General features: G+C 36.6%; 5 protein-coding genes and 2 long non-coding RNA genes across 9 annotated transcripts; 4 read left to right on the top strand and 3 right to left on the bottom strand.

The window, feature by feature from the left end:
- The first annotated feature begins 23,296 nt into the window (after positions 1-23,296).
- On the top strand, positions 23,297-60,074 carry LOC142532011 (5'-3' exoribonuclease 4). Of its 3 annotated transcripts, XM_075638310.1 has the most exons (23): positions 23,640-23,778; positions 23,953-24,059; positions 24,549-24,651; positions 24,732-24,808; positions 24,911-25,102; positions 25,269-25,388; positions 25,558-25,620; positions 26,144-26,296; positions 26,409-26,573; positions 29,507-29,584; positions 29,984-30,070; positions 32,950-33,030; positions 33,333-33,428; positions 54,532-54,602; positions 54,945-55,073; positions 55,180-55,256; positions 55,344-55,384; positions 55,505-55,579; positions 56,745-56,884; positions 56,969-57,073; positions 57,178-57,253; positions 58,400-58,482; positions 58,733-60,074. In XM_075638310.1, exons 3-23 carry the CDS (start codon positions 24,642-24,644, stop codon positions 59,466-59,468), a joined length of 2,655 nt encoding a protein of 884 aa, XP_075494425.1. In that variant the 5' UTR covers positions 23,640-23,778; positions 23,953-24,059; positions 24,549-24,641; the 3' UTR covers positions 59,469-60,074. The 3 variants fall into 3 exon arrangements, with proteins under 3 accessions (XP_075494422.1, XP_075494423.1, XP_075494425.1); XM_075638308.1 differs by lacking the exon at positions 23,953-24,059 and having other exon boundaries at positions 23,298-23,778; XM_075638307.1 differs by lacking the exon at positions 23,953-24,059 and having other exon boundaries at positions 23,297-23,778; positions 56,745-57,073.
- LOC142532012 (uncharacterized) lies at positions 39,662-41,127 on the bottom strand. Its single transcript, XM_075638311.1, has 2 exons — positions 40,228-41,127; positions 39,662-40,135 (listed from the first exon to the last, which is right to left on the bottom strand). The coding sequence occupies exon 1, from the start codon at positions 41,125-41,127 to the stop codon at positions 40,495-40,497; it is 633 nt and encodes a 210-aa protein (XP_075494426.1). The 3' UTR covers positions 39,662-40,135; positions 40,228-40,494.
- Positions 45,135-52,944, bottom strand: LOC142532014 (uncharacterized). Its single transcript, XR_012816446.1, has 3 exons — positions 52,682-52,944; positions 45,299-46,320; positions 45,135-45,211 (listed from the first exon to the last, which is right to left on the bottom strand). It is a non-coding gene; the product is annotated as an uncharacterized LOC142532014 (long non-coding RNA).
- Positions 60,075-62,556: 2,482 nt separating the features above from the next.
- LOC142532013 (uncharacterized) lies at positions 62,557-63,278 on the bottom strand. Its single transcript, XM_075638312.1, has one exon. The coding sequence runs from the start codon at positions 63,199-63,201 to the stop codon at positions 62,677-62,679; it is 525 nt and encodes a 174-aa protein (XP_075494427.1). The 5' UTR covers positions 63,202-63,278; the 3' UTR covers positions 62,557-62,676.
- Positions 63,279-66,565: 3,287 nt separating this feature from the next.
- LOC142531838 (uncharacterized) lies at positions 66,566-67,564 on the top strand. Its single transcript, XR_012816385.1, has 2 exons — positions 66,566-66,719; positions 67,293-67,564. It is a non-coding gene; the product is annotated as an uncharacterized LOC142531838 (long non-coding RNA).
- A 135-nt stretch (positions 67,565-67,699) lies between these two features.
- Positions 67,700-69,010, top strand: LOC142530726 (uncharacterized). The gene is made up of 2 exons (XM_075636538.1): positions 67,700-67,916; positions 68,127-69,010. Exons 1-2 carry the CDS (start codon positions 67,700-67,702, stop codon positions 69,008-69,010), a joined length of 1,101 nt encoding a protein of 366 aa, XP_075492653.1.
- An 81-nt stretch (positions 69,011-69,091) lies between these two features.
- LOC142530725 (uncharacterized) lies at positions 69,092-69,740 on the top strand. Its single transcript, XM_075636537.1, has 2 exons — positions 69,092-69,617; positions 69,718-69,740. Exons 1-2 carry the CDS (start codon positions 69,092-69,094, stop codon positions 69,738-69,740), a joined length of 549 nt encoding a protein of 182 aa, XP_075492652.1.
- Positions 69,741-72,089: the final 2,349 nt, after the last annotated feature.

Here is a 72,089-nt window from a genome sequence, read left to right as displayed (position 1 = left end):
AAGAATTATGTTTAAAGGCACTGTTATGATTCAAGTTAGAAATGGTAAAAAGGAAAATTTTCCTAAAACATGATAAGATATGACAAGTTTATGGCCCTAATGCGGTGGGTAATAATAACCGATATATGGCCTCACCCCTTTGAGGAATTACATATAGGGGACTGATCAGTAACACCATGGATAATAAGATGAAATAACAGTGCAATACGAATAATATATGATATGTCTATATGCATATGATAAGTTATGTTTGCTCATTGTTAATATCATGTCTTGATTTTGTTATGAATTATTATTGTGACATGAAATTCATTTAATATTTACATAAATATATATAAGTTATGTCGTATCTATCATTTTGTCTATTTATTGTTCCGACGTTTGTTGAGACACGGAAAATTTCGAATTGTTAAGATCTATATATGTATATCCTTGTGTTATTGTGATCGATCGGCCCCCACTTGCTGAGTATTTAACAAAATACTCACCCTTACACCTCTCACTCTCAGATAAGAATGAAAAACAAGTTGAAGAAGAAGAGCAAATGCATTTCTGGGGATGGTAACAAGGTTTCAGTTGATCAAGACCTACTTTGGAATTTGGCTATCTTTTATTTTTACGTTGTTCGCTTCCGCACTCGTTTGTTAAGTTGATTACGTTGTAAAGACAATGTATGTTTTATGAAAAAGACTGGTTTGGTTGTACACTGTACTACGAGGCTTGTTGATTTACGATTGAATAATTGTAAAACAATGCCGAAATCAACTCACCCCGGTATCGGGACGTGACATTTAAGTGGTATCAGAGCCCTCCAGGTTCATAATCCGGCTGGGAAATTGCCATAGGAAATTTGACAAAGTCAGTTTTTGGCAAGACCCTAGCAACTTCCTACCAATGAACAATATTCATTATTCTTATCGTGACATCTGAAAATCGCAAAATTCTATTGTTGAAGCATCCAAAAATCACGTTTTGCCGTTTTTGGTAATAATCGTGAATATCATAACTCCTTGTTCTAAGCCTTTCCATTTGTTTTATTTCAGGAAATGGCTACCCGTACTCGTGCTGAAATACCCAAACGTATGCGCGAACTCGCCCTTAGCGACCACGAAATTGCAATGGCACATCTTAGAGCTCAACTTTACAAGGAACAACAAAAATATCACGATCAATTGTTAGCCAAAGATTTGGTATATGAAAACTTGAAGAAGGAAAAACAAGAAGTAGAAGATATCAAAGATCATCTTCAGGCTGACGTGCAAAGGTTTGCTTATTATCTTAACTCAGAAGAAAAACAGCACGAAATGACCAAGAACAAACTAGAGGTTCCCAAACAATAGCCCTTGAAATGGATGGATTACGCCAACGAATGTTAGAGGATTCCCAAGCACTACAGTCTCATATTCAACAAATGTTGATAATGGAAAAACAATGCCGTCAGCAAGATGAGGCAACCATTCAAGAACTGCAGAATTCAGTGCAGAATTTGACTATGCAAAATGAACAATTACAGAATCATGTTCATCATCTTGAGGATGCCATCATTATGGCATTGGAGCCGGAAGTAGAACCGGTAGAAGAACAAATGGAAGATGAAGTACTAGGAGATGGCGAGATTTTAGATGATTGAGTATTTAGTGTCGTGACTATTTGTAATAAGGATTGATAATCAATTTCTTTTCTTTTACTTCTTATCATTGCACTTTTGAAAACTTTGATTTGTATTGCTTTTTCTTTTCATTGGAATTAATAAAAAGTTTATTTGATCTATTCCTTGATTGATTTCATATTTGAGAGAATCTTCAATATTTTTGTACATAATTATTCAAACCTTTTAGAAATTCTCATGCGTGTAGGAAATGGCAGAGAGACCCCATCGTAGCAACCGCAACCCGCGATATGCCAAACGCAATAATGATTGCAACAACAATAACAACGAAGATACACCACCACCAGCAAGAGTTGGCCTTAGCAGAGAAGATTTAATGGCCATAGCAACCATTGTGGCAACAACCCTCCAAGGAATGATCCATTTAAATACCAACACTAATCAGCCACTACCACCTCCACCACCGAATGGAATCAAACACCATTATGAATCTCTTCGGAGGAATCGAGTCCCAACGTTTGACGGCAACCCTGACCCAGAAGTTGGTCAAGGCTGGCTCAAGAATATTGAGACACAACTCCAATTGCTTGAAGTGCCAAATGAACTAAAAGTGACTGTGGTGACACCATTCCTAGAAGAAAAGGCGGCCAAATGGTGGGAGACAATCTCAACAAATATGACAGAAGTCGGACCAATCACATGGCAAAGATTTCGAGAAGCATTCTTGAAACAATACTATCCAGCAAAGTTGAGATTAAAATTGTTGAGTGAATTCGAGAATTTTACTCAAACCCTGGATATGTCTGTTGTGGAGTACACTTCTAAATTCAACTCCCTTGGAACATATGCTCCTGCCATCATGGCAGATGATATCCTGAAGATGCATCGCTTCAAACGTGGTCTGAACAGCCGTATCCAATCAGCTCTGGCAGTTTACCAACCCACAGGTTTTGATGATTTAATGGGAGCAGCCATTAGAGCTGAGACTGATAACAAGCGACGAGAAGATGAAAATAAAAATAAACGACCTCTCACTGGACAATCTTTTCAAGGTAAACAACCAGTTAAAAGGTCAAACCAATCGAGTGGACCATTCAAGGGAACTCCTTCCAATTCAACTACGACATTCTCAAGCATAAAACCGTGTCCATTATGCAACTACCGACACATTGGAGAATGTCGAAGGAACACTGGTGCTTGCTTCAATTGTGGGAATATGGGACACCGAATTGCTAATTGTTCTGAACCATTAAAAAAATGACATGGTCAAACACTAATGCTACCCCCAACAAGCCAAAGGAGAATAAGACCAATGCTCGTATGTTTGCCATAACTCAAGAAGAGGCAGATGATGCAAACGATGTCGTGGCAGGTACCATTATAATCAATAAAATTGCAACTTATGTGTTGTTTGACTGTGGTGCCACTCATTCATTTATTTCTAAGAGATTCACTAAGAAGTTAGGGCTTATACCAGAGATACTTGTTGAACCTTTTAGAATTGCTACTCCCACCAGTAAAACAATTGAAACACATAAGATACATCGGAACTGCATAGTATATATCAATGAACACACATTCAACGCTGAATTGATTCAAGTCAACATGGTGGAGTTCGACGTTATTCTAGGAATGGATTGGTTATCCAAGAGTCATGCAATAGTAGATTGTCGGCGTAAGATTATCAAACTCCGAACTCCAAGCCAAAAGGAAATCACATACCATGGCAAGGCTAAGAAACGTAAATCCCTCCTTTCTGCATCTCAAACCTGGAAAGCCATGAAGTCTGGAGAAATAGTCTATCTAGCAATGGTAAATGAAGTAAAAGAAGGAGTCGGGCTCAAGATAGAAGATATTCCAGTGGTACAAGAATTTTCGGATGTCTTTCCAGAAGAGCTACCTGGAATGGTCCCGGACCGTGAGATAGAATTCGAGATTAACTTGGTACCAGGTGCTACACCAATATCAAAGGCACCCTATCGAATGGCTCTAGCAGAACTCAATGAGCTAAAAGAACAACTCCAAGAGTTGTTAGACAAGAAACAAATCAGACCAAGTGTCTCTCCTTGGGGAGCTCCAGTCTTATTTGTAAAGAAAAAATATGGAAGTATGAGATTGTGTATCGATTATAGAGAACTCAATAAGATCACAATCAAAAACAGATATCCTCTTCCAAGGATAGATGATCTTTTCGATCAACTCAAAGGAGCCACAGTATTTTCCAAGCTTGATTTGAGGACAGGATATCATCAACTGAAGGTCAAACCAGAAGACGTTCCAAAGACAGCTTTCAGAACAAGATATGGCCATTATGAGTTTACGGTAATGCCATTTGGATTGACAAATGCTCCAGAAGCTTTCATGGATCTCATGAACAGAGTATTCAAGCCACTTCTCGACAAATTTGTGGTGGTATTTATCGATGACATTCTCGTATATTCCCCAAGTGAAGAGGATCACAAAGAACATCTTCAACTGACTCTTCAGATGTTAAGAGAAAAAGAGTTATACGCGAAATTCAAGAAATGTGAATTCTGGCTAAAAAGTGTGACTTTCTTAGGCCATATCATTTCAAAAGAAGGAGTATCTGTGGACCCTAAAAAGGTGGAAGCAATCACTGGCTGGCCGAGACCTAAGACAGTAACTGAAATTCAAAGCTTTCTGGGATTGGCAGGTTACTATCGAAAATTTTTTGAAGGTTTCTCTTCAATAGCTACGCCTCTTACAAAACTCACACAAAAGAACTCAAAATTTAACTGGAGTGAGGAGTGTGAAAAGAGCTTCCAAACGCTCAAGGAAAAGCTTGCATCTACACCAGTACTGGTTCTACCAACTGAGGACAAAAGCTTTACCATTTACAGTGACGCATCAAAAGAGGGTTTAGGATGCGTACTCATGCAAGAAGGAAGAGTAATCGCTTATGCATCAAGACAATTGGAGCCGTACGAGAAAAATTATCCTACTCACGACCTCGAACTAGCTGCGGTAGTTTTTGCCTTAAAAATTTGGAGGCATTATCTTTATGGCGCCAAATGCGAGATCTTCACAGATCATCAAAGTCTCAAGTATTTGTTCACACAGAAAGAATTGAACATGAGGCAGAGAAGATGGATTGAATTGTTAAAAAATTATGATTTAACAATAAGCTATCACCCGGGCAAGGCAAATAAGATAGCTGATGCTTTAAGTAGGAAAAACATGGGTAAAGTGATCCTAGCTTCACTTTCTGCACAACCATGCCTTCAAGAAACAATCAAGTTAAGACAGAATCAAGATCATATTTTGACAAAACTTAAAGAACAAGTCAAAGAAAAGAAGTCACAAGATCTTCATATAGATGAGAAGGGAGTTTTATGGATGAAAGGACGATTGTGTGTACCAAACATCGAGAATCTTCGACAGGAAGTAATGTCTGAAGCACATAAATCAAAATTTTCGGTCCACCCCGGCAGTACAAAGATGTACAGAGATTTAAAGAAAAATTTTTGGTGGAGCGGAATGAAGAAGGATGTAGCAGAATACATCTCTAGATGCCAGATCTGTCAATAAGTTAAAGCTGAACATCAACGGCCTGGAGGACTTCTTCAACCCTTGAAAATTCCATAATGGAAATGGAAACATATTTCCATGGATTTTGTAGTAGGTTTACCAAAGTCTAGGCAAAGTCATAATGGAATATGGGTAATCGTAGATAGACTCACAAAATCTGCACATTTTCTACCTGTCCGCATGAATTATAATCTGGAAAAATTGGCTACCATATACATGGACAATATTGTGCGATTACATGGAGTTCTTGCAAGCATTCTGTCTGATAGAGATCCAAGATTTGTATCTCGGTTCTGGAAAAGTTTTCAACAAGCTATGGGGACTAAAGTTACTCTCAGTACAGCTTATCACCCTCAAACTGATGGCCAAACAGAGAGAACAATACAAACCCTTGAAGATATGCTACGAGCATGTGTTTTAGAATTCAGTGGTAATTGGAGTGTATATCTACCTTTAATTGAGTTCGCTTACAATAACAGTTATCATAGAAGTATTGGAATGGCTCCATACGAAGCACTGTACGGCCGAAAATTTCGATCACCTCTATACTGGGATGAGGTAGGAGAGAAATCCATAACTGGACCTGAACTTGTCCAAGAAACCGTGGACAAAGTAACAATCATTAAAGAAAGACTCAAAATTGCTCAAGATCGACAGAAAAGTTGGGCTGATCTAAAGAGGAGACCAGTGGAGTTCACCGTTGGAGAAAAAGCTTATGTAAAAGTTTCTCCCATGAAAGGAGTTGTTCGATTCAATAAAGCTGGGAAATTACATCCTCGATACATAGGACCTTTTGAAATTTTAGAAAGAATCGGATCATGGGCATACAGACTAGCATTGCCACCAAATATGTCAAGAATTCATAATGTATTTCATGTTTCACAATTGAAGAAATACATCTCAGATCCAAGTCATGTTCTTGAAACTGGACCGCTCCTGATGGAAAGTAATCTGAATGAAAAACTAAGATATGAAGAAGTTCCAATTCGAATTTTGGACACCAAAGAACAAGTATTAAGGCGACGCAACATTTCCTATGTTAAGATACAGTGGTCTAATCATACCGAAAGAGAAGCTACTTGGGAACTAAAAGAGAAGATGTTCGAGCAATATCCCTATCTGTTCGAAAATCTAGAAAACTCAAGTTTCAGGGACGAAACTTCCAATAAGGAGGGAGGAATGTAAGAATATGATTTATTATTATTAATTATTAGTATTAGTATTATATTTATTAGCTATTATGGAGTTCAAAACATTGACAAACATGATCTCAAAACATTGAAAAACAAGAGTCCAAAACATTGAAAAACAATTGTGCCCAAATTTTTGACTAAAATAATTAAAATATTTTAAAGCATGCATTAAATTATAAGAATTATTCTCCAATCTTACCTATAAATAGATGTTTTGAGAATGAGGGAAGACACACCATAAACCTCTCAAACTAGAGCATGAATGAAGCTTGAACACCATCAACATTTTCTTGAGTGATATTTTCGAGCTAGAAATTCTGTTCATTTTCGAGAGAAACTTCCAGTTCAACGGTTTATTCAAATCTAATCTCCACCGTTCATATTACACTTTCATATGTTTTAAACATCATATCAAAATTTCAGCCTCATCCATACGGTCAAATTTTGTGAAACACTTCGGCAAGAAAACTGCTCGGATTTCAAACGAGTTTAGCTAATTTACGGATTTTCGGACGATAAATTCCAGCTTGTTTCTTCCGTAATTTTGGAGCACCTTTCAGTAAGTGGGCTTATGTTCTAAAGTATTTAAGTATGTTTTCGAAAATTCGATCGACATGATATATTCCTTCGATTTGATATATGAATATTTCGTTTCGATAAATTGTTAAGCATGTTTAAATCAATTTCAAGTGCATGTTCCTTTCGTTTCAAAATTATGTTGTATTCGTTTCATGTTATATTCTAGTATATATTCTTAAACACCAAATTGGTGTATTCTAAGAATTATGTTTAAAGGCACTGTTATGATTCAAGTTAGAAATGGTAAAAAGGAAAATTTTCCTAAAACATGATAAGATATGACAAGTTTATGGCCCTAATGCGGTGGGTAATAATAACCGATATATGGCCTCACCCCTTTGAGGAATTACATATATGAGACTGATCAGTAACACCATGGATAATAAGATGAAATAACAGTGCAATACGAATAATATATGATATGTCTATATGCATATGATAAGTTATGTTTGCTCATTGTTAATATCATGTCTTGATTTTGTTATGAATTATTATTGTGACATGAAATTCATTTAATATTTACATAAATATATATAAGTTATGTCGTATCTATCATTTTGTCTATTTATTGTTCCGACGTTTGTTGAGACACGGAAAATTTCGAATTGTTAATATCTATATATGTATATCCTTGTGTTATTGTGATCGATCGGCCCCCACTTGCTGAGTATTTCACAAAATACTCACCCTTACACCTCTCACTCCCAGATAAGAATGAAAAACAAGTTGAAGAAGAAGAGCAAATGCATTTCTGGGGATGGTAACAAGGTTTCAGTTGATCAAGACATACTTTGGAATTTGGCTATCTTTTATTTTTACGTTGTTCGCTTCCGCACTCATTTGTTAAGTTGATTACGTTGTAAAGACAATGTATGTTTTATGAAAAAGACTGGTTTGGTTGTACACTGTACTACGAGGCTTGTTGATTTACGATTGAATAATTGTAAAACAACGCCGGATGTCAACTCACCCCGGTATCGGGACGTGACAGATAAGGTGGATACTAATGCTACAAGAGTTTGACTTTGAGATCAAAGACAAGAAGGGTGTGAAAATAAAATGACTGACCATCTATTGAGGTTGGAGTTAGAAAACAAGAAAAAAGAAAATTGCATCAAGGAGACATTCCTGACGAACAACTAATCGATCACCAAAACTTTTGGGTAATAATTTCTTTAACATTTCTTTAAATATTTTATTAATTTTTAGCTCTCTGAGCCTAAATGAATGAGTTGTATTAATTTTTCTAGTTGAACAATTCAGAGAGCCATTAATTTGGGAAATCACACATGCTTTGATTGTATGCGTTGATTGCTTAATTGAGAGTTTTCTAGAACTTAGTTTAGCACTCTTCCAGGTGAAATAAGAATATTGTATGACTTAGAGATGATTTAGGCGATTTTTGATCGTTTGAGTTTTTTGAGCCTACTTATTATATTAGTTTAAACCCCAGTGTCCCCACTTGAGCTTAATGAAAATCGAATGGAGTGTGCCAAGACATACAATAACTCCCATTCATTTTATTTCTAAATCCCTTATCAAATAAAAAATTTTGTGCCTATACACTAAATCCTACCTGAAGTAAAGAGAAATAAGTCTCTATTTTGTTGATTTAAAAACTCTGAAGCACGTAAGAAAAAAATGGAGTAGTGTCGTTAAAAAAAATATTTTTGTTACAAAATTTATTCGATTAACTTTGTTGTGGTGTACATGAATTAAATAAGAAATGAGGTAAAATATGATTAGTCAGTAAAAGAAGAAATTAAAAGATGAAAGATTGTTTATTTTCTCTCATTCTTGAGTTCTCTGCCTTTGTTGTAGCTGTGAGTCGTAGCCTAAACTTACAAGCTTAAAATACATATTAACCAAATCACATGTATTCAATATACTAGTGGAGAAGAGTTGTTAAAGTTGAGCCTATTGACCCTTGAAAAACACCGCCGAGAAATATAGAAAATGATAACGCCCACGTTCACATCTCACGACATTGGTTTACACGTTGGCATACTTTTCATGAACACATACTGAGCCAAATAAGAACCCACAAATCCGTTTGATCTAGGATTGGTGAACGAGTCTTCTTATGATTGTGACTTCGAATGTAAGTCAAGCGGGGTTCTAGAATTTTACGAAATGAAATTAACTGCATGGATTTATTTTTGTATTAGTGTGGGTATATGAGATTAGCAAATCATACGCACATGTGAACTTCGAGTGACGTGGCATGTGTTTGGCTTAAGTACCATGGATACTTGATCTATGAGGCTAGCGCTGACCCTATATTCTACAACTTATGTATTTTTTTCATTGTTGTTTATTTTATTTTTGAGTCTAAGTCATTGTTTTTATCGGGACTAACAAAAGTTCAAGTTTGGGGGGATTTGATAAGTGCAAAATTTGAAATTAATTTAACTTAGAAATTGATGTGAATTATGCTGGTTTTGGGGCAAAATTAAGCGTTTGTTTTGTTTTTAGTGTCATTAGCGGAATCGTGGTGATATGTGCATAATGGGGAGTTGCGAACGCATAATTGTTTGAGCATACATAGTATGAATGATTAAGTATGAAAAAGCAAGGTGTGACACACATCCGCACAACAAGAGCGCACAGCCGAGTGCCAAGGAAGATAGAGCACCTCAAACAGAACTGCACGTGCATGCACGCATAGGATCTCACGCGAACAGATGCTGGCGTGCAACCAGGAGAGTACGCATGGCCGCTCGCGACGAGGTGTGTAGAAGATGATTTGTGCGGACTTTGCAACTATAAAAGGGCCGCAACCCTAGATTAGCAAGGGGAAGAAAGCTATACAGATGAAAAATCTGAGAAAACAAGAGAGAATGAGCGGGAAGACGAAGAACGAATGACGAATATTGAAGAACGTATATTCCGGAGACGGAGACGCGATTCCACTTATTCTATTTTCTTCTTCTCCTATTCTTGTTATATGCTTTTGATAAGTGCAATTTATTGTACTTTTATTACTTGTTTTTAACTTGGAATTCTGTGATTCTTGAGCAGGTTTTATGCGATTTGTTGTTGTTTATGTTTTTATAGTTTGGAAGTTTAGAATGAGAGTGTGGAGTATTAAAGTGTTGAATTGGAAAGTGCCAAAGATAAGAAAAATACAGCAGCTGCACCGCACCCGCGGTAAGACAGTGAACCCGCGCTAAAAGGAGTATCGCACCTGCGTTTGCACACCAGAAGCAACACCGCACCCGCGGTAGGTTCTGCAACGCACCCGCGGTCCCTGCACGACAGAATCCGAAAAATCTGTAACTTGGTGTGCTGCGCATGGAAGTCCAAGATAATGGTGTGCTGCGGATTGAGGCTTGTCTAGGACTATAAAATACATCATTTTCTTACCATCTAGGGTATTGAGGAGCCAAGGAAAGAGGGGAGGCTGCTGCTAGATGATTGAAGACTCAAGTTCATCTAGTTCTTGAGAAATCTTTTGCACAAATCCGGGGACGGAATCAGCACTTCAAACTCTTGTTCTAAGTTCTTCTTTCTTTTATTTTTCATTTGATATGTCTTGTTTTAGAACCATGTTTTGTTGTTTTACTTGTGTTATTATGAACTAATTTTTATTTATAGAGGAATGATGGAACAAAACTAGATACCATGTGTTGGAATCTATGAACTAAGCTATTTAAGTTCTTCATCTTGTTCTTTTGTATTATTTCAATCTTAATGCTTTCAATTTATTGGCCATAATTTGAATGATTTATATGTTTACAATTTATCACTCGGAAGAGGAAATTATAAACAAGAAAAAGAAAAAAATACATCAATGGTATTTATAGAGTTTGGGAGGGCCTATAATGCTATTGAAGCTTATAGAGAATCTGGTGCTTGATGTGTTATTTATTTGTAGATTGTTGATGGGAACATTGCAATCAAATTTTAGATAACTAAAATCTACTAACACTCGGGAGAGGGAGTAGATAATTATAGGATTCTTGGCTATTGAATAAGGAGTTTTACAAAATAGCTACAAGCATTTACACATGGTGGATAGTTGAGTGAAATCGGACCTCTAAATCTTTTATTCCATTGTTATTTGCTAAAAAGTTTGGTGCTATATTTTATTTAATCCATTTTCAATATAGCTATTCTTGTGAACAAATCTTTTAATTGATTTTTCTAAATAAAGTCTAGACTATTTTAATTACAAGTACTAATATACATTTATATACACATTCCTCGTGGGATCGACACTTGTATTCAAAAATACATTTTACTATAACTTGACGTCGTGCGCTTGCGAGCAATCAAGAAAATACGCAACAAGTTTTTGGTGCCGTTGCCGGGGATTGTTTATTTTAAATTTATATTAGTATTGTTACCAATTAGTCTAGATTTTAATTTAGAGCTGTTTTTATTGTATTACATTAAACATTGATTTGTTTCTTATCTTTGTTTGACAGTGCATACGAAGATCGCAAAATCTTGACTTGCTTATCTTTGATCCCGAGATCGAAAGAACCGTAAGAAGATTAAGAAAGGCGAGAAGAGAAGAGATTCAAGCAATGGCTGACAACAGAGATAATGAAAATCCACCTCCTGCAATACCCATTAGAGATCATTTTAGGCCGGTACTAAATGCTCATTATTCGGGCATAGCACGAGGGACTAATAATGCAAACAACTTTGAGCTCAAGCCCGCATTGATAAACATGGTTCAACAGAACCAGTTTGGGGGAGCCGCTACTGCAGATCCTCATCTACATCTCAGAACATTCCTTGAAATCACTGACACGGTAAAGATAAATGGTGTTCCTGATGATATAATTAGATTGCGCTTGTTTTCTTTTTCTCTTAGGGACCAAGCAAGAGGATGGCTCCAATTGCTTCCTTTGGGGAGTATCACTACTGCGAAGTCTGCACAGTTGAAAATTGAGATAAGTACTTTTAGGCAGACTGACTTTGAGCAATTATATGAGGCATGGGAACGGTATAAGGAGTTGTTGAGGAGGTGTCCAAACCATGGTTTTGAAGATTGGGTACAGATTGAATTGTTTTACAATGGTCTGAATGGACAAACAAGAGGCACTATGGATGCAGCAGCTGGTGTCACGATATTTGCCAAATCACCTGATCAAGCATATGATTTGCTTGAACAGATGACCATTAACAGTTATCAGTGGCCGTCTGAGAGGTCAGGAGTAAAGAAACCAGCTGGAATTTATGCCGTAGATCCTATTACATCACTGACTGCACAAGTTTCAGCTTTAACAACTCAAATTGCAGCTATGAATAAAGCTAGTACACCAGAGTTTGAAAATGCATCGGTTGTTACTAATGAACCTCAAATTCCTGATGAGGCTCATTATATCAACAATAGAAATTTTGGTGGATACGGAGGATATCGAGGTAACCCTCCCCCTAACACTTATCATCCTGGTTTGAGAAATCATGAGAATTTTTCATATGCTAATAATAAGAATGTGTTAAATCCTCCACCGGGGTTCAATACATCAAAGGGGGAAGGAAAACTTTCACTTGAGGATCTAGTTGGGACATTTTTTGTTGAATCTAGTAAAAGGATGGCTAGGACTGAATCTCGTCTTGATGGCATGGAAACTCACATGGGAAATATGGGTGCCACAATGAAATCATTGGAGACACAGATTGGACAGTTGGCTAATGCATTGAGAGATCAAAATAGAGGTCAATTCCCAAGTAATACTGAAGTGAATCCAAAGGAGCAATGCAAAGCAGTAACTTTGAGAAGTGGAAGAGAACTTGAGGTTAAAAAATCCAAGGAGAATGTGGAAAGCGAGAAGACAGTTGAAGAAGTTGAAACCGAGGGATCCAAAGCTGAAGTTGAAGTTGAACAACCTCCAGTATTTAAGCCGACTCTTCCATACCCACAGAGATTTAGGAAGAAGATTATTGATGATCAATTTGCAAAATTTTTGGAAATTTTCAAGAAGATTCACATCAACATTCCATTTGGTGATGCTTTAGAGCAAATGCCAAACTATGCAAAGTTCATAAAATATGTGATGTCAAAGAAGAGGAAGCTGCAAGAGTTCGAGACAGTGAAGTTGACCGAAGAGTGTAGCGTCATTCTCCAAAAGAAGTTACCACAAAAACTAAAAGATCCAGGGAGTTTTACTATTCCTTGCATTATTGGTGGTAATCATGTTAATAAAGCTTTATGTGATCTTGGAGCAAGTATTAATCTTATGCCATTTTCTATTTACAGGGACTTGAAGCTTGGGGAGGTAAAACCAACCACTATAACTTTGCAACTTGCAGATAGGTCACTCACCTATTCTCGTGGAATTGTTGAAGATGTTTTGGTAAAAGTTGACAAGATTATCTTCCCCGCTGATTTTGTAATACTTGATATGGAGGAAGATCAATATTCTCCATTGATTTTTGGGCGACCCTTCTTAGCCACTGGAAAAGCATTGATAGATGTACACAAAGGAGAACTCACCTTGAGAGTTGGTGGGGAAGCTGTGATATTCAACATCTATAAGGCTATTAAAGGTAACGACGAGGTGAGTACTTGTAAAAGCATTGATATAATTGACTCTTGTGTTGCTGAGATTGGTATAGGTCATACAATAGAAGATCCATTAGAAAGATGCCTTTCTAGTACTGTTAGTAGAGTGGATGATGATGATTGGGAATTGAGAGAGCAAATTTTGGCTCTTGAAGACTTGCCAAAGGTAAAGGAAGCCACACAGGAGAAGTTGGAAGAAGAAAAATGTTCAGAAATAATACCTTCAACCCCTGTTTTGAAGGAATTTCCTAGTCATCTTTGTTATGCTTTCTTGGGTGAGAAGTCGACATATCCGGTAATTATCTCTTCCTCTCTTACTTTAGATGAAAAAGAGAAATTGTTGAGAGTGTTGAGGAAATTTAAAACTGCATTTGGATGGTCGATTTCTGATATCAAGGGGATTAGTCCCACCATATGCATGCATAGGATTTTAATGGAAGAGTCATACGCTCCTTATGTAGATCATCAGAGAAGGTTAAATCCAGCCATGAAAGAGGTAGTGAAAAATGAAGTGTTGAAATTGTTAAATGCTGGAGTTATATATGCTATTTCTGACAGCAGTTGGGTGTCTCCTGTGCAAGTAGTGCCTAAAAAGGGTGGAATGACTGTGGTAAAGAATGAAAATGATGAACTAATATCTACTCGTACTGTGACTGGATGGCGAGTATGTATTGATTATAGGAAGTTGAACAATGCCACACGTAGAGATCATTTTCCATTACCTTTTATTGATCAAATGCTTGATAGACTTGCTGGTTATTGTCACTACTGTTTTTTAGATGGTTATTCAGGTTATAACCAGATTGCTATAGCACCAGAGGATCAAGAGAAGACAACATTCACGTGCCCCTATGGAACGTTTGCTTTTAGGAGGATGCCTTTTGGGCTATGCAATGCACCTGCTACTTTTCAGAGATGTATGATGGCCATATTTGCAGACATGGTGGAAGACATCATGGAAGTCTTCATGGATGATTTCTCGGTATTTGGCTCTTCATTTGATCACTGTTTACATAACATTTCCCTCGTTTTGCAGAGATGTCAAGAAAAGAACTTAGTTCTTAATTGGGAGAAGTGTCATTTTATGGTCCAAGAGGGTATTGTTCTTGGACATAAAGTGTCTTCAAAGGGATTAAAGGTAGACAGAGCCAAAGTAATTGCAATCGAAAAGCTTCCACCACCGAAGAACATCAAAGGGATAAGGAGTTTCTTAGGACACGCCGGGTTTTATCGTAGATTTATTAAAGATTTTTCTAATATTACTAAACCTTTGTGTAATTTGCTTGAAAAAAAATCCACTTTTATTTTTGATGATGATTGTCTGCAGGCATTTGAGAAGATCAAGAAGACATTAGTGACAGCACCAATCATGATACTACCAGATTGGAAGGAGCCCTTCGAGTTGATGTGCGATGCTAGTGATTATGCAGTAGGTGTGGTGTTGGGACAAAGGCGTGATAAATTTTTTAGTTCAATCTACTATGCAAGTCGAACCATGGATACTGCACAACAAAATTACCCAACTACTGAAAAGGAGATGCTTGCAGTAGTGTTTGCATTTGACAAGTTTAGACCCTACTTGGTCGGAACAAAGGTAATTGTTTTCACTGACCATGCAGCTATTCGATACCTATTTGCCAAGAAGGATGCAAAACCACGCTTGATAAGGTGGATTTTATTGCTCCAAGAGTTTGATTTTGAAGTCAAAGATAGGAAGGAGTGTGAAAATCAAGTAGCCGACCACTTGTCACGGCTAGAACTTGAAGATAAAAAAGATGAAGGAACCATAAAAGAAGCATTTCCAGATGAACAGCTGTTTGAGGTAAATTCGAAACTCACTTGGTTTGCTGATATAGCTAACTTCTTGTCCTGTGGAACTCTCCCTCCAGATTTGAGTTATCACCAAAAGAAGAAATTCTTTCACGATGCAAAGTTTTACCTATGGGATGATCCATACGTATTCAAGAGATGTGCTGATCAAGTTATAAGGAGATGAGTGGATGGCGTTGAAGCACACCAAATTCTGGAGCAATGCCACTTGTCACCTTATGGTGAACATTTTGGAGCAACACGAACAGCAGCTAAGGTATTGCAATCTGGTTTCTATTGGCCTAGTATGTTTAAAGATAGTTATACCTTAGTAAAATCATGTGATAGATGCCAGAGGTTAGGAAACATTTCTAGACGTCACGAACTACCACTGACGAGTATTTTGGAAGTAGAACTTTTTGACGTTTGGGGCATTGATTTCATGGAACCTTTTCCCCCTTCTTTTGGTAATTATTATATTTTATTAGCTGTGGATTATGTTTCAAAATGGGTGGTAGCAATCGCCACCAATACTAATGATGCTCGTGTTGTAGCTAAATTCGTGCATAAGAACATCTTCACGAGGTTCGGAACACCGAGAGCCATTATAAGTGACGAAGGTACGCATTTTTGCAATAACATTTTCAACTCACTTTTGGCTAAATACAGTGTGAAGCATAAAGTGGCACTGACATATCACCCCCAATCGAATGGACAAGCTGAAATATCCAACCGGGAAATTAAACAAATATTGGAGAAGACAATCAACATTAACCGGAAGGATTGGGCACTCAAGTTGGATGATGCACTATGGGCATACCGAACCGCATTCAAAACACCTATTGGGATGTCTCCCTATAGGCTCATATTTGGAAAAGCATGTCACTTGCCACTTGAGTTGGAGCACCGAGCATTCTGGGCAATTAAGAAGTTGAACTTTGACTTAAAAGCATCTGGCGATGTCAGAAAATTGCAACTAAATGAAATGGAAGAATTCCAAAATGACGCATATGAGAATGCCAAGATCTACAAAGAGCAGACTAAGAAGTGGCATGACAAAATCATTGTTCGAAGGGAGCTCAAACCGGGGCAACAAGTATTATTATTCAATTCTCGTCTGAAGTTATTTCCTAGTAAGTTGAAGTCGCGTTGGTCAGGGCCATTTGTTGTGGAAACAGTGTATCCTCATGGGGATATCGAGCTAAAGTGTAATGATGGAAGAACTTTCAAGGTGAATGGACAGCGGATTAAGCCTTACTATGGGACCGAAGTAAGGAATAGCGACATCATTGGGTTGAGCGAACCACCATGAACAAAATTGGTATAGTCGGGCTGAAGACGTTAAACCAAGCGCTTATTGGGAGGCAACCCAAATTTTTGTTTCTCTATTGCATTTCGTTTTCGGTTTTGTTTTTTTTTTATTCTTGTATTCTTATTTTAGGTTGTGTATTTTTGGTATAGTGTGTTCTTGTATCTTCCCAAATCTTATGAATTTCAGTTGTTTTTCAGGACTAAAAATTGGAGGAGAAAACAATTTCAAAGAGTGCAATCGCACTGGAAATATAGCGCACCCGCAGTAGTTGTTGAATCGAAAATTTAAAAATTCCAGTAGCTAGACCGCACCCGCGGTAGTTTCAGGAGCGCACCTGCATTGGATTGGCCGAGAGCTTACCGCACCCGCGGTAATCTTGTTAGCGCACCCGCGGTGGATGTTGAAGCAAAAATAGAAAAATTCCAGTAACCCAAGCGCACCCGCGGTCATTTTGTTAGTGCACCCGCACTGACATTCCAGAACCCACACCGCAGCCGCGGTAAGTTATTTGCCGCACTCGCGGTATCAGAGGGTTGGAAAACAAAAAAAAATTACAGTTGCAGCGCACCAGCGGTATGTTCTTGACCGCACCCGCGGTCGATCATTTTAAATTCAGAAAGGGGCAGTAATTGGACATAACCGAAGAACCTTTCTCCCAAATTTCTCCTTCACTTCGAAAATCTTTCTCAAGAACACATTCCACGCTCAAATTTTGTTTTTCCAAGCAAAAATTTTCCACTCCACACCTATATAACTTTACTCATTCCTCTCAATTTCCATCTTCATTCCACACAATCAACACCGAACCTAGGGTTTGAAAGGGGGCTCAAAAATTTCATCAAGATTTGATTGGAGCTTCGATTTTGTTCTTCCAAGAAACATTTCTACACTCAAGGTGAGCAAATCCATAGCACATTTGCTTTGAAATTCGAAATTATTGGTGTTATTGGCTATGGAAGAAAATTGAAATTTAGTGGAGTACATTCTTGATATTGTTGATTGAATTGGTGTATATATTGTTGAGGTGTAGTTATTGTGGTTAACAAGTTTGAGGGTGTGAAAGAATCATCTAGTTTTGTGAATTAGATTGAAGGGGAATTTGATGAGTTGAAAGTGTTCGACAAAATGCCTCCAAGAAAGAAACAATCAAAGGGTGCATCCTCGTCTTCAAATTATGATGCACACAAGTTTTGGGATGAGAAAACGGAGGAGAATTATGCTAAAATTCTAAACAAGAGCATTGTGAAAGAGAGGGGCTTTGACTTGAGCTTCCCACGAACTGAAATCGGATTCATGCTTACTGCTAGGCATTGGGAGGAGTTTGGCAAGCCACCACCGGATGCGGTTATTTCATTGGTAAGAGAATTTTATGCTAACCTTAAGGTTAAGCATGATCGCTTGAAAGTTTTGGTGCGAGGCAAGATGGTAGCTTTTGATGCTCATACCATCAACACAATGTATGGTATCCCTCCAATCATGCATGATGAATATGAATAATATCGGACCGAAGAAGTTGATTATAATAATATTCTTCAGACTATTTGCATCGAGGGAGCGGAATGGCGGATGAGAGAAGATGTGCATTTAAGCCTGGCCAAATCTGATTTGACAAATGTTGCGAAGGATTGGTATTCCTTCATTTCGGCTAGGATTAAGCCTACTGAGCATACTACTACTATCATCAAGGAGAGGGCAATCCTGACGTTTTGCATCTTAACAGGAAAGACGATTGATTTAGGTCAATTGCTTCAGAACTCAATGCTAGATTATGCAAAAGGTAACTCTCCTAGTGGACTCCTCCACCCTTCTCTTATCACAGACTTATGCCATTATGCGAGAGTGACTTGGGCAGCAAACGAAGAATTGTTGAAACCAAAAAATGCCATTGTGATAATTCAATCACATAGGTCACTGACATCTGATCAACAAGATACACGTGAAGCTCAAAGAGAATTCAACCAAAGAGCTGCTGAAAGACATGACCATGCTCAGGCCCAACAACAACGAACACAACCGTAACGAAGAAATGTGCGAGATAGATTAACTTATTTGGAAGAGGAAATGCGCCAACAACGCCAAGACATGGACGCGTTTCGGTTTAGGACCGATACATTCATGGATTATATGATGGATTTCACATCTGTCTTGGCTCAACAATTTCTATCAGCTTCCACATCTGGTAATCCATTTCCACAATCTTCGCAATGGCCACCCGCATATGATCCGCCTGAGTATCACCCACCACAAGAAGGAGCAGACGATGAGGATGGCGATGACCACTGACGATCATTGCCCGAGGTATGTGTATTCCCTAACTTTCACGATCATTTACATCGAGGGCGATGCACATATTTAAGTTTGGGGGAGATATATTTGCTTGTGTGTTTGTAGTGTCATTTAGTTTTATTTGGGTGTTTCATTTACTTTTGAGATATATTTGCTTGTGTTTGTAGTGTCTAAGATATATTTGCTTGTGTTTATAGTGTCATAGTCATGAAAATTTTTGAAATGGCCAAATTGGAAGAAATGTCATGTATTTCATTCATGATAATCAATCAATTTGAAAAATTTAGAGAACGATCATGAGATTTGGTAAATTTGAGACTTATAAATTCTAAATAACTCTGCGATTTTCATTTGATATTGAAATAAATTTTTGCAAACACATATATGATTGAGGCAATCTTTGATTTTATTTGGGCCTATTTATATTGTTCATAAATATTCATTTGAAGCCCTCTTGAGCCTATATGAGAAAAAAATTGTGTTCTTGAAATTTCTTGGAAGCCAAACACATTTCTTTTGAATATATATGTATTTGGTTGATGCATTGAGACACCATTTTTTCACGATGATTAGATTCTACTTTGTGTTGGTGAATTGAGATTTTGTCTAGAACTATCCAAACAACACTCGAGACGAAATACGAACAAACTATGATTTAGGTGATATTTTGGATCGATTGAGCCTTTCAAGCCACCAAATAAAAATAATTTATCATTTGTCACCTCTTTGTAGCTTATATGAATTCGAATGGCACATGTGAATATGTGTAAAAGACCCCCATTCGATATCCTTTCAAATATCCCACATTTAACACCCCATTGAATATCTTAAACATTAATTTCCTACCTTCTCAAGGGAGTAAGAATTCAAAGGATCAAAGAAATTGAAATTCTCCTACAAAAGAAAAGAAAAATAAATGATGTTTCATTGAAGAAGTTGGAGAAAAATGGGAGAAAAAGAGAAGAAATGAATAAAAAATGGAGATAAAAGAAAAAGTGGAGTTTGCAAAAGAGATAACATTCAACTTACTCCCTTATTTGAACTCCTAATCTTTATTTGTAGCCATGAGCCAAGGCCTAACATTACAAGCATTACAAATCCTATTGACCAAGTCATAGTTGTCCAATATACTAGTGGAGAGTGATTGGGAGGATCAAGCCTATGGATAATCGATAAACACTTACATTGAGTACGAATCTTGATCAATTTTACACACACCTCATTGCATCAAATATTTATTGGGTACTCCTTTCTTGCTTTAATATATCGTTGAACCCAATTTTTACCGGAAAAGACCTCTTGATTTGTGTTTGTAAAAATTGAAATCGATTGAGAATGTTTTGAAACATGAGTTGAATAGATTGGAAGTTAAGAAAATTAACCGATTGCATGATTATATCCGGATGAAAAATTGGTTTGATTGATTTGACTTGTGAATGCATGAAGAGTTAGTTAAATTATCTTGAGGCCAAGTTCTTTTAAAAATATTTCATGACTTATTTGTTTGTGTGTTTTTATTTTGCTCAGGACTAGCAAAATCCTAAGTTTGGGGGAGTTTGATAAGTGCAATTTATTGTACTTTTATTACTTGTTTTTAACTTGGAATTCTGTGATTCTTGAGCAGGTTTTATGTGATTTGTTGTTGTTTTTGTTTTTATAGTTTGGAAGCTTAGAATGAGAGTTTGGAGTATTAAAGTATTGAATTGGAAAGTGTCAAAGATAAGAAAAATACAGCAGCTGCACTGCACCCGCGGTAAGACAGTGCACCCGCGCTAAAAGGAGTATCGCATCTGCGTTTGCACACCAGAAGCAACACCGCACCCGCGGTAGGTTCTGCAACGCACCCGCGGTCCCTGCACGACAGAATCCGAAAAATCTGTAACTTGGTGTGCTGCGCATGGAAGTCCAAGATAATGGTGTGCTGCGGATTGAGGCTTGTCTAGGACTATAAAATACATCATTTTCTTACCATCTAGGGTATTGAGGAGCCAAGGAAAGAGGGGAGGCTGCTGCTAGATGATTGAAGACTCAAGTTCATCTAGTTCTTGAGAAATCTTTTGCACAAATCCGGGGACGGAATCAGCACTTCAAACTCTTGTTCTAAGTTCTTCTTTCTTTTATTTTTCATTTGATATGTCTTGTTTTAGAACCATGTTTGTTGTTTTACTTGTGTTATTATGAACTAATTTTTATTTATAGAGGAATGATGGAACAAAACTAGATACCATGTGTTGGAATCTATGAATAAGCTATTTAAGTTCTTCATCTTGTTCTTTTGTATTATTTCAATCTTAATGCTTTCAATTTATTGGCCATAATTTGAATGATTTATATGTTTACAATTTATCACTCGGAAGAGGAAATTATAAACAAGAAAAAGAAAAAAATACATCAATGGTATTTATAGAGTTTGGGAGGGCCTATAATGCTATTGAAGCTTATAGAGAATCTGGTGCTTGATGTGTTATTTATTTGTAGATTGTTGATGGGAACATTGCAATCAAATTTTAGATAACTAAAATCTACTAACACTCGGGAGAGGGAGTAGATAATTATAGGATTCTTGGCTATTGAATAAGAAGGAGTTTTACAAAATAGCTACAAGCATTTACACATGGTGGATAGTTGAGTGAAATCGGACCTCTAAATCTTTTATTCCATTGTTATTTGCTAAAAAGTTTGGTGCTATATTTTATTTAATCCATTTTCAATATAGCTATTCTTGTGAACAAATCTTTTAATTGATTTTTCTAAATAAAGTCTAGACTATTTTAATTACAAGTACTAATATACATTTATATACACATTCCTCGTGGGATCGACACTTGTATTCAAAAATACATTTTACTATAACCTGACGTCGTGCGCTTGCGAGCAATCAAGAAAATACGCAACAACTTTTATGATTTATTGGTGAAAAACATATTTAGTTTTAAACCATATTTCATTATGAACTAAATCGGTTGTCCAAAGATTGACGTAGGTTGGTTGAAATATTATTTTTGAATTATTGAGTTTATGTAGTAATTTCTCTTCGTTTATTTGTGTTTACTTGTTCTTAGTGATTTCAAATTACTGGCCATTGTTCGATTGATTATATAATTGATATTCATCACTTGGGAAATATGATTGAAATTAGGATTGTAAGAAACACATCGTAGGGTGTTTATACTGTTCGGAATATGTATAACCTCATCGGAAACATGACAAGAACATTATTTACATATGTTGTTTATTTCTAGATTTTAAATATGAATATTAAAATCAATAATAACAATACATTTCTATTAGTCACTTGGGGAAGGGGGATAGTAATTTAGTTTTCCTGTTTATTGAACGAGTTGATTTCAGTTGTAGAACAAGCCAATAACAATTAAATATAGTGGAAACCAAGTGAACTCACATATCTAGGTTTATTCTCTTGTTGAATTCAGTTACTTGTGTGTTAGTGCTGTGATTCACTTATTTATTTATTTATTTGTCAATAATCGAAAACTTGATTAAATCTTCTGAATAAAGTTAGGCTATTTCAATTACGATATTTACTACACTTTAAATACATACTATATGTAAGAAATTTTACATACTCGTATGCTAAAACTTGATACTGTACTTGTGATAGGCAAAAATTGCAATATATATTAAACATGTGTTTCTAAACTCATTTAAACCTAAATATAGTATACATTAAATTAAAATAATTAAAAGGGAAATATTTACCTATGACTTTGAAAACCGTTTTACAAATTGTAATTATGTAATATAATATGTATTAAATTAGAGAGATATTTATAATCTATTTTTTGTTACTTGTATTTTATCTGTGAATAATTTTGATATATATTTTACATATAAAGTGAAGTCTAGATAACACAAAATGAAGTGTAAACAGACGTTAACTTTAATTAAAAACTAGTGTATCGACGCACGCCTTGTATAATATTTTTTATAATTCATTTGCTTTATATTTAAATGAGAATCAAAATATAATTATAAGAAATAACGAAGGAATATACTGTAATTTTGATATATAAATTAAAAAATAAATTGAAAAATAAAAGAATAAAAAAAAGATGTAAGTAAGAATTGAACCTATAACCTAAAGAAACAATGACTCTATCCACTGAACTACATATAACTTGCAATAGAATTTTAACATTTTATTAATATATATAATTATTAAAACAGACCATGACACCAAAGTTAGTAACTTTAAGTGTCTCAAACTTAATAAAATAGTATAGATAGTATAGATATTAACTGGTTTTTTAAAAAATTATGTTATTATATTTTGAATATGAAATCTTTGAAGAATTTCGAATTTTTACTAGCAATTCAGTTTACTATATATATAATTCAACCAAATCGAAATAAAATAGTTTGATTTTCATAGTAAATATTTGAAAACCAGAAATCGGAAAAAAAAAAAAAAAAAAAAAACGAACTGACTGCTGCAAAGGTGGCGGGTCTGAACCCGGTCTCACGCCCGCCCTTTGCCATCCTGCACAATGACAAGTTCTCCTTCAATTCGAGTAACTTAACCCAACCACCAATTTCACAAGAACTTCAACCCCTTTCCAATCCCAAGTCCAACGAAACAGTAATTAGCGATCACTAACTGCAACATTTTCCTGTTGTCGGAGCTGATTATTTTTTTTAAATCTCCGAAAACGAGTGGAATTAGAGCTGAGGTCACAACAAGAGCTGAGGAAGGATGGGTGTACCGTCTTTTTACAGGTGGCTAGCAGATCGGTACCCTTTGTGTATCGTGGACGTGGTGGAAGAAGAGCCCGGAAAGGATAATAACGGCGTGCAGCTGCCTCTCGATGTGTCTACCCCTAACCCTAATGGCATTGAGTTTGATAATTTGTATTTGGATATGAATGGTATCATTCACCCATGTTTTCATCCGGAAGGCAAGGTAATTATATTTATATCTTTGATAGTTTAATGAAATTTTGTTTCTTATGGAGATTGCTGTTTTGTTTTCTTATGGAAAGAATTATTGAGTTTGTCTATTTTTTCGAGAAGAAAGAATGTAGGTTTGAATTCTGAAGTTATAATTTTTTATACTTGGGTGGAATGAGTGCTGCAGAAATTTAAAGAAATTTTGACGGCTGGGAGGACTTAAGCTGAAATATGAAACTGTAGGGGCAAAGCAATACATGGAAAAATTGGAAGTTTTGGGCTGGTGTGCGTTAGGTAAAATTTGTATTTTTCAGTAGCTTTTAAATGTGAATTATAATTTTCTTGACATGGGGGAAGGAGGCAATGGCCTCTGTATTTTTGATGCTGGGGAGGCACAAATAATGCTGAGTACAAAAATCTAGATGAGGGGAATAGTTGGATTTTTTGGGTTGGTGCGGGATTAGGATGAGTTATAAACTTGTATTTCAGTAGATTTAGATGTAAAATTCGAATATACTTTTGCTTGGAGGGTGTCCTATCAGCTTTCCATTTGGTTTGCCGTTAGCCTGAATTCGGGAATCGATGGACCTCATTAAATGATCAAGTATCATTTCTTTAGCGTAGCCATTTGGAACATGTTTGCTGTATTTTGTTAAATATGGAGGTTGTATCTTGGGTTACACGGCATTAAGCTCTGTTGCTTCAATAGGCAGTATTAGCTTTGTCGAAAAACTTCATGTTCCAGTCTTAAATGATGACCCTGCCTCATTCTCTTGAATGCAGCCTGCGCCTACCACTTACAGTGACGTGTTTAAATCAATTTTTGATTACATTGACCACCTTGTTTCATTGGTCCGTCCAAGAAAACTTCTTTATATGGCAATTGGTAAGCTGCTTTGATTAGATTTAATATGGTTTTTCTCACAAAAGAATAAAACCTAAAGTTAGGGATTTTTTATTTTGCAGATGGTGTGGCCCCTAGGGCTAAAATGAACCAACAAAGAACTCGTCGTTTCAGAGCTGTTAAAGACGCAGCAGCAGCTGTATGTATTCCGACTAGTCAAACATTTCAAAGTGGTGAAAGGAAGAACTCTGACTTGTTTATGATAGTAACTCAAGAAATATTCACCTGTCTTTATTGTCAGGAAGCTGAAGAAGAAAGATTGAGAAAAGAATTTGAACTTGAGGAGGAAAATTTATTGCCAAAAGAAAAGACTGAAACATCTGATTCAAATGTCATCACTCCCGGCACTCACTTTATGGCAGTTCTCTCTGTAGCTCTTCAGTATTATGTACAGTGTAGGTTAAACCATGGACCTGGATGGCACTTTATGAAGGTTTGATAAAAATTATCTCAGAATCATCTTTGATATTCAATGTAATTCGATATATTGTAAGCCTTTCTCTGGAGTGATGCTTGCTAGTTCTATTTTCATTTGGCTCTGGCTTCTAGGGATACCTTTTTTGTTCTTAATTTTATTTATTGGACTCCATGTATTGAAGGTTATTCTTTCTGATGCAAATGTTCCTGGCGAGGGGGAGCACAAAATTATGTCCTACATACGATTGCAGCGTAACCTCCCTGGATTTGATCCAAACACTAGGCACTGCTTGTATGGTCTGGTGAGTGCAAGACTTCGTATTTCTTTGTTATCTTTTCTTTCTCTTTCGTGCGAGTGTTGGAACCGTAGTTCCACATTCCATGTTTTTCTTTTATTTTAAAATTGCTTGCTACGAAGTGCTCTGTGTAGATTGCCATTGTCTGAAACATGTTTGCACCTGTTTTAAATAGGATGCAGACCTGATCATGCTTTCTCTGGCAACACATGAAGTTCACTTCTCAATACTGAGGGAGGTTAGTAGCTATTATTTCTGGAAGCAATTTCAATGAACTTTCTTGTCAGTCGTGAAATAAATGTTGCATTCGGATTTTAAGTGGACATTTCTCAACTCAAAGGCCTTGAGCAAAACAAAAACAAGTAGAGATAGAGCACATGGAATTTCAAAGAGAAAAGAGCTACCCGGCCTCGCTATTCAGTAGGAGTTTCCATATGCTCTAATAACATTTAAAAATTTATTATTTCTCCAATTTTTAATTGACAAATCATTTTCACATTCAATCTATTGAGAATACAATTACTTATCAATCATGACTTTTTTTCTAACTTTTCCACCCATCATCATACTAATTCACATTTTTCTCGTATAATTATGGCATATTACATCCTCGTTACTTATCTCTTCAAATTTCAAAACTCATGCCCAAGCACCATTTCAAAATTATTTTAGAAAATTATCTCAAAACTTTTGAAGACAGCAGCGAAATTCCTACCGGAGACTTTCCAGTGTTTTTTAATCATTTTTTGCTGATTGTGTAGGTAATCAATCCTCCTGGACGCCAGGAAAAATGTTTTCTTTGTGGTCAGACTGGTCATCTGGCTGCTGAATGTCACGGAGGAACCAATGGCGAAGCTCAAGATGTGAATGGGAATTTTTTGAAAGATGTTGCCATTCATAAGAAGAAGTATCAGGTTGGAAATTGTATTCTCTTGTGATTGATCCTTTCGTCTCATCTCATTGCTATCTTTTGGGTGTCCTTATTTTGGATTTTTTTCGATAATACATCCATTATTTTGATGGCAGTTTCTGAACATCTGGGTCTTGAGAGAATATTTGGGATATGAGATGGATATCCCAAACCCTCCATTCAAAATCGAGTTTGACAGGCTGGTGGATGACTTTGTGTTTTTATGTTTCTTTGTTGGCAATGACTTTCTTCCTCACATGCCTACCTTAGAAATTAGAGAGGTATGTGCCTTAACATCGAGGAATATTTTTTTCACTTTGTTTAATGCACGGAGAGAAAGAAATCAAGAATGCTGCGAAAGGAAGTTGTCAAGTTATTTTACATATTTATTTCAACTACCTAATAGTATCAGCATGATGCACCAACTTACAAGAATCTCGAGACGACGGAATTGCCTATGGCCACGATGATCATTGTTTATCAAAAGGCTCTTAATGCACATAAATTTATCTATGACCGATAGTGATTTCTCAAATTGGGATTTCAAATTCATTGTCAGCTATACCTATGTCTATACCAAACTTGTGAATAAAACAACGGAACAAGGCTGATCACAAACGAAACAAGACAATGAGCGAGACAAGCAGTCAAGGCTGAACACATTTAAGCAGAGCAAGTCGATTCGTGGAAAAGACAAATACATGGATCAATACATTTTTGCTAAAAACAAAGCTCTGTCTTGCTAGAAGTTGGCTGAGATAAAACTATAATTAAACATAATGGAATCAGCAATGCTAATCCTGACGTTACAACCCAGGGGAGTAGCGGAGGCCATGAATAAGATCATGAGAGATTTTTTGTGGGACGGACCCGATGGGGTACATCATTGTCACTTGGTTGCTTGGGACCAAGTCTGTAGACCGAAATAACGAGGGGGCTTGGGTATTGGAAATATATGGCAAAGTAGTAGGGGTCTTTTAGGGAAATGGTGGTGGAGATTCTCCAGTGAGGGGGAGTCGTTGTGGAAGAAAACCGTTGTTAGCAAATATGGGTTACAAGATAATGCTTGGGACGCAGCCATTGTAAGAGTTGTTACTTTCAGGAGTACCTAGAAGTTTATATATAGGATCTACCCGACTTTTCTCCAATCAGTCAGGGTTGTGGCTGGGGAAATAAGATAAGGTTTTGGGAGGACATATGGTGGGGGGATTCTTCATTTTAAGATCATTTTCCATCATTATTTCAGATTTCGACGGTTCATAATCAACATATTCCTCTAGCCAGTTTTATGTGACATCCTTCTTCGAGTAAATTTTCCATTATTTTAGCTTCCCTATTTTCCTATCTATCATTCCATTTGGAAAGCGGCAATCTCATCTAAGGTTTAAGTGTTCTCGTGGACTGCACTGTTTGGAAAATTACCCGCGCGAGACGATGCAAAAGTGGTATCCTAATTGCGCTCTATGCCCAAGTTGGTGTGTGTTGTGCCGGCAAGAGGTGGAGGCCCAGCACTGTTGCCATAAATCGCCCATCATTTGTCTTTGGTATGGCCTGGACATTTACAATGATCACACCAAGTCCTTTTGTGGAAATGTTGGCCAGGAAATGCAGATTTTTGTGTGGCTAATGCAGACACATCAGGAGCAGATGGTGGGATTGGTGAATCATCAGAAAACATGACTTTTCTTCGCATCTCTTCACGTCGAACTTCCGTAAAGGCATCGCCGGGAGATGGAAATGGGTCTCTTGCAACTACCCGGCCACAAACATCATCAAGATTGCGATTAAGCCCAGCTAAAAAATCAAAGACCCGTTCTTTCTCAAGATTACTCATGATCTTGATGCTGTAGTCTGCACAAGATGAGGAATCATCACGAAACAGGTTCAGTTCTTGCCAAATATCTTGGAGGTCTGAAAAATATTTCGTTACAGATTTTTCCCCTTGCTTCATATCCTTCAATTTTGATCGGAGCTCATAGATTTGGGATGCATTTCCAAGGTTGTAGTACATCCGGCGAGCAGCGTCCCACACTTCCTTGGCTGTGTGAAACCATAGATATCGCCGAATGATTTCAGGCTCCATTGAGTTGATTAGCCAAGCAAGAACGATGGAATTTTCAGCCAACCAATTCTTATGTGTTGGGTCAGATTGCGTTGGTGGCTTTAATTCCCCTATGAGATAACCAAGTTTCCCATGCCCACAAATAACGATTTTTACCGATTGAGTCCACTGGAGGTAATTACGCCCATTTAATTTGTGGGTAGTGATATGGATTGAAGAAATGTCACTACCGGAAAAAGTAGTGACAGGCCCAAGAGTTTTTTCAGGCATGGTTTCTTCAGAAGAGACGGATGAAGTTGAAGACATTAGAGTAGGATGTATTGAAACCGTAGAGCTCTGATACCATGAGAAAAATATTGAGAGAAAAAACTTGTGTATTTCATTGAAATAATGCATAAATTTATAGTTACAATGGATATATCAAATCCCAACTATTAAGGAGAAACAAATATTAGAAAAAATTACCCTACCAAATTTACAAGATTATCATATCCTATCACATCAATACAACTTATTGATATCAATTTAAATTCCCATCAGATTTATCGTAATCTACAGAATGAAGATTGAATTATGATCTTAGGTGTGTTCTTATGTCGACTAAGACCCTTTATTTATACTATATTCGTCATAGAATGATTAGAAATAGAATCTTCAAATTTTAGGAATCAAACCTATCATATAATTTTTTTTCATAATTTAGTGGTTTGCGGAATCTCGAAAAATTTTAACTGATTTTTCATTGTTTCTTACAGACACTGATAGTGTGGGTATGACACATAATTGTTACATGAATTATCGTCAAAGTTGGCAGGCCTTCAAGTTTGCCCCGTCTCTATGGGGCTTGGCTTTATGGAACCCATGGTTCTTCCATTTGCTTTGTTCCGCCGCTTGATTATCTTCACCAGACTTGTGTATATTGGACAGTTTACTTGTTGGAATGAGCCAACCAAATGAACTAAAATTATTGTAATCATCAAACAACTGCCAAAATTGATTGATAACACAAGGGTTAATTTACAGAAGAGATGTTTTAATTGCAGTCACCTTTTTAGGCGATATTGTGTAATTGGAACCACTTAGAATTCCACTATTTTTCCATCAATTGCTTCCCAATCATTAGCTTTTTAGTTTTCCATTTCATTGTTGCAGGGTGCCATAAATTTGCTCATGTTTGTATATAGAAGGGAATTTGCGGCTATGGGTGGTTATCTTACTGATGCTGGTGAGGTAATAGAAATAATGCTGCCGTAAGATGTACAATTTGTGATAGTAGCCTATGCTCGATACTGATTCAGTTTTCGCTCAAGAATTTGTGGGGATGTGCTTGCCTGCATATTATATATATATATATATAGACTGAAAAGATGGTGGTAGCATTATTAGATTGTGCAAGTAAGTGACTGGTTGGATTGTTCAAGGCTTAGATGTTAGGGTATATAACGGGATAACATGGTAACATGTTTATGTAAGATTGATAAGGTTTATGATTAAGAAATGACTATATATCAATCCACTGGAGCAAGTTGCTTTCCACACTTTCAATTTTTTTATTTCAATTCTACGGTTTTGCAAGGATTAAATTTTGTTAGTCTTGATAAGTTTTGGTTTTATTGATCCTTATTTCAGGTCTTCTTGGATAGAGTTGAACACTTTGTTCAGGCAGTTGCAGTATACGAAGATCAAATTTTTAAAAAACGGGCTCGAATACAGCATGTAGTCTCTGTCCCTTTCCTCTTCTTCTAGCCTCATTATTGGTTGTTATGCTCTTAGTCTCTTACTTTTGCTGCTGTGCATATATATATATGATAAAGATTTTGATTGCTTTTGCAGGAGTACAATTTTTCTCAGTTGAATTTACTGAAAAAACTGACGATGATCACACTAAAAAATCAATTTACTGGTTTTGGCATGGAGAAATTTATATATTTGCTAGAACAATTCTTGATCTGTCCCTCTCATTCTCTTACTCCGAATGTGCATGTGGACATGTCTGCTTATCTTGAATCTTGTTATGTATTGTATTTGCTTTTAAATGTAAGACTTTTGGGATCTGCTGAGAAATGGCCACTGAGTTGAGAGAGAAGTTAAATGGACAAAATGTGAAGCTAAATTGAAGGCAATGGAAACAGAATTGTGATTAAATTATATTCGATAGAAGTTTATTTGCTGGTGTTCTGATATGCACGTTGTCTAATGCTCTAGAAGCCATAATTGCAAATGAACTGTCGGAAGAGGGAACGAGGACGAAGAAGAAAAAAGGGTGGTTATTGAAAATAGATTTCGAAAAGGTCTACGACAATGTAGATTGGGTTTTTTTGGATTTTGCATCAAGGAAGAAAGGGTTTGGAGGGAGATGGAGAAGGTGGATCAAAGGACGTGAATCGAATGTATCATTTTCTATTATGGTTATGGAAGTCCAAGGGCTAAATTTAATGCTCATAAAAAGCTTAGACATGGTGATCTGTTGTCTCTTTTTTTGTTTAACTTGGTAGTGGACGTGTTGGGGAGGTTGGTCGATGAAGCTAAGGATATGAATTTAATCAGAGGGATCGAGGTTGGTAGAGACAGGATAGAGATATCTCATATTCAATTTGCGGACGATACATCTTTCTTTGTTAATAAAGAGGATCATATCAGGTTTTTGGTGGAAGTTGTGAGATCATTTTGCGACATGTCTGGGTTAAAAATCAATTGGGAAAGAGTTCTTTGTTGGGTATCTATTGTGAAGAAGAAGAAGTTGAACTGTTAGCTTAGCAAATTGGATGTGGTAAGGAGAAGTGGCCGATTAAGTATTTGGGAGTGTCTTTAGGAGGAAATCCATTACATGTCTCGTTCTGGGAACCCATTCTGTCTAAGATGTCTAAAAAGTTGGCAAGTTGGAAGAGAGTTTTTCTGTCAAGAAAGGGAAGGTTAACGTTGATAACATCAATTTTAAACGCACTCCCCATTTATTACATGTCTCTTTTTAGGGTGCCCAAAAGAACACCGGACGTGATGGAGAAAATTTCAAGGAAATTTTTATGGGATGGAGCTGATGGTGATGCACATAGTCATTTGGTTGCCTGGGAACATGTGTGCAAACCTAAGGAAAAAGGACGTATTGGGTATTACGAATATTGTCAAGAGAAACAAGGCTATGTTGGGGAAATGGTGGTGGAGGTTTTGTGAGGAAAATGGGACGTTGTGGAAGAAGATCATAGTGAGTAAATACGGGTTACAAGAGAATTGGTGGGATGCGGGTTTAGCAAGAAAAGTGTCATTCAGATGTCCATGGAAGTTTATTTCCCGATACCCGACTTTTCAAAAATTAGTGACTATAAAAATTATATGAGGTAACAAGGCTAGGTTTTGGGAAGACATGGTGGGGGGATTTTCTCTATGAAGATCTTTACTCGTCTTTATTTCAGCTCTCCACGGTTCATAAAAAGCCTATATCATATTTTCTTCACTTTGACAATTTTTCGTCTTCCCAATCACGGGATCTGCATTTTCTAAGGTTTGTGAGAGATGAGGAGTTATTAGAGTTGACAGAGTTATTAGGGTTGTTAGATGGGATTAGGTTGATTGAAGGGGTAGATGATAGCCGAGTGTGGAGTGGGATCCTTGTGGTCTTTTCTCAGTCAAATCCTTCTTTGATTCATTTTTTCCCAAAAGTAGCTTTCCCGTTTTTCCATATTTCTATGTTATATGGAAGGTTTAAGTTCCAACAAAGATCCAGGAATTCTCATAGACATCGATTCTGGGTAAGTTGCCGACCTCGGAGATAATGCAAAAGAACTGGCCCTCAATTGCTATGTGCCCCAATTAGTGTGTGTTGTGTAGGAATGATATGGAAACACAGGATCATATGCTCATTCATATCGAGCGGCTTGTGGGCTAAATCTTTGAAAGAATTGGACTTGGTTTGGGCGGTGCCGAAGTTAACGAATGATTTATTGGCTTTGGATCTAGGACAACTAATTGGCAAGAGGGGAAGAATTTTTTGGCAAGTAGTGGTTCACGGCAAATGTTGATCAGTGTGGCTATAGAAAAATCAAAGAATTTTTGAGAATATGGAAGACAACAGTGGCGATTGCTGGGATAAAATCAAGATCAAAATTGCTACGTAGATTAGTACTCATGAAGAATTTAAGAATGTGTCGATCTGAGATGTATTGAGAGATTGGGCTTATGTGTATCATTGGTAGAGCATCAATCTTATGTAACTTTTGTTGACAGTGGAATAGTGGTCCGCTAATTGTAATTAACATCTATTTAATTATTAATAAAACATCATTTCTTATTAAAAAAAATTGTCAGCAGCGAAGATTTGCACGTCCTTGTTTTTTTCCATGCAGGTGATGTTCATTGGTTATACATGTGAGGCTGCCAAGTCAAAAAATTTCAAAGGCATCGACATTTTCGTGGAATTTTAAATGGCTACTAGATGTTCTAGATAGATTATGGAGTTAATAAGTGTTTCTTTGTGCCTAATACAAGGATATAATGGTTATCTAAGTGGGAGTGATTTGCAATGGTGTCATTGCCTGTGAAATCAAATCTATATGTTAACTTTACTAATTCTGTGGTTTCTTTCCTTTATGTTGTTTCAGGCATATGAGAATAATGAAGAGATGAAACTTAAATCAAGAAGAGATACTAATGAAGAGCCACACACTTCTGCTTCAGACAAGGTTATTCTTCTCTAAATTTTTGTCTTAAAGTAGTATTTTATAGAAATTCATGTCTTACACCAATAAATTTAACGGAAATTGCGGATTGCTTGTTCCGGTCTGCAGCATTAGATTGTGATTTAATTTGTTTGCGTTACCTCTACCTTTTATATTCTACAACTGGAATTATTTTGACTTATTTGAAACTATGGAGTGTGGCTTGGTAACATAGTTGATACTATAGAGTTCTTATATTTGGATGATGGCTGAGATGATAATTACTGAACTGTTGTATTAACCAGCCAAAATGTTAATCCTGTCAGGTGAAGTTGGGGGAGCCTGGATACAAAGAAAGGTATTATTCTGAGAAATTTGGTTTGTGGGAACCAAAAAAATTTGATGAAGTCAGAATGGAAGTGGTAAGCATACTTGCCACATTCATTACAGTTATCTTTTTAGCCTGGTGTTTATTTTGCTTTCTTCGTCAGTCAATAAACTCATTTCTTATACTTCTAATTCTTCTGTTGAAAAAATTGTTTCATGCACTTGTTTGAATTTTAAACGTTTACATGTACTCTCCTGTCCTTGTAGTTAAATTGTGGAACTATGTAGTGGATGTATGTTGTTACAATGGGTTATATATTTTCCAGAATCCACTGAGATGTAAGATATACGATGGATTTAATAATTTCCTATATTATCTTTCTTTTTTGGATAAGAAACTAGATATTATTAATAAAGAAAGTTTGACAATACTAGCGGATGAGTAATCCGCACGAGAAAAAGTATCCCTAGTAAGTTCATGCTCATACATATTTCCAATCCCTAATTAAATCAGAAATAGACAAATGTTGAAAGTCTTTAATATTTATTGTCCAACTCGCAACCCTGAACTTGATCTTCTCCCAGACTTCCTCTGCTGTCTCGGAATCCTCTTGAAAAATTCTTTTATTTCTCTCCAACCATATAGACCAAAGCGTACAGTGTATGACAACGTGCCAGAAGCTCATAAATCTGCTTGGAACTCCTCCCGGCTCCATGACGATCATATCTGCCGCCTTCCTCGGAAGTACCCACTGAAAACCAACTCTAGCAAAACTTTTGTCCAAATATCTTTTGCGAAAGAGCAATGCACCAACAGTAGTATAATGCAGATGAATATTCAAACAAAGCAGTCGAATTATTTATGGGATCCAATTTCTCTACGTGCAATTCAAACAAAGCAGTCGAATTAAATCACAAAGCAGTCGAATTAAATCACAATCTGCTATGCAGAAATCGAATATCTTTTGTTTGAAAGTCTTTGTTTGAATTGCTCTTCAGTTTGAGTATTACCGGATTTACCATGCTTACCATTCATAATTAGCCATTTATCTGCATGCATTTCAGTAGTATAATATAAGAGGTGCCAGAAACCAGGGTGCCTGTTTAAATATAGTAACTGTTTCAGAAAATTAAAACAGTAATCAATAATGAATAAACTAGGGAAAAATATATCCTTTGATTTTAAATTGTATCATGTTTTTATTCTTTAATATGCAATTAAAGTTTTTTTTTAAAGATGTAAATATTTTAGAACTGCAAAATCAAACAAAATCTTGTTTGATATTATAAATAATCCACTCAAAATTGTGGTTATGACAAAACTTTGTGCCAATATTCTATTTATTGATTGTCAGGCGTATGCTGCAATACCAAAAGTTATATTTGTTAGTAACCATACAAATCAATTTTTTTGAATTGTATAGCAGATCAAGCGTCGAGTTTCAATTGTTACGACAAAGCAGCGACACAGGATAACATGAGCTATTGGCACAAACCTAACTATCCTATCTCTTAATCTTGGCTCTAGTACATTTGATGACCAAGTGTACAGTTGCTAGCAACATGCAGCTTCAAAATTTAAGTCCACATGGTAGTCCAAATACCATGTTTTAACCTCTTCTCCGCAAGGCAAGCTGCATAAGATAGTGGGGCACAAATCCTACGAAGTTGTTTGTTGAAACCTAAAATGTGGATTTTCTTAATAGAATGTGTGAACTGCGTCTATGAATCTGCAAATTAATTATGGGATCCAATTTCTCTACGTGCGCATAAATCGGAGTACATGGTGGTCTATATGGTGAATTTCGAGACCTTGGTCAATCCACTTTTTGTGGAGGTTAATTGTGAAGTCCGCCCTTCTGGAATACAAAAAGGAAAAGACACATCGCCTATTGTTACCTTTATTGAGCGAAACTCATCTTACTTGGAATTGAACTGTGAGCGGAAATAATGTTTTTGAGCAAAAAATTCTTTTTTTTTTTATGGGAAACTATAAATATATTCATTAAATAGAAACACAAATTACGAAGGACGGAATTGCAAAGGACGGACAATAGATCCTCACTGCAAGAAAAAAGACGAAAAATCCTTCTCAACTCACACATAAAACTTCAACTTCTAGATCTGAAATCGAGAAGTTATTAAAATTTGCATGCTTCACTATCAAACTAGATGCATGAGTTTTAATCTTTTCTCTAGCATATTTGATTGAGTTTTCTAAACCGTCATATCTTTTGCATCATCTCACAAGTAAGCAGTTTACCCAGCACTGCAGTCCACGAGAAGACTTGAATCTTTGATGGGATTGGACTTTTCCAAACATGAAAGAACGTAATAAGGGAAAATCCCTAATAGGGAAGAAAGACTCGTAGAAAGATTTGACTGATAAAACTCTTGAAGGATCCCCATCCCAAACCCTGGTATCTTCCATCCCCTCGACCAATTTGACTCTGTCTAAAGATCCTAACAAAGAACTCAGTTCGTTCACTTCCTCATCTTTTAGATCTCTCCGCAGATGCAAGTCCCTCGATAAAGAAGAAATGGTGGAACATTTCTCCATTTTGTCAAAATTGAAAATAATGTCATTATGAACCGACGAAAGCTGGAAGATAATAGGATAAAGATCCTATCCTCCCAAAACCTCACCTTATTACCCCCTCTAACCACCACCTTCGGAGACTGATGAAAATTTGAATAAATTCTTGAGATAAACTTCCAAGGACTTCTAAAATTACCGTATCTTGCTAGACCTGTGTACCAACCGTTATCGTGTAACCTGTATTTGCTCACAATCTCCACTACCACTTCCCCAGCAGGCCCTATTTCTTAGACAATTTTTTCCAATACCCAATCCTCATCTTTCTTTCAGTTTACAGACTGAATCCCCGTTACCATTTGACAACGTGAATCTCCATCAGCTACATCTCATAAAAAATCTCTCATAATTTTTTCCATAATCTCCGCTATACCCTTGGGGACCCTAGAAAGGGACATGAAAAACATTGGCAACGCATTCAACATCGCAAAAATCAAAGTTAATCTTTCCCTCTAGACAGAAATACTTTCTCCAACTGGCTAAAGGTTCCCAAAAAGAATTCTCATCGAGTTTCCGCCCAATGGATCAAAGCTTTCAAGGAGCTGGATCTGGTGTGGGCTATACCGGATAAGGCTAAGGATATGTACACAGTAGAACTGAGCTTGCATAAAGGAAGGAAACATTTGCGATTTTGGTTCACCATCGTCCATTGCATTTTTTGGTCCATTTGGATGGAAAGGAATAAAAGAATTTTCGAAGATAAGGAGGAGGTGGTTGAAGAACTATTCAAATTTAGAGTGGCATGTTGGGTGAAGATTTGGAAAGAATACGAACATCTGAGTGTCTCACAAATTTACAGGGACTGGAATTTTGTTCTCGTTTAAGATGTGTTGAACTTGTTTTTAATTTTCGTAGGAGTTTTATTCCAAATTAGCGGATGTCTTATCCGCCTATTGTACTAAATCCCTTTTCATCATTAACATTATATGTCTCTTATCAAAAAAAAAAAAAAAACCCGAATCTACATTGTCATACGCCTTCTCAAAAGTCGACTTTAAAAACCCATCCCTTCATTTTTTTACTCCTCAACTCCACCACCTCATTAGCTATAAGGCAACAGTCGAGAATCTCTCCCTTCTATAAAAGCACTTTGATTTTCTGCTGTAGTGGTGGGTAAAACTTTCTTAAATCTACTTGCTAAAACCTTGGCAATAATCTTATACGAACTTGTTGTCAAGCCGATTGGCCTTAAGTCTTTAGCCTTGACTGAATCTTGTTTCTTCGGTAATAAGCAAATGTATGTCTTGTTGGTAATGCTATTTATAACACCCCCTCAAAGAATTCATCAAAAACCTTCCGCGGATAACCTTTAACAAACTCCCAGCACTCCTGAAAAGTTGCCAATGTAAAGCCATCTGGACCCAGGGCCTTTCCTCTATCTCTCTAAAACACCGTTTTTTTAATCTCAGCCTCTGAGAAAGGTCTCTCCAACCAACTCCATCCTCACCATCGATAGAACACCATTCCACTCTTTCTATTCCCCAGCCCCTCTCCCCAGATTTATTGTACAGTTTTTTGAAGAACTCTATTATGGCCAACTCATTCTGCTCACTGTTAGACGATACTGACCCATCCTCCACCTCCAGTTTATCAATAATTGATATGCTCCTGTAGTGATTTAGTAATGAATGAAAGAATTTTGTGTTATGATCCCCTTTACTCAACTATTTCAATTTCTCTTCAGTCTGATTTCTTCGGAATACTAGCTCTTCTATGGCATATTTGATCTTCTTTTTCTCAATTGTTACCTCCTCTTACCCCTGCCCCTCTTGTTCTTGCTCATCCAAATGCTGAATTTTTTTTTCCAGCTATGCCAATCTCATTCCGACGTTTTCGAAAACCTCTTTGTTCCAATGTAAAAGCTCACTCATGGTGGCTTTAAGCGTCCTCATAAATTTATACCCCTCTCAACCCTGAAAATCTGAGTTATTCCACCAAAATGAGACTGTTGACTTAATTTTGGTGTTTTAAGGCACACTTTCTCGAATCTAAAAGTTGACGGACCACACCCTACCTTTGATTTGTCTAGGATTACTGGAAAATGATCTGATGTCATTTTGGGTAACATTGTTTGTCTGTACAAAGGAAAAGTTTCTACCCAACCCCTAGAAACAAGAATATGTCCAAAGTGCAGCAAATAGGGGATGTCCTCATGTTCGACAAAGTATATTTTGCATACAACAAAGGTGGGTCGTACAACTCCAGCTCCCTAATCAACGAATCAAAATACTTCATGCTTGTAGATAATGCTCAGCTGTTCATTTTTTCAATTGACGAGCTGACCATAGTTGTCAAGGCGCTAGGCGACGTCAAGGCGACGAGCCACTGCCTAGCGCCCGAACGCCTAGGCGACAAAAGGCGATCACCTAGCCACGAGGCGATAATATAGAGAGAATGTATTATATATTTATGTTCTACTAAAAATCAACTATTAATAATAATGAACTATATGAAAACCTAAATATATAAAGCTTCAAGTAACAAAAAACAAAAATATCTCAATATTGTCGATAAATCAACACATTCAAATCTTATGCTAGACAATTTAATTTTTCCAAAACAATCTAGACTCAGATCAATCACTTTCTAATTCAATCATTTCATCCACATCACCATCCTCCACATTTTCATCAATGTCTGAATAATCATCTTTCAACACATCATCATCAAACTCTCCCTCGTCAGTAGATTCTTCATCTACATCCATTGGTGATTGTAGAGCATGAGTAGTTTGGCTTGTCACCCGACCTCTTCGTCCTCCCCTACCTTTGCCTTTAGAAGTTGAAGCTCCCCTATAAATAGGGTTTGAGGTCCGTTGTTGTCTAGTATGTCTGGTTTCTTCTTCTACTCCAGCAGCCTCTGCTACAACGTTCCATGTCAAAGTATCATCATCATCTTCAAAAACAGGTTCCTCTCCAGCTTCCATCATTCCAATCAACCACTCATTATTACAATCATCAATATTCCTCAAAACTATAGGATCTCTTTTATCCTTCTTAGCCGCACGAGCCTTGAGTGTTTGATTGTACTTCACATATACCAAATCTCTTAGTTTCTTGTGAACTAGTCTATTCCTTTTCTTTGAATGTATCTGTGACACGAATGACGAAACCATCATAAACTATAAATTGAAAAGAAAAGTGAAAGAAGTCATGTAATACCGTAATAGTATTTACTCACATGCTCAAATATGCTCCAATTCCTTTCACAACCCGAAGCCACTACATGTGAGGCTAAGAACTTTGATAGCAAATTCTTTCAAATTTGGAGTACCATTGCCAAACATTTTCCACCAATCCGCTGAAAAAAAAATGTATCTCATCATTTTCATTTGATATTTAAGTATTTAACTATTTAACTTCTTGCAAAAAAAAACACATATCAGGCGCCATTGGTTGGTCTTTATTATTCCTTGCTCTAATGGCAAATTCGTTGCCGAACAATGACTCCGAGTTCTTATATACCGGCAACTCCTCCATAATAATCTTATCCCTCACGTCATGGCTTGGAATCAATCTTTGTATGCATGCAAACAACCCATTTGTGACTACTGCATCCGTCTCAACTTTCGGATTGTGATAGTAAAAATATGGGTTTAAGTAGTATCCTGCCGCGTGCAAAGGATGATGAAGCTGATTACCCATCTAGCATCAATAAATTCTAACACTTTTTTACATTTCTCTCTGTTGTTATCAAAGGACTTGAGAATTGTTTCTTTTGCTCTGTCCATAGATTCATAGATATAACCCATCGCTGGCCTTGTTTCATTATCGGCAATGCGAAGAACCATCACTAGAGGACACATCACTTTAAGGGTGTCTGTCACATTATTCCAAAATGAAGGCTTGAAAACAGTATCATTTGCCTTCTTACCCTTTATATCATTTGACCATTTACTTTCTATCCACTGTGTTGATATGAACATTCTCTTCAAAGCCTTTTGTCGTTTGTGGAGGCTTTGCAAAGTGAGAAATGTAGTAGCAAAACGGGTGACTCCATGTCTTGCCAGCTCTTTGTTTCCAGTAAATTCTCTCATCATGTGCAAAACACCTCCATGATTGTAAATGTAACCAACAAGAGCAATTGCTCTCGAAATAGTCTTCCGAACCACCTCAATTTTGCCAATATCCTCTAGCATCAAATCAATGCAATGAGCAGCACATGGAGTCCAAAACAAATTCGGTCTTTTTGCTTGTAGAAGTTTACCTACAAAAAAAAGAGTACAAAACAAAAAAGAATCAATTTATGTTATATGTAATATAATATGCAAGGAAATAAAATTTCAATACTTCACTTACCAGCTAAAACATAATTGCTGCCATTGTCTGTAATCACTTGCACGACATTTTTCTCTCCCACACGCTCTACAAATCTATCAAGCAACTCTTATAACAGGGTTCCAGTCTTGACATGGGCGGATGCATCCACAGATTCCAACAACATTGTTTCTATCAGTCCACCCATCAGACATAATTGAGCAACCATATTTCTCACATTCATCTCTGTTTTCTTTCAACAACTCATTTGTGTAGGCAATTTCTTTCTGTAAAAGTGGTACCCTCAATTCATGATAACTTGGTGGTTTCTATGGCTTCAATCATTTCCTTGAAGCTATCTAAATGGGCAGCGTTGAAAGAAATCGCAGCTTGATACATGAAACGAGCTATCTTTTGAACTGTTCGATCTCTAAGCTCTTTATCACAAGCATCGTTTATGTTTGTTTGCCTCAATTTCCCCCTTTTGGTTTTCTTTTTCGTGATAAAGAGATCCATCGGCCCTTTAACACTGCCACTGCCACTTCCACTTCCAGTTCCAGTCTCGTGTATGGAAGTCAAACTTCTCTTTTTGCTTGGTTGTACATCTTCTTCATCGTCTTCATCTTCATCGATATCAAGAAAGCAAAAATCTTGCTTCATTCCACCGCAAGCTCTCAATGTTTGCTTCTTCTTTTCATTCATATAATTCAACAGCTCATCACGGACACTTTGAGGAAACTCTTTGCATTTTCTGACATTTTTTGAATTCCGAGCAATATGTTGTTTGGCTCGAAAAATTCCTCCATTGGACGTGAAGCCACAAAACCTACACGTCACACTATTAGTATCATTTGGATTTTTCAAATAACAATGCTTCCAACCGGGGTCTTTCTTATTATCCTCATCTGGTTGTGTGTTTTCTGATTGAGGATGAGAAGCCATACTAGGCTATTTTTTTAAAATAAATGCAAAACAGATAAGGCGGCAGAGAAGAAATCTTCAATCGGTAGGGGAGAGTGGTGTGCGCAGATAAGGCAGAAGCTTCAATCGGCAGGGGAGGAGAATACGTATCGACAAATCGACATGCAAAACTAGGCTTTTGTTTAAAAATAAATTACTTATGGGCTGAAATTAGTTATGGGCTTATTTAGTTGGGCTTTGGGTCATTAAAAAATAAAGGAGAAGCCTGCGGCAAAGAGGCGGAACGCGCTGCACAGAGGCGGAACGCCTGGAACGCCCATCGCCTGGAGAAAAGCGGCTTCAAGGCGATAAAGGCGCTCGCCCAACCATACATGTCGCCTGGTTGTCCATAAGGCGCTGCAGCTCCGCCTAGCGCCTGAGGCGCGCCTTTGACAACTATGGAGCTGACCACATTAAAATCCCCCCAAACACCATTTATCCCCACAAATTGTTCTCAGTCTTGCCAATTCATCCCAAAAAATCTCTCTCCCCCGTGGCTTACAATGTCCGTGTAGTGCTGAAAACCACTATATATTGCCATCACCTATTTGAAAGGTTCTCCCCCCGATCTCCTTATAGCAGGTAGTATTAACCAATCAATAAACCTCGACTTCCACATATTTGCAATAAATCTCATATCCACCGATTATCTCTTAATCTCTTGAAGAGCAATTATATCTAGTTTCTCATTTCGCAAAACTGCTCTAATAAGTCCCTTGCGTGTATCCGACCCTCCTCCCTTAATGTTCCAGGAGCAAATCTTCATTTAACGACTTCAAATCCCCACTGCGACGATCCTTTCTCATGATAAATCCCAAAGGTCAACCTCTTCAACTCCCTAAATTTATTGGCTCTCGATGCATTACCTACTTCATCACTAAAGGCCTCTTCTCAATCCCCAACATAGAGGAGTCGTCCTCATTGTTCGGCCACCACACCGCCTTATTAGCTTGGAACGGAAAGATTTCAATGTACCGTTTGACCGCTTTACCAAGAACCGCCTGAATCAAGTTCCAAGAGATTTTAACTTCCTCTCTAGTGATGATAGGTGCTTCACTCGAATGCTTATCCTTACAGTTAAAGAGTTTGTTCTGCTCGATCTTGGTAGACACTAACCTTTGCCTTGTATGGTAATCTTTCTGATTTAATTGATTATCTCGCTCTCAGTCTACATATGGAAATATCCACACCTCTTTGATCCCCCGCATGGCTTTGGATATATTATTCGCCAAACACTTTCCAACCCCACGTGGCAATGCCACAGGTATTATGATATGCTGCCTCTTACCTTGTTGCATGATTTTAGACACTTCCAAAAAACTGTCTTTATTGTTATCAAACCTCTGAATAGAGAATACTGCATTTATTTTTTTTATACGAAACTAAATTTTATTAAAATAAGAAGATGGATTACAAAGGAATGTAATCCTAAGAAAAAAGATTACATAATAAAAAAGATTACATAATGGAGAATACTACATTTTTGCCCCTGAACCGGTTAAATCCGGGCAAGATTTAGAGTTATTGCGGTACTCCCAAAGCTTTGAACATATCCATCTAGCACACCCAAAATCTGTTTCCAACTAATAACTCGCATTTCGAGTTCTTTCTGTCAAGAAAACTAAGTTCCACTTCCTCCCCACTTCCCTTTTTGATTATGAACAATTTTTGTTCAACTTTGAATTCTCCCTCCACACTGGGAGCAGCAGCTCCCCAAAACCCCCTCAAAGGCAGATTACCCATTCTATTTGGAACTCAAGTGACATGCTGCCTCGAGAGACTCCACTGCCGCATATCAAAACCTGAAGGCTGGAGCTGATTAAAACGATACAAAAGCCGGAAATCAGCGGATGACGGAGTGAACGACGAAGATAGACTGAGGGCGAGCAGCACTTGATGGGGCTAAAACAGGACTGAGAAAGAGGGCAGTTTCTGAAGAAGAAAAGAAGACCAAGAGCCACCAGTGAGAAAGATTACACTGGCGGAGGTCAGCACTGGTTGGACAATGCAGGCGAAGGTTGGCTGAGGCTGGAAAAAGATTAGAAATTAATTCTAACCTAAGATTCTTCTGAAATTTTCTATTTCAATCAATGGAATGGGCTCTTACCATCTTTATAGATGGATACTGAGGAAGAACGGACCCATTTTTTGTTTGATTGCTTTTCCTTTTTACTGTTCAAAGAACGAATGGTTTTGTTAAGTGTATACGAGCTTTCTATGAGAAGTGATATGATATATAGTAGTTATCTAACGAGAGCCTATGCAATAAAATACTTCATAATGGAGAAAAAAAGGAGAAAGAAGAGGAAGAAAGCTCCGATGGCCGGCGACTGGCAAAGGGGGGTGGTTGACGGTGGACGGGAAAGGTAGATGCTGATCGGTGATGGTGGGTTAAGGAGTGAGCTGCCGCCTCTAGTCAGGAACAGTTGGAGAGAGCATTTTCAAAAAATTCTCTCTAGGGCTTTTTTATGTTGCTTTTTTTTATTAAGGAATTCTCACTCTTAGTTTGTGTCAAGCTTATATTTTTAATGGGACAGAACTGAGCACACAGTAGAACAAATACCCTCTTTGTTGGATAAGTAGCTGAATAACTGGAGGGAAAATTGTGAGTTCATAATGAGCTGAACAAAACATGTGAGTAAAACCATATCGACAGATTAGTTCCGTAAAATAATGACTCTCTCAATTGGGTTGGCTCAAACATTGAATCCGAAAAACAAAATAGAAAATTCTAGGTAAACTGTAGTCGTATCCCGAAACAATATCTAACAAATTGTGTTAAACTTCAGAAATACTAAATCCTCTAAGTTCTAGATGACTTTTGACTTCTGATTCCTGACTCATTATTTCCCTAGCTCTCACTTATCATGCTCACTTGATTGCTTATATGAGAAACAATCGACATATGTTCCAAGCCAAATAGTGAGTTTGCCAACTCAGCTAGCAAGTACAAGTATCAGACAACAAAAACATGTTATCAGAAAAAGTTAATGTAATATTTGTGGAGAACATGACACGATTTATAGAAGCAAAATGTAGTATAATAATACTTAGTTTCTGTAGTTTCCGAATATTTACTTATTTTACAGGTGATTCATTATGAATATTCATTCTATATCCAATAGGTGTGAATAATAGTGAATATTGACTTCTTCGTCACAGATCACACTTATTTGACTATTTCAACTCGCTGTCGATGAGTCATATGAGAGGGAATTTACCCTTCTATCTCAGGCCTAGAACATGCATTAATCCACCATTGGGTCTAAGAATGCCCGTAAATGGTATAATTATTTCATTTCACGCAAAAGAACCACAACACATGTTATATTACACGTAACATAGTTAAAAACTAGTGTTATACTCCATAGTTGTCAATCGCGCGTAGCGTCCCGTGGCGCAAAGGTTGCTCGTGGCTATAGTGCATAGCGAATCGCGTAGCGAGGGCTATTTAAAAGTAAAGCATCACAAGCATATAAATATATAATATATAGCATATACTAATATCAATTCAACCGTTCGTTCTTAAATAACAAATATATAAGTTCAAAACATATAAAACCTCAATTCTAAAGATCGAGACCATCTTCTTCATTTGAAATTGCATAACGTTCGGCGTCATTCTCTTCTTCACTTTCTTCATCAATGTCAAATTCATCTTCATCTACAAAATTTAAGTGTAGTAGATGTTCCTATTGGCTTTTTCCCTCTAGACTTAGATGTGGCCGCCCTCGAGCTTCCTGTAGGTGTAGATTTGGGCGCCTTTGAGGCCTACGTAGATGTTGGGGCTGCTTTCGAGGCCCTTCTGGATTTCCTCAATTTATAAAGAGCTTCATCTACTCCAACAATCTACAACATCTTGCCAAGTCAAATCATCACAATCATGAACAAAGTCTGGCTCTTCATCCTCCAGTCTCCCTAGCAGCCACTCATTGCCATCACTCAATATGATAGGATTGATGGAATCACGATTATTATAACTACGCCTTAGAGCTTTGTTGTACTTGATGAACACCAAATCATTCAGGCGTTTTTGCTCCAATCTATTCATTTTCTTGGAATGAAGCTGCATTTATTTATGTATGTTTATCAAGGCACGTGGCACGAGAACAAATAATAGAAAATAAAAATTTTAATATTATAAAAATCTTACATGTTTAAACACACTTCAATTGCGCTCGCAAGCAGAGGAGCTACAAGTGAGACTGAGTATCTTTTGGGCAAGTCTTTGCAACTTTGGTGTCGAAGCTCCATATGAGTTCCACCATGCAGCTAGATGTTTACTGCTTTCCACGATAGGAGGGATCCCCGTGTGGATCAATATCATCTCCATGCTCATCTATGTCAAAAACATCATCAAAGTGAGTTATGGAATCCATGACAATTTTTTGGGCTAACTTTTCTTCAAAGTGATCTTTCATTTCTTGCTTAACACGTGCTGGGGCTTTTGGACAAGGTTTTGTGTTTTTGAATCCTCCAACATGATTTTTGAGTCTTGTTATCACACTCACACCCTTTGTAACTTTTTGGCAAAAGTTGCATAATATTCCATCAAAAATCTTGTCTGGGTTAACCATTCTATTCCTCTCATAGTTCCATCCAATATCTTTTTTTCTTATATCTTCTTGTAGATTTTTCATCTTTTAAACTCTGAAAGTAAGAAAAAATTGAGCAACCCCGGCCATGAAGAACATTGAAACAAATCCATCAGCAGCATAATAGTTGTTTTAGCAACCAAAATTATTCAAGATTGATAAAAACTAAGACCACTAATCATGTTTTGTTTATATGCACACAACAATGTAGCCCATTGAAACAAATCCAGCATCAACGTAATAGTTGTTTCAGCAACCAAAATTATTCAAGATTGATAAAAACTGAAAGAAATCCAGCAGCAACATAATAGTCTTTTAGAAACTAACAGCATTCCTCCACATTCAAATAAAAATTTTCATGCCAAACAATCAAAAATCGAAAAAAAAGAAGAGAAAAGACAGACTGACAGAGAGCAGAATATTACCGAAGTCCGGCGGTGGTGCAAAGCGTGAGCTATGTCTGGCGGTCGGCGGCCCGAAGTCCAGCGGTGCAAAGTGCGATGTCCGACGAGAGAAACAGTTGAGAGTTGAGAGTGGTAAGGTTTACGTAAGACTTGGAGAAGTGGAGAGAAGCAGTTTCCTCATAGAATAAGATCTATGGGGAGCGTTGTTTACCCAGAGAGAGAAATATTCAAAAATGCTCTCTCCCTCTCGTCTCTTCCGCTGCTTCGAACTTCTTCACTGTTCCATCTTCTTTTTCTACTCCTGAGCCCTGTTGGCCGCTTCGTTTCCCATTCACCGGCGACGGTCACCGGTTGCCGGCGAATAGCTCTTTCTCATTATCCTTTTTTTTCTCCGCATTATATCGTCAAAACTTCGCTTCTTGTTCGAATCTCCGGATAACAACCCCTTCTCTCCTCAACTCGCTGCTAGCCGATCCTTCTTATACGATTTTGTTGTGCTAATCCAAAGTCATTTCATTATCCTTCGATATCTCTCCTTCGTTGTTAGCACGCACTACCATGACTGTGATCCAAGAACGATTTTACGGAAGAACGGTATGCGACGAAATTGTACACATTGAACACAAAATATTCAAGATGCGATTGGGTTCCGGGGGAAGCTCGATATGGTGGGAAGAAAGAACCTTGAAGAAGAGTTATATGATGGATTTTGGCCGCGATGAGGCACGTTGGTTAAGCCAAAGATTTCACGACATGGGTAACTTCCCTTCTCCAGCTTCGACTTTTCATCGCTACAGGGGACGATCATCGGTGTTCACTCTGCAAAAGTTTGTTAACAAACGTGGAAGCTTCATTGAGATGTCCAAATTCAGCCCTAATGGAAGAAAACATAATACAATTGTGCCCAGCGGATATGGCTCAGGGGGGTGGAAGAAGATATCTTTTATTTTGGAAAAGTTATTGGCAGGAAGGTCACAGAGGAATGTCCAAGAATCGGTGTTACAAAGCGTTTCTCACCCACTGAGAGCTAAGCCCTCTTCACAAGTCGACAGAGCATTAAAGTTGGATTGGAATACCAAGGAACAGTCAGATACGACAAATACTCGAGAACACATAAAGGAGATGAAATGGCACGAAGCAATTGTGATTACAAAAGACAGGGTGAATATTTCTTGGGACAACATTCAATATGTTCTTCAGAAATCGATTAAGAATCAGGTTAAGATATTTCCATTCCAAGCTAATAAGGCAGTGTGGTGGCCGCCGAATTCCGAAGATTTTGAGTATTTTATTCAGTTGAGAAGAGGCTTCTTCGAAAATGGGGTCACTCTTGATTTTGAGGAATGGAGAATGGATATAAACACGGAAGAAAGGATTTTCAAGTGCTGTAACAGCTGGATTCTAATCTATGGCCTACCTTGGAATTTATGGTCGCATGAAACTTTCAAACTCATAGGGGAGAACTGTGGGGGCTTGCTGGAAATCAATGATGATACAAGGTTATTTCGTAATTTGAAAGCGGCGAAGATTAAGGTTAAAGGCGTCGAGGGAGGGTTTATTAGGAATAGGTTGCTGATAAAATTGGAAAGGAAGGAAAGAGAGCTAAATATTCAGGTGGAATCATTCGATCCGGGGGCTTACGAGCAGTATTAAAGGCAAACGTACGCCCAGGTGGTGGTGAATGGCAAGAGGACATTGGCGGGATGGGGGAACAAAAATATTAAGAAGTGGAAAAGAAGTGGTATGGGGGTTTCAGCATGTTCTCTGAAAGACGATAGAGAGATGGGAGATAGGGGAAATCAAATTAGAAATTTTGAAGTACGACTGGAACAACACCACCCTGAGGATAGTGAGCAGAAAAGCGGGGAAATTATTGGTTCCGTAAAGTCGAAGGCACAAGTCAGCAGTCAAAGGGGGATCAAGGAAAATGCGACAAACACAATGGCGGCCAAAGCGATTAAAATTTTAACTAAAATTGTTCCGAAAAATGCAGCAGAATTCAGAAACACTCCAATACAAACGATGACCAACAGAAACAGTGAGGATTTGCAAAATGGGGAGTGTAAGGGAACCACTGATCAGATTTTGCCATTGTATGGGAAGGTATACTGCAGGAAAGGTAGTAGCAGAAATATTCCGCTGGAAATGGGCTACGGGGATGAAGAGAAGAATGATTCAGACTTCGGGTTCGGCGATGACAGCGCGTATGAGGGGATGCACGATTCAGATGAAGGAGATGCGATGAGGTCTGATGATTCAGAAGATGATATGTTGGACAAGGGTTTACACACAGCAGCTAATGCTAGCCAAGGAAGGATACAGACAGATGAATACATGCCAGGTGCAGAGCAGGAAGATTTATTGAAGGATTTTTTCTCATCACCAAAAAGGCTTGAACCTTATGCAGCGCCAAAGCCGCCTGATTATGGTAACTCTGCTGTGGGACAGGTACTAACCAATTTCCCTTCTTCTTTCATTAATCAATCTTTCAAAATCCAATCTGTTTCAACTTCATCAGCAGTAGCCTCGGGGTTGTCTAGTGGTCCTTTAGGAGGTGAGGGAAAGAGTATAGATGAATTGTCGGGCCAAGGAAAAGAAATGTTCAGTGGGTGTGCATCGGAGAGGGTCGGGCCCGTCACCAAGGATGTGCAGGTTGAGTTGGAGGGTGATATCTGTGAGGATCAGGGACATGTATCAACGGGAACGTTGCAGAGGGAATTGAATAGATTGAGGTGTGGAATTAACTATGACAGAGATCCATGTTCGAGGGGTAAAGATGTTTTATGAAAATTCTCACTCAGAATATCAGGGGAGGAGGGGATTTGAAAAAAAAAGGAAATGGTTCGAAGGGTAATACGTAAAGCAAGTCCGGATTTAGTGGTGATTCAGGAAACAAAGAAGGAACAAGTTGATAGGTTTTTCGTGGGTACATTGTGGAAGTACAGATTTGTGGATTGGGTCTACTTGCCTTCGGAAGGCCGAGCGGGAGGTATACTAGTGATGTGGGATCCGAGGGTGGTGGTGGTAAGGGACAATTTGGTTGGGGAATTTTCGGTCTCTATTCAAATTATGGTCAATGAAACAATCACGTGGTGGTTCTCGGCGATCTACGGTCCTGTTAAACCGAGAGAGAGGGAGAGAGATTTTGGGATGAATTGGCAGGTTTGAGTGTTATCTGTGAGGACAACTGGTGCCTGGGTGAAGATTTTAACGTAGTAAGGAATACGGGAGAAAAATTGAACAGTCTTTCCTCCACCGCGATTATGTTTTGCTTTGACAGTTTGATAGGAGATTTGGGATTGCATGAACCTCCCCTACTGAATGCAAAATACACGTGGTCAAATTTCAGGGCTTCACCAATTTGTTGTCGTTTAGACAGATTTCTTGTTACCAATGGATGGAGGGACATATTCCCTAATTTCAGGCAAAGTGTGCTTCCAAGGATTACATCGGATCACTGCCCGGTGCTCTTTGATACCACTAAGTCGAAATGGGGACCGGCTCCATTCCGATTCGAGAATGTTTGGTTGTCACATCACAATTTCAAGGACCTCATGCAGATTTGGTGGAACGAAGGGGTTTTTCAAGGGTGGGAAGGATATAAGTTTATGTCTAAGCTCAAAAAGATGGAACAACGAAGTCTTTGGCAATGTGGATATTAGAATTGCAGAACTGAGTTCTAGGATAAAAATTCTGGATGATTTAGAAAGCAATGGTTTATGGACTGAATCTTTACATATGGAAAGAAGGGAGGTAAGATGTGAGCTGGAAAATGCTACATTCAAAAGATTTCAAATGGAAAGTCAAAAAGCAAAATTAAGATGGTTGAGGGAAGGCGATCAAAATTCAAAATTTTTTCACTCCTTGCTAACTAACAAAAAGAATAAGTCGGTAATAGATAAGTTGGAGTTGGAGGATGGGTCAGTAATTGTGGATGAGACACAGATTGAGGAAAACATTGTTAACTATTTTACACATCTCTACAGGAGATCAGAGGGGGTTGGGGATGGGTTGGATGGGTGGTGCCCTTTGGATATGTCTGAAGCAGAGGAATTGGAGATACCCTTCTCGGAAATTGAAGTCAAAAAAGTTGTGTTTGAGAGTGAGGGGAACAAGGCTCCAGGACCGGCCGGATTCACCTTAGCCTTCTTCCAAAAGAATTGGGAAGTAGTTAAGGAGGATCTGATGAAAGTCTTCGTTGAATTTTTCGAAAGCGGAGTGGTAAATGGCATCACAAATGAAACATATATTTGTCTCATTCCCTAAAAGCATGATGCGATTAAGGTCATTGATTTTCGTCCCATAAGCTTGACAACAAGTTTGTACAAGATTTTAGCCAAAGTATTGACCAACCGAATTAAAAAAGTGGTAAGGAATACGATCGCCGAGAACCAATGTGCTTTTATAAAAGGAAGACAAATTTTGGATTGTTGTCTCGTTGCCAATGAAGTTGTTGAGGAATATCGCAAAAAGAAAAAGAAAGGTTGGGTGCTGAAGATTGATATGGAAAAGGCGTATGATAACGTCGATTGGCGATTTCTCGATTTTGTATTACATAAGAAAGGGTTTGGAGAAAGATGGAGGAAGTGGATACGAGGGTGTGTGTAATGTTTCGTTCTCAATTTTTATCAATGGTAAGCCAAGGGGAAAGTTCAAAGGAGAAAGAGGAATTAGACAAGGGGATCCTCTATCCCCTTTTTTATTTAATAATTTGGTTGTGGATGTTTTGGGGATGATGGTGGATAAGGCTAAGATTAGGGATGAGGTGAGAGGACTTGTGGTTGGCAAAATAAAAATCGAAACTTCACATATTCAATTCGCGGATGATTCATTGTTTTTGATACAATCAAAGAGGCAAGTGATGGCTCTTGTGGAAATAATCAAACTTTTCGGACTAAAATCCGGGCTGAAGATTAACTTTCAAAAAAGCGTCATTTTGGGGATTAACTTCGAGGAAGAGGAAGTGGCTGCCTTGGCGCAAGCCATTGGTTGTAAGAATGACGTTTGGCCAATCAAGTATCTCGGAGTACCAATGGGAGGTAAGCCTATGACCTTCGAATTTTGGGAACCGGTGCTATCAAAGATGTCGAAAAAATTGGCGAGTTGGAAGAAAGCGTATTTGTCTAAAAGGGGCCGGCTTACACTTATAAAATCAGTACTTAGCGCAATGCCTTCCTACTACATGTCCTTGTTTAGGGTTCCAATCAAGGTGGCCAAAAAAATGGAAAAGATGATGCGTGATTTCCTTTGGGACGGTATGGACGGAGATATAAAATGTCATGTGGTTGGATGGGAGCAAGTTTGTAGACCGAGGGAGCGAGGAGGGCTGGGTTTGGGGAATATAGTTTTGAGGAATAAAGCGTTACTTGGAAGATGGTGGTGGAGAGGATCAAAGGAGAAGGGGACTTTATGGAAAAATGTGATTCAAAGCATTTATGGCCTTCAAGACAACGGGTGGGATTTGGGATTGGCCACGAATGCTACTTTCAGAAGTCCCTGGAAATTCATTTCTCGTACTTTCCCGGCAATTCATCTTATGTGGGGTTCGGTCTTGAGAAGGGGCAATTTCGTTCGTTTTTGGGAGGACGTTTGGGGGGGAGAGGGTCCTTCTTTCAAAGAACGTTTTCCTTCTTTGTTCAGAATCTGTACAATGTCAAACAAACCTATTCAATGCTTCTTAGAGGTGGTCAGTGTAGAATGTAGACAATCTTTTAGGTGGGATGTGTGCTTGAGGAGGGATCTCAATGATTTAGAGATGGGAGAGTTTGCTATTCGATCAGGTGTGTTAGATTTGGTCAGGGTTCAGTTAGGTCTGGAGGATTACAGGGTTTGGTTGGGGGATTCAACGGGTTTGTTCTCGGTCAAATCTTTTTACGATTCTTTTTTTCCATCCATAACTTTCCTGTTTTTCCTTATCATGATCATATATGGAAAGTCCCTGTCCCACAAAAGATTCAGATTTTTTCGTGGACTGTGGCGCTGTGTAAACTTCCTACATCAGATTCGTTGCAAAGAAGATAGCCAACTTGCGCATTAAGCCCTCAATGGTGCTCATTGTGCCAAAATAATGAAGAGAATCGGGATCATATGTTGGTGCACTGTGCATTCTCACGATGTTTATGGAGTATGGTTATGCAAGAGATCGGATTTCAATGGGTGTTTCCACAGAGGGCTAGAGACATGTTTATTATCGACCCGGGTTTCTCTTCACGGAGCATAGCAAGCACTTTATGGTATGTCATAGTTCAGCTCACATTTTGGACCATATGGATAGAGAGGAATAACAGAATTTTCAACGACAAAAATGCAAGCGCAAGCGAATTATGGGAGATAATTAAGTTCAGAGTTGCGACTACAATGACAAGAATCAAAGGGCTTAATCATCTCTCAGTGTCGGATGTTGTTAGGGATTGGAAGTTTGTAATGGTTTGAAGATTAAGTTTTGCGTTTTAATCTTGCGGACCTCTCACCCGCTATTATTGTATTAAGAAACTTTCAATTTATATAATATTATGTTTCCTATCAAAAAAAAAATACGCAGCAGAAAACAAGGGCTACATATTAGTGCAAAATGGGCCTAAAAAATTGGGCATTATTTTAAAAAAATTCTCCTGCACTTTTTTTTTCTGTAACGCCACATCGCCTCACTGAAATAGAGTTGATAACGACGATAGCACTCGCTATGTGGAAGTGTCGTGCGCGTCGCCCCCTGTAGCTACGGGTCTTCGCTTCGCATGGCTACGCGCTGTACCGAGCGCTACAATCGCTATGATAACTATGCTGTACTCAAAGTATGCTTAAAAATTTATGAAGTGTCTCTCTGTTAAATCATACAATAAAAAATTATTCAATTTTTTTTTTAAAAATAGTACTACCAGGATTTATAATTTGCGTAAAAAAACTAGCTAGAATTATCACAAGTGATTACGATATTACTTGTCCAGATTTAAACTTTTCTATTGTACACGATAATCTAGCACACAACTTTGAAAGGGAAATTTTCGGTTCAGTCCCATTTGTTTGGGGTCATTCCCGGTTCAGTCCTGACTGAATTTAACGAGCCAATTGAGTTCAATCGTTTTTTCCCAATCCAGTTATTCCATCAATTGGATGGATAAAATAAATGGGCAAAAGCTTCGTGCGCAAGACGAGCTCCAAAAATCCTAAATAACTCGTGCCCTAATTTCTTGTTCTCCCAAGTGAAGAAGATAGTCTCCCTCGCTACCGGACAAAGCTAGTGGCTTCCCGGATGATTAACAGTTAATGTTACTCGTTTTATACTTTATTACTTCTCCCTTTGAGCATATATTCGATTATATGCAATGGAATTCCAGTATTTTCAGTTGATTTCATGATAACACAGATTGTATAGCTTCTTAACTTGTTTTATTCTGTTAAGTTCATAAATTATTGATAAATATACATTGTATAAATTGTGAAATATATATAAGATAAATTATATATTGTAAATGTATTATTGTATATATATGTTATATAGATATGCATATATTTATTTTTAAAAAAAATTAAGTTCCCCGCCTCTGCCATTTAAATTTTAAAAAAATCAAGGCATAGGCAAGGCAACCATTTAAATTTTTTAAAAAATTAAGTGCCCCCCATTTAGTTCAATATTTGCCCCGCCTCTAGGACATGCTGGGCATCTAAATTTACTTTTTATTTTTGCCCCACCCCCGCAAGAATTGGGGCAGCCAGATACTGAGATACACATATTTTTAAATTTCGGCTGTCAAATTTCACATTATGACGAATTTTTAAAAAACACATTAGTTTGATAAATTTTTTGAAAAAAGTACAATAAACTGATAAAAAAAACCCTTGAGGCTGCTTGTGCTTTGAATTTGATGATACAATGTTTAACTGTGTTCTTGTGTATGAAATTGAAATAAAATTGAAACATTTTAGTGTCAGCTTCAATAATTGAAACAGTTGCCTGTTGAAGTGCATTAGAAAAGAACTTGCTCTTGTCTATGGCAATTATTCTTTTTCTTTTTTGTGGCTTAGAAATTCTTTTGGACCTTCACTATGGCATGTGTTTAAGATCTCTTTTTGTAAAACTGTGCTAAGATTCTGAATGTTTTTTGAACCTATTGATTACAAGCTTGTTGTAGTATATTGCTTTGATTTTGTAACTGATTATATTATATTGTTTAAATATGTCTATGGCTGTAATTAGAGTTATAATGTACTCTTATGGAAAAGCAATACAGCATGCTCAAAAGAATGATTAGATTGTCTGTTCTATGAAAAATTATGATCAGATTTTAGTACGCCCAATCTATATTACTGATTGATACCCAACTGGTACTGAGTGTGTTTCTAAAGCCTACTTCCAATCTGGCATAGGTGGATAAAGAGTTGTTTTGCAGGTATTGAAGTATGTGGAAGGACTGTGTTGGGTTTGCCGTTATTATTACCAAGGTGTCTGCTCATGGCAGTGGTATGTATTGTGTCTTCTTAATAGTCCGATAAATGCATACCTATACAGAAGTTTTTGTTAGAAGAGGAAGTTAATGAATGAAATTTACCATCTTCACAAGTGCAATGAAAATTGGGAAACAAACGAAGCAAAAATTCCTTTACTAATCTTTAATTTTTAATGTTTGGGCATGGCAGAGTCATACTCTCTTGCCATGCCAAATCAATTTGGACCTTAAAGTTTAGTCCCATATGTGCTGTGTTAACATGTAAAAGGTTTTCAAAGGTTTAGGGCCATGCAGTTTCATTGTGCAATGTCTAACTTTCCCCGTAAGTTTACTTGGCTCACTTGATTATTATCCAGGTACTATCCATATCATTATGCCCCATTTGCATCTGATCTTGAAGGATTAGCTGACTTGGAAATAACCTTTTTCCCTGGGGAACCTTTTAAACCCTTTGATCAGCTTTTAGGAACCCTACCATCTGCAAGGTCCTTCACTTCTTTTTCCATTTATTTAGAGTTGGAAACTTTTAAGTTGCCTCTTAATTCATTTGTTGCCTAAGTTAAAAATATCTATTGTATGCTTGATATACAGCTCAAGTGCTGTTCCTGAGAAATACAGGAGACTGATGACTGATCCTTCATCTCCCATTTTTTATTTCTACCCAACTGGTACAGTCTGTGGTTTCCTGAAAGCATATTTTACATGTGTTTTCCTCTAATTTTTTTATACAAGCTGTTCATCTGTCAAATGCGCAGATTTTGAAATTGACATGAATGGGAAGCGTTTTGCTTGGCAGGTATTCTTCCATATCTTACTCAAATGTTGTTTCTTCGGCTGCTGATTAACGTTATTTGATTTATTTGGCTAATGAGTATGAGAATGAGTATGAGAAAATCTTTCATTTGCGGAAACATAGGGGGTTGTCAAATTGCCTTTCATTGATGAGAAGAAATTGCTTGCCGAAACTAAGAAACTTGAAGACACTTTGATGGTATGGAAGATGAAAACTTCAATTTCTGTGTACTTTCATGAGCCTAATATTTTTTTTGTCAAATTCTATGTGCTCATGAATTCCCCCCTTGGTTACCAGTATGTGAAATGTTTCATAGTTCGATTGAAAATATTCCTGAATTTGTGTGTATATATGTGTCTCTTTACCCCATTTTTTAGTTAGACTTGATTAGGTTGCTAGCAAACAGCTGATGTTAACTAAAGGCGATTTCAGGCCAAAGTTCAAAGTTTTTATTTATAAGTTAGATATGATCAACATCTGCATTCATTTGAGGGGTGTTAAAAATATAAAGATATATTTACAAATAGATTCATTTAGATATTTTTTGTTTAAATATTCTATCTACTGTATTATTTTATATTTCTTATTACTATGAATAGTTGTTCTATGGTGCCTGGGACTGTGGAGAATTTCGGTAGCGTGGCCTATATAACGCAACTCTATGAAACGTATTTTACACCATAAAGAATATTTGCGCTCTTTCATACCACAATGCCTCGACAGACATACAACTATATCCGATCAAATATATTCCATAAATTTTTACTTGAATTCTTTTAGATTTGTTTTTCTTTATTGTTTAATAAAAATCATAATATTTTAAAAAATTTAAATATTCTTTAAGTATACAACTTGGTCTATACTTGGTTGTTGACCAAGGCTGGATATGGTATCCATATTTTACTTTTTAAATCATTTTTCAAATACTTCCATAGAAGTATCCAATACTTGGTACTTGCCATGTATCTGTATCCAGGAAATATTCGATATGATACACTGGCATGCTTAGAAATTCCGTCCATGATAAATTGGCATGTTTGGAAGTATCGGTTCTTCATAGACCTTCACAAAAAAGAAAAGATATCTGCTTGGTAGTTGGAGTAGAACAAAAGGCTAACTTCACTTCATCTTTTGTCTTGATGGTACCTGTGGCTATCTCATATAGAAGACACCATGCCTAACGCAGCCTTCTGTTAATTTTCTTATGGACAATTCACGTGTGCCCAAATTACCTTTTATGCTTAGCAATTTTCAGAATGCTGAAGCACTGATTTACGAATGCCAATTGCTCTTTATGGAGAGGGTGGAAATATGAGGGCTGCTATCTTCATCGTTTTAGCTCTGATCATTCCTGTTATTTTAGGAGGAAGAACAATTTCGGAATAGTGTGATGTTTGATTTGCTGTATGTCCATCCTCTTCATGCATTAGCTGCCCAAATTACCTTTTACTATCGTCTTTGTGACATTGAAGATTCGACATGGCCTATTGACACTGTTTCGAGGTTGGTTATTTGGTATGATTTGGCCAACTTTGCTCTTTTTGGTTATCTGTTGCGCAAACATCGTTCCATTTTCTGGTTTTTCAGTGGCGGAATGAATGGATTCCTGTGGCTAACAAAGAGGAATGCGTTACGACAAGTGGTTGCTTCCCCTGTCAGTGGGTTGGGAGACATTACTGATAATCAAGTTTTGTAAGTTCTATTGATTATAAACAATACGTATGTGTGTGTGTGTGTCTATATATAGATATATATATATAGTTTAGCAAAAAAGTCAAGTGTATCTGCTTTTGCAGAAACATCACTTATCTTAACCCATCTCAGCATGCTCACCTTCCAAAGCCTCCTGAAGGTGTAATTTTTCCTGCGAAGGTATGTGAAATTATTTTTCTGCTTCTTTACCTTTGGATATGGATTTATATTAAAGGAGCATTCGCTACGTCAAGTATTATTCGTCCTTAAATTATAGTAATAGTTGTTGTTTTATAGGTTGCAGTAGTTACATTAGTTATTTTAAAAGGCATACCTGGTTGACCACTGGTGCTTTTGATCCTTGTAGTATTTGATTGAAGGAACCATTTATATAGATAATCAATATTCAAATATTTTGATGTCATTTTTTCTTACCTTTCAATAAAAGATGCGACTTCTTAAATGGATCATAACAACTTTTACAGTGCTATAAATATTATACGCCTATATAAGAACACGCATGAAGTATAATGTCTCATTTACAGTATCTTACATATGGTAAGTTTGAGTTACTTCTTTCTACCATGTATCGACTTCTGACAGAAAATAAGAATTTTAAACTTGTCAGTCTAATCTTTTTCGATAGAATTTGAACATCATTCGTCTAAGAAAAATCTTCTGAAGCTTAAAGGGTTTCGGATATATAGTTACTGCTAAAACTTTTATGATCTTGAAAAATAGACAATTGGTTTATTTGCTATGGAAGAGAGATCTCCTACACAATAAAAAAAACTAATTTATCTCAATAAAAGATTCAGAAAATTTAATTTCCACAACCCCTCCTCCCCCTTCAATTTGGTTTTGAAAGTCGAGCACACCCAGGTTGGATTTTAAGTTTTCGAAGTTATTTCTTGGAAGGGGCTTAGTGAGAATATCAGGATTCCATGATTTGCAGGCACATAAAATAGGTTATGGTACATTCCTCAATCTTTTCTTTGATGAAATGCCTATATATCTCCACATACTTGGTTCGATCGTGTTGCATGGTGCTCTCTTAGTGGAAGGTTAGATATATGACATGTTCAATTTTTCCCCCTGAGCTATTAGTCTCATAGTGGAAGGTTAGATATATAACACGTTCAATGTTCAGATGGGTGTTGAATGGTGTGATAGTCGTTTCCATAGCCGGCATGGGAATGCTAGAGTAAGGGCATTGCCCAAGTGCATATAGCAGCAATTTCCGGAGTAACTGCTTTTCGACTTTGGGATGTATCATTTCAGTGAGTTTCTTTTGCTCTCATGATGGGCCCCTTATGTTAATTGCAGGTTTTGAGATCTATTGACATAAAACCTTTCCCTGTCTTATGGCATGAAGACAACAGGGGCAGGAATCAGCTGGGCAAAGACAGGTTAATTGTTATACCTGGATTGTATTGATTAGGTTACTTACCAAGTCTCGTATCATTTTTGAACAACTACAAATTCTTCAATTTGATCAATCAAGTTCTAAATTTGGTATTTGTGGAAATTTTGAGCTTCTTTTGTCCCATCACTATCTCAACCTCTGCAAATGAGGAGTGGTAAACTATGTTTTGATTTGAAATGGTAACATCCTTATTCTTCTTCTCATATGTTTGTTGGTTTTACTTCGTTTCCCAGAACGCAAGTTTCTGGGGCAATATCCGGTCCCACTTTGGGAGAAGCTGCGTACCGTTTGGTTCAAAACACACTCAATATTAAATCAGAGCAGATGAGTTATCGCAATTTCCGGGAAAATAAAGCAATAAATAGACCAAGGCCAGCTGGACCTCCTGGTTATGAAAGAGTTATTTCTGACGGAACATCTACCCAAAATTCATCAAGTAATCATCATGCAATATATAGGCCAAGACCAGCTGGGCAATTGGGATTTGAGCAGGGTGCTGGTCAATATGGTTATGAACTGGGCCATTATAATGATCCAAATTTTCATGACAGACATTACCTCCCTCGAGGCCCAGCAGTTGGTTCTAAGTATCATGTTTCACCAAATAATAAGCAAGACTACAGACCAAATGTAGGTTTCAAGCTGCAAGATAGAATTTCATATATGGAGCAGCAACAGGACCTAAGAAATGGCATTTCTGCATTGTGCATGGAAGGTGGCCCAAAAATGAGACCACCTGCGCCTGCATCTTCAGGAGCTCCAAATTCTAGTCAAATAACTCGTGTACTTCCCCAACTGGTGCCCAACATTGGTCCACTTCCATCACCACCCCCTAAATGGATCACTAGACCTGCAGCTGGGAGTACAGAAATGTATTCCGGACGACAAGTTAGTAGTACAGAGCATCATGGAAGTCCGGTGAAGAAGATGGTCTACCAGCACAAATACAAGCCCACGCTGAACCAGTGAACCTCATGGATTCAGAACTCCAGCAGTGATATTTGGAATCGAATATGGATGCAACTCCTCCAATTCAAGTAGTTCCAAATGAAATACGAAACAGCTGTTATGGTAGCATCAATCTATGAAAATGCACCTGCTATCTAAGAGAATTTAAAAGATAAGAACACGAAGTATATTTCTGTCTTGTTGCATACAGATTCCAGCTAGAAGTGGTGATTTTGGATTTTTGAGTTTGCAGATGCAGGTGTGTTTTTATCCCCGATAGATTATTTTATATGGCACAGAGACGTATATGTTTTAGTTGTTCGTTGCTGCCACTGTTTCATTGCCAGGGAGTAAAAGATGGACTTCAAACACTTGGTTCTTTTAGACAAAAAACACAGGTTACCTGTATATGTTCTTATTATATAAGAAACTTGTTCATGTGTTCATGTAATATAATCGATATGCTAATACAACACATTGCTACGGTATACGATTGGGTTGGATATCAATTGGGATTTTGCTATGTCATTGGGAAGTTCACATTCGTTAGTTGGCATAGTAAATAAATACCTTACTAGATTGTAAACGTTTCGAGGTGTATGCAGAATTTGAAATTTGGGTTTCTCACTCCTTGTTTCTTATATTGCACACTCTACATTTTGCTTCGGCTGCTTACCCTTTCTCGTGGAGTTTCTACTCGCTAGAAGAGTGTCAGTGTATCATTGATACGATTGCATTTCTTTAATTGTAAAGTAACATCCCATGAATAAAATATTTCCGTTAAGAAATTCCGACGGAGGACAGACAGCTTTACAGAATCCGCTAGTATTTATGAATTGAAAATGGACGCAACTCCAATTCTAGTTATAAATCTGATTTTCACGGTAAGCCAAGAGAAGGTTGCTGATAATGCGATGGTGGATCACGAATTTCATGTGCTAAATCATTTATAAATCAGATCTGGCTATGGAGAAACTCCACGAGATGAATAACAAATTGCGCAAATCGCTGGACTATTTTGGAGATGCGAGGTAAAGTTCCACACATACACATAAAATCGATCTGTTGCATACTATCATATCAATTTGAAGTGATGACTAGTCGTCATCGGATTAGCATTTTCTCTTTGGGTTTAAAACAACACCTCCAGCGTGAATTTCAATTCCTTCACCATGGCTCTTGATATTGAGGTTAGTTTTGAGAACAAATTTCAAATTTATGGACTTCTTGCACATTTTGTTTTCGGTTTTTTTTTTTAAATAAAAAAAATGACTTTCATTTGTTAAAATAAGATAATCGTTAGTGTTGGAGTCTGTTTTATTATTATTATTTTGCAAGTATTAGGTTATTTATCTATCAAAAAATAGGTGATAAAGTTTTTTTTTTATAAAAAAAAATAAACTTTATTTATCATTCTTCATCACTGAAGTTTGATAGGGTAAAACTACGTGTATTTTAACGGGATAAAAAAATATTCCAGGCCTTTCCCAGTTTTGGGTAAATCAGGAGGCAAACAAGTAAAAAAAAAGGATTTTGCCGATCTATAAAGTTTGTCTCATTCCAAGCCCCAAGCTTGTTAATGCCATCTCAAAAGATAGAAATCTACTTTGACATGATCTCACGGATGATAACGAAATGATTCAATCTATACTAATGATGAAAAATAATATTTTTGACATAAAAATTAATAATTTTTTATGAAACAAAAAATTGACCCGTGAGATGATCAATGTATAAGAGAGTTTTTGTGAAAGATCAAATGTGTACACATGCCTGCCGGATCAACGTTTTGACAGTTTAAAAGTTTCCGAAATAGTACAATATCACGATTAGATGATCCAACAGAATAGTACAATATCACGATTGCTACCGCCCATCACGCTTGGTAATTTGCACTTGAACGTGGTTAAGGAAATACATTAGTCGTTATTTTGGAGTATAGGTTATGACATAATATCACAGACGAGATTTCGAATCTTTAATTGAAATTTTCGAGATATTTTTCAAACGTTTATGAAATGTAAGCATGGTTCTCCGGAAGGGTCGCGGAACGCTTCTGGAACGGGAACGATCACTGACGTTCCAAAGTTACCGGGCAAATCAGTGATTGCTTTGTAGCGCTATTCTTCGACGTTATAGCGGCGCTTTAACGTTGGAACGGAACGGCAGCGGTCGGAACGGAGCGTGAGTGTTAACTGGATGTACCATATTCAGCAAGACTCGCCTGAATCTATCGATCAAAAGGTCGTCTTTGTGTTTTTAACCCATGTTTTTTAATCATCAACAGTATTTGATGAAACTTCCCATTATTATTCTCGAATATTTATGTTTTGGGTAGAATTCAGGTAGTTGTTGCATCAGGGAATTGAGTTTTGGGATCGGAACGAGTTTAGAATAAGATTAGGTTTTTTTCTGATTTGATTTTGAAGACTTTCTTGAATACCTAAATGAGTTAGGTCCTTCAGTTACCTAAATGAGTTCTGTACAAATGGAATTAAACATCATGGATTTGATTATGGGTCATCTCAATATATTGTGATAGATACAATGAATCTTCATCATCTATATGGCGTGGTGTTGAATGTCATGGTCCCGAGTATATATCTTCAAGTACAGCTGATAGTTCTAGTGGATATTGTGGATTTGGATACTATAATCGTCGTGACGAAACACTATTACAAAATCAATCATCTCATTCTAATGATCTTTCGTCATCTCAATCTAATAAATATCCCTATAGACAATTACGTCAATATCCAAATGTTCGAAATCAACTTAATCAACAGGATACTCATGGAGAATATAACAATGATTTCGCTCATCCACGTCACTCCTCATGGTATTATAGCTTTGGTAAGTTATAATTTTTAGTGTACATTTTTTATTGTGCTATTATTACAAAATAGTTTTATATTGATATATTAATTTCTAATAATTTCATATATTTTATGTTTTAATATAATGTAATTTATATTAAACTTTTTTACTAATTTTTGAATTTATTAAATTTTTTTATACCTCCGTTCCATGACATAATATTGAAACTGAAACGATAGTGGTTGTTCCAAGCACCGCAACGATTCCGGTGAAACATGAATGTAAGTACCAATAAAGGCATGGGCAATGATGTTATGTTATCTTCTTCACTCTACTTGCTTATTACATTAATGTTTTGCTGGCAAAAAAAATTAACATGGTCCTGCGATGTATATTAAATTTAATGAACACATTATTGAATAAAATAACCAGACAAGAAGAGAGCAAATGCAAGAAGCAAACTACCATATATGAGGACAGCTTTCTGACCCGAAGTAAGCGCGTTTCCCCCCAATCCGAACTGCTGATTCTGAGCAAACCCCGCGATTTCCATGCGCTTACTCTCGAAGAAACTCTGCGAAGCACCGCAAGTGGGGCATCTCCAATCATCCGGAAGCCGATCGAATGACAAACCAGGTGGAATCGGATACGAAGGGTCCCCAATACCCTCGTCGTATTTGTACCCACAAGATCTGCATTCGTAAATCCCAGTGTTTATCACAGCAAATTTCTCCTCCTGTCTTCTCTTGTCGACTTTTGGCGCTTCTTCTGAAATGGATTTGTCTTCATTGGACACATCGGTGGATTTGATCCAAGTAGTGGAGATGATAATGGGTCTCCGAGGCTTGAAAAACGCGGGTGTTTTGATTAGTGTTTGAGGTTGAGTGTTGTGCAGATTAAAGAGTGTAAATGGGTGTCTGGTTGTTGCGGAAGCCATCTCCTTGTTGATTTTCTGTTCTGTTCTGTTCTATATTCTATCCTTTCCGAGCAATAAATGATTTTGATGTGTGGTTGCAAATCGCTTGAGGAAATTAAATAAACAATCCAATCCCTCTTGGATGGATGGGTAAGACGAATATTCCAATACAACATTTTCGTAGCAAATTCATGATTTTAACACTTTTAATTACAAATTAGACCTTCTTTAAATAAATGAGCAGCCAATAAAACTTGAATGACACTATGCTTTTCATTGTTAACAATTGAGACCTATAAATGTAAGATTTAATAAAATGATTATCCAAATGAATCTAACAATTAGATGTAAGGTTGCCTTGGCATCATTTCGATTCACACAATGGTCTTCTTCATTTGTTTTTGTGATTGATGGTAAAGTATTTATTAGTACATGTTTCATATCATTGGCATTATCTATTTTTTACGTCTTGTACAATTACGCTAAAGTAATATGTGTTCAATAACTAATATTGAAGTAGATATGTCAAAATGAGCTAACTAACATCGACTGGCCAGCCTAAACCACAACCTTTTTTTTAAAAAAAAAAAGGTGTAAAAGGCAAAATTAATGTTGCCTATAAAGAATAATTTGGAAAATCAAACAAAATTTTAAAAAGTATGTTGGTATTATAGGTTTGATGAATTTAAAATTAAGCAAGGAAGTTAAGAAAACTCGAAACGATAGCTCAAGAGGCTAAAAAACTTGAAACGATAGCTCGGGAGGCTAAACTAAATGCGCATAGGAGTGTTGTCTAGAAGAAAATTCTGCGCAGCAAGGTTCAGGCTAATGGCCACCCCTAGCACGTCAAAGGCTACCTGGGGTTCTCCAGGTAGTAAGGTCAGCGTTCTGGTCTCCCCAGCGTCCCCGACAGTTTGTTTCACGAAAAGTTGTGATGTATTTTCAAGATATCTGACATTATTTCACCTAAATGATGATTTTGGTGATCCATTCAAGTCTCTTGACCTAAGAGACACCCCAAATAAAGAATGGACATGTCCTTTGGCTATGACTTTCTCAAAAGGTTGCGATCCTTAGTGGCAACCTTTGAATTAGTATAAATAATGCCTCGTCCCTACATTCATTTAAGTGATGAGAAATAATTCTTATGCACTCATATTTTCTCTTTATTCTCTGTTCTATCTTGAGAGCTCTCTACATATATTTTGTTCGTCGATATCTGGAGAATCGGTTTACTGCAGGCAGTAAAGTGCGCGAAAAGTTGTGATGTGTTTTCCAATTATCTGACATTATTTCATCTCAATGATGAATTTTCGTGATTCATTCAAGTCTCTCGACCCAAAAGACAACCCAAATAAAGAATGTGCATGTCTTTTGGCTAAGACTTCCTCAAAAGGTTGTGATCCTTAGTTGCAACCTTTAAATTAGTATAAATAATTCCTCACGCCTGCATTCATTTGACTGATGAGAAATAGTTCTTCTGCATTCATATTGTCTTTCAATTCTCTTCTCTGTCTTGAGAGCTCTCTACATATATTTTGTTCATCGATATCTGGAGAATCGATGTGCTGCATTATCAAGATCCTAGTCGTCGTATCTTAGAGACAATTTATTTCAAACCATAAGCATATTGATATAGGGCGATCATGTCTTGTTGAGAAAGAATATAATTATTGCCTCGTCTACTGCTGTTCAGAATTTGGAAAGACAACGAAGAACAAAGAAAAAAATATCAACAAAGTATTATTTCGATAATAAAAAACAGAAGCTTAAAAATAAGTTAATGAAGAAGAAATCCAAAAAATATTTATTTTGTCTTTGAAAGAATATTTTTTTTAATAAATTTGGTCAAAATTGAATTGAATAATTATCACTCAACTACTATAAATAAATAAAAAATTCTTTTTAATTTTGTTTTTAAAAATGGTGGGCCATCTCTGACCTAACCCATAACCCAAACAGAATAAACTCAACCCACTTCCAAATAGGTTGATTCAATGTGATTTTGATTATACGATATTGTGACTTGCCCAAGAGTTATTCCAGGCTAAATGACATTGTGAATCCGTAAATAAAATTAGCTATTAAATAAAATAATAAATAGAAATAATTATTAAGTATAATTATTAAATTGAATGTATTATTAATTTATTAAATAAAAAAATATATATTATTCATTGATTAATTAAGATGGTTAATAGACATCAATGAAGATTATAAATAAAGATAACAAATAAATATATAAAATTATGTGTGAATTATTGAGACCCAATAATTTATTTATTTATTTTAGTTTATGATTATGTGGAGAGGTTTATAGAAGTCTCGAGTTTTAAATTTTTATGTGGGGCACAATAGGTCCAACACTGAAGTTGATTTTATGGTCGCGGATACATTTAAGTGATATATTTATTCACTCTCAATTAAATTTTAAAGGAAAATTGCATTATTAGTCATATATAATTGTCAATATGCGTTCTTGGTCTTCAATGTTATCAAATTTTAATCTTGACTTGCTACTTTTGTGTGTGAAATTGTAGTCTTTTTTTCTGACGTGACCTTGATTTGACATTTAAGTTGCACCTACGTGGCTCCGACATGATTTTGATATGTAAGTGTCATATCAATTTTTTCGATAAAAAAGACTAAAATTCCCTAAATGGAAGATATACGATTAAAATTGAATTTGGAACAACATTAAAAGCTAAACATATATGACAAAAATGAAAGTTTCCCAAATTTTATTTCCAGCTTACACCGATATCTCAGCCTACATTACTATATATACAACCCAAAACATTTTTTTTATACACAAAGGTTACATATACAACCCGAAGCATTTTTTTATACATGATAAAAGGACAAATTTGTCATTTCAAAATTGAAATAATATAATAATAATATTATTTCAATTTTGAATTGACAAATTATTATTAATAAAAAATTAGAATAGGTAAGAGATCATTCCAACTTGTACCCTTGTCTCAGCCTATGTTTATTACATATATATAATATGTTAGAATAGTTAATAGATCATTCAACTTGTACCCTTGTCTCAGCCTATGTTTATTACATATATATAACCCTGAGTATTTTTTATAAATACATAATTCCCAATCGAAAAACTTTGCCAGTTTATTAACTATTATAATTAGGTAATGGATTAAACATCTTAAAGTACCTTTTTATTTTTAAAAAATGCTGGTTATGTTTTAATATGCTAGATTAAAAAATATTATTTTCAAAATTTAAAGGACCAGTGAATTATAAAATTTTTTAGTCCGTTGAATTAAAAACAAAAATGTAAGATTTGTAGCTGGAGAAAAAATTGATCCGTTGCGATATCTCCATGCAGGAAAGAGGGCATTTGCAAATATGGCCTCCCCACAACAAAATTTTAAGGTCAAAGGCCACATATAGTTTTTTTTGTCAATAGGCCTTTCTTTAATTAAAATTTAATCAAAATATTAATTAATAATTAATCTAAATATTAATTAATAGTGTTTGTGGGCCAATTGAGAAACACCACCCAAATCAACGTAAGTTTCTCATCTCTCTCTTCTCTTCATTTCTTCCTTCCATCGCATCTTGCCCATTTTCTCCCATTTTTATCATTCTCCATCTTCATTTCATTTCTAACTTTTTAACCTATTCATTTTCTCTTCTCCAAAAAAATATAAATTAGAATCAAAGATCAATGACATTTTCATTCTCATGCAATACGTGTTTTCATAGGATCATTGGAATATCAGTATAAGGCATTTTATTTGGCCATTTATGTTTTCATGTGTGTGGATTATCAGCTACTCAAGTAATTTGATTTTTTATTCAGTTTGTTAAAACATTTATTTCAGTCGGTTAAATTATGTATTTCATTCGGTGAATAGCATTCAGTCGGTCGGTTAAATCATATATTACAGTCAGTCGGTCAGTTAAATCATATATCACAGTCGCTTAATATCATTCAGTCAGTCGATTCATATTCAGTAGGTTGAAACATTTATTTTCGTAGGTTAAGTTATGCATTGAAGTGGGTCAATATCATTCAATCAGTCGGTTATAGTTATATATTTCCAACTCCCTTACATCCATTATTTATACTTTTTTTTCAGATTGTGTGGACAACGATATGATTCAAATCTTAATTAATTTTGATGGTGAATGGAAGGTTGACGGTGAACATAAATATTCATGGTGTGATGGAAGTAATTCGGGATGGCATGCTATATCTATTGATGATAGTAATGTAAGTGTTGAAGATGCAATTTTTGAGACACTTCATTTGGATAGACATGATATGGTATTGAAGCTAAGTTACTTGCCGAAATTTGAGGCATGTAATCCAAGGCCAATATATATAAAAAGCTCAAGAGCATTGACAACATATTTGTCTTTTGGCGTTTCAAATGTTAGACCTTTGCTTCATGTTGAAATTATCAAAACAAGTGGCTTTGAAACAAGTTATGAAAAAACTGACAATGCTAAAGATCTTGAAGTTTGTAGAGATCATAATGATGAGATGGTTGACAATTGTGAAACTGAAGTATATGGTGGTAATGAGAGAACATATGATGAATATTTTGATGGAGTATTTTTTGAGAATGACTTAGACAATGAAATGAATGAGCATGATAATGGGGTGGATGAAATAACAAGTATTGATAATGTGGTAACAGAAATTGTTGAGAATGAATTTGTTGTGAATGAAGATAATAATGTTGAAGAGCTTACATTGTGTACAACACATAATACACAAGTTGAATTTCTTATCCTGAACAAGATGTGCAAGAATCTACATTATTAGCCACAATAGGAGATGCTGAAGGGAATGTGACTTATTCTTTTAATGATTTGTCTAATTTTTTTTGTCGGTCAAGAGTTTGAGAGTAAAGATGAATTTCAAACAGAATTGTTTAAGATTTGTTTAAATGCGTCCTTTGAAATAGATGTTCGAAAATCCAACAAAAAAATTTATGATGTTAGATGTGTTACACCGAGTTGCCATTGGAAAATACGTGCATCACAAATAGAGAATTCATCACGATTCTCTATACGCGTTTATCATAACACACATACTTGTGACCTTTCATATCGGAGGAAAATGCATCGACAAGCAACATCAGACTTTGTAGCAAAGATTTTGGTTGAAAATTTTAAAGGACAACTCAGTTTGCCTGAACCAAAAACCATAATTACAATTATGCAAAATAAAGGTGTTGAAATTAGTTACTGCAAAGCATGGAGGGGAAGACAACTTGCTTTGGATAAGTTACTTGGTAGTCTTGAAGAGAGTTATCGAATTATGCCTTCATATTTGTACATGATTGAACAAGTGAACAGAAGCTCGAAAACTGATTTGGTGACAGATTCATTAGGTAGATTTAAATATATGTTTCTAGCATACGGGACATGCATTGATGGATTTCGTAGAATGAGAAAAGTTATATCTGTCGATGGAACATTTTTAAAATGCAAATATAGAGGTTGTTTACTTGTTGCTACAGCCCAAGATGGTGACTTTCATCAATTTCCTATAGCATGGGCCATTGTTGACTCTGAGAATGATGATTCATGGACTTGGTTTTTGCAGAAGTTGAAGGAGTTTATTAATGATGATCCTAACTTGGTAACCATTTCTGTCAGACATATATCTATTATTAATGTTGTTCGTACTGTATATGAGCATGCATCACATGTACATTGCTCGTGGTATCTTTCACAGAACCTTAAAAGAGTGTCTGGCGGAAAAGGTGGGATTGATTTGTTTATAAAAACATCATATGCATACAAAGCGTCTGAATTTGATGAGTTGTACGAATGTTTGAAATAGAAGTATCCCCACATTGCATCGTATCTTGAAATGCATTCATGGGTAGAGTCAATAAATGCAAAACTTAAGATTGAAAGAGAGATGCCTATTGTAGCATTGTTGGATGCAATTCATAAATTAACTTCAAAGTGGTTCAACAAGCATCGAAATGCAGCAGGTTCAGCTACGACGACACTTACTCCATCGACAGAGGCTATCTTGAGAGCTAATTTTACATTGTCACCACGGTTAAAAGCATCTCAACTCAATGCATTTGAGTATCAAGTATACGGTGATGGGAAGGATGAAGTTGTTAATTTATCTGATAGATCTTGTAGTTGTCGAGTGTTTCAAATTGATAAAATTCCATGCGCTCTTGCAATTGCAGCAATTTATGGGGCAAAATTAGATTTGTATGACTTTTGCTCGTCCTACTACTCATCACAAATGTGGGCCCTCGCTTATGCTGATACCATATATCTGGTGCCCATTGCAAATGAATGGAACATTCCAGATCATTTTAAATACAATGTACTTCCCCCGGATGTCAAGAGGAAACGTGGTAGAGCACAAAAGGAAAGAATTCCTTCTATTGGGGAGTTTGGTCGGAAGCGAACTAAAAAATGTGGTATATGTCATGAATCTAGCCATTGCCGAAAAAAATGCCCTAAGAGACATACTGATTGTTCAATTTTTTGTTTACGATGTTGTATTTGCATGTTGATTAGTTTTTGTCAAGTTTGTTGTTTGAACAGGTTGTGCATGCAGATATAATTTGAATTGTCATTTACTGGTTTAATGCATATAAATTCAGTCAGTTCAATGTGTTTAATCAATTGGCTACTGTATGTAGTTCAGTCAGTTCAATGTGTTTCAGACTGATGTGTTTTAGTTTTGTCAAGTTTGTTGTATGAACAGGTTGTGCATGCAGATATAATTTGAATTGTCATTTAGTTGTTTAATGCATATTTATTCGGTCTGTTCAATGTGTTTAATCAGTCGGTTAAACGTATATATATCTGTTGATTCAATGTTTTTAATCAGTCTGTTGCTGAATATATTTCAGTCGGTTCAATGCAAATATATTTCAATGTTTAATCATTCAGTTAATACATATATTTCAGTCAGTTCAATGTGCTCAATCAGTCGGTTAATGCAAATATATCAGTCGGTTCAAAGTGTTTAAAATCAGTTAGTTTAAAAGCATACATTTCAATTAACATATAGCGTTTCAGTGGGATACACTCTTTATTTCGGTCGGTTATACCATACATTGCGGTCGGTTATACCATGTATTTCAGTCACTTCAGCGTGTTTAATCATTTGGTTAATGTAAATATATCAGTTGGTCAAATATAAAATCGGTCGGCTAATGAAAATATATCGGTCGGTTAATGCAAGAATATCGGTCGGTTAATGAATATAATTACTAAATCAATCGGTATAATTACTAAATGGTCATATAACTCTAATAGTCTATCTGATAGTCAGTATAATCGACTGAAATTGTATGTTATATGCCATGTCCTGCTCATTCAAGCAACCTAATATAAATTCATTGACTTTTTGATATTTGGAATGTACACTTAACTTGCAACTAAAATACTTCTCCTCTGATAGTTGAGATTGAAGATTAACCTGAAAAAAAAATTAATCAAGTCAACTAGTAGTATCAATAAATTAAATACTCAATTATGTGAAATTCATGAAATTTATATGAAATTTAAAGAGCAATACAAAAAATAAATATTTTTCAAAACAAAAATGAACATATCCAAATCTTTTGTGCAACCATCTCCGACATTCTTCGTTCTACCAACAAGAAGTTTCAAAGAGAAGAGATCTTGATCGAAAAAAATAATCAACTTCAAAATTTATAGATTACATGAAATCTTTGATATTAAAAGATTGAGACAAAGTCAATCAATAATATCAACAACTTAATCATTTCAATCTACAGACATGCTTATTGATTAATTCATTAACAAACTGAATATGTTAAAATTCATGAAATTTCTAAAGCAATAATGAACATACCTAAATCTTGTGTGCAACCATCTCCGATTTTTTTTCTCCTTTAGGAATTTCAGTTGGTTGATGCCTTTAGTTGGATATAGACATGGAGTATACTTAATCCATCCAAAAATTGAAATAACAAAATTTCATAAAATTTATGAAAGTTGTTCCAATAAAAAAAGAATTATGCTACACTTAATAACAATATGTAAACTTTTGTTTTAAATCATTATTTAACTAATATGAATTGCTATTGATATTGTATCAAGTTCATTCTCTCTTATAGTATCCATTCTCTCTTATTTCTTTTTTTCTGGAGCTGTCAAGTTCAAATTGGGAAATTTATGAACCCAATCACCTCAGCAACCCATCAAACGTGTTACGAAATATTTTTTTTCTTACTAACTCAAAACCACTCACTATTAAAAAAAATCGCCACCTAAATAATCGAATCATCGAAAAACAGAAAGAACATCATTCAATTTCAATGCAACATGCTTTCTTTGCTGCCTCACTTCCTAAAACTTCTCAATCAACACCGAAAAATAAATAGTGCTTGTCTCATAATTATAAAATGATATACAAGTAAAGCATATGCCTAATTTATTTAAATATATCTTTTTCTACAATCTTGTAGAATATCCTAACAAATCAAATATTTGTGAGATAAAAAATATCACAACAGAACAAACGAGATATTTATGCAATACAATGCGTACAAGTAGCTTTTTGTGCGGCTGCTTGTGGTTATGATTGCAGCAGAATAAAGAAAATTAACTGAGGCAAAGCAACACAGAAAGATAGAGAACATGCAAGATTATAAATCACGGGACCTGAGATTTGGACCTGAAACAATCTGGCAAAGGAGGCAGCCACAGTGGTTTGGTGTCATCTTTGGCGGGCCTGAAGAAGGGTTTCTTTACTTCCTAGAAATGGCAGCAGAGGAAGATGAACGAGGATGAAATGGTCGAGAACGAATGGAAAGGGAAGAGGGGTTGGGGAAGAGATTACCGATTAAGTGATAGAGATTACCGATTAAGTGATATATTAGGTTTTTTATTATTTAAAATAATAATTTAAAGAG

This window comes from Primulina tabacum, chromosome 17 (genome assembly GCF_025594145.1).
Source record: "Primulina tabacum isolate GXHZ01 chromosome 17, ASM2559414v2, whole genome shotgun sequence".
NCBI lineage: Eukaryota > Viridiplantae > Streptophyta > Magnoliopsida > Lamiales > Gesneriaceae > Primulina > Primulina tabacum.
This window is presented reverse-complemented; position numbering and strand designations above follow the sequence as displayed.

Excerpts from the sequence above, each read along its gene's own strand:
- LOC142532011 (XM_075638307.1), top strand. The coding sequence starts at position 23,572 with ATGGGTGTACCGTCTTTTTACAGGTGGCTAGCAGATCGGTACCCTTTG. Across the intron at positions 25,103-25,268 it reads CTGGATGGCACTTTATGAAG|GTTATTCTTTCTGATGCAAA; the intron begins GTTTGATAAAAA and ends CATGTATTGAAG. Across the intron at positions 25,621-26,143 it reads ACTTCTCAATACTGAGGGAG|GTAATCAATCCTCCTGGACG; the intron begins GTTAGTAGCTAT and ends CTGATTGTGTAG.
- LOC142532012 (XM_075638311.1), bottom strand. The coding sequence starts at position 41,127 with ATGGCTTCTCATCCTCAATCAGAAAACACACAACCAGATGAGGATAAT.
- LOC142532013 (XM_075638312.1), bottom strand. The coding sequence starts at position 63,201 with ATGGCTTCCGCAACAACCAGACACCCATTTACACTCTTTAATCTGCAC.
- LOC142530726 (XM_075636538.1), top strand. The coding sequence starts at position 67,700 with ATGGTTGACAATTGTGAAACTGAAGTATATGGTGGTAATGAGAGAACA. Across the intron at positions 67,917-68,126 it reads TGTTGAAGAGCTTACATTGT|ATGTTCGAAAATCCAACAAA; the intron begins GTACAACACATA and ends CCTTTGAAATAG.
- LOC142530725 (XM_075636537.1), top strand. The coding sequence starts at position 69,092 with ATGCCTATTGTAGCATTGTTGGATGCAATTCATAAATTAACTTCAAAG. Across the intron at positions 69,618-69,717 it reads GAAGCGAACTAAAAAATGTG|TTTTTGTCAAGTTTGTTGTT; the intron begins GTATATGTCATG and ends CATGTTGATTAG.